The 72,089-nt window shown below is 47.6% G+C and overlaps 3 protein-coding genes across 4 annotated transcripts in view; all 3 read left to right on the top strand.

Moving 5' to 3' along the window:
• Positions 1-18,831: 18,831 nt before the first annotated feature.
• Positions 18,832-62,741, top strand: LOC129843319 (palmitoyltransferase ZDHHC7-like). Of its 2 annotated transcripts, XM_055911948.1 has the most exons (8): positions 18,832-18,946; positions 20,773-20,892; positions 27,673-28,002; positions 36,339-36,463; positions 37,245-37,341; positions 42,287-42,368; positions 49,144-49,274; positions 61,219-62,741. In XM_055911948.1, exons 3-8 carry the CDS (start codon positions 27,679-27,681, stop codon positions 61,396-61,398), a joined length of 939 nt encoding a protein of 312 aa, XP_055767923.1. In that variant the 5' UTR covers positions 18,832-18,946; positions 20,773-20,892; positions 27,673-27,678; the 3' UTR covers positions 61,399-62,741. The 2 variants fall into 2 exon arrangements, with proteins under 2 accessions (XP_055767923.1, XP_055767922.1); XM_055911947.1 differs by lacking the exon at positions 20,773-20,892 and having other exon boundaries at positions 61,219-62,740.
• A 1,091-nt stretch (positions 62,742-63,832) lies between these two features.
• On the top strand, positions 63,833-65,511 carry LOC129843318 (uncharacterized). Its single transcript, XM_055911946.1, has 2 exons — positions 63,833-65,414; positions 65,447-65,511. The coding sequence occupies exons 1-2, from the start codon at positions 63,833-63,835 to the stop codon at positions 65,509-65,511; spliced, it is 1,647 nt and encodes a 548-aa protein (XP_055767921.1).
• A 5,094-nt stretch (positions 65,512-70,605) lies between these two features.
• LOC129843317 (telomeric repeat-binding factor 2-like) overlaps positions 70,606-72,089 on the top strand; it is a 51,158-nt gene continuing 49,674 nt past the window's right edge. The window contains exon 1 of the mRNA XM_055911944.1: positions 70,606-70,815. Within this exon, the coding sequence (XP_055767919.1) occupies positions 70,653-70,815 (163 nt within the window). The 5' untranslated portion in view covers positions 70,606-70,652. The remainder of the gene's footprint in view (positions 70,816-72,089) is intronic.

Genomic DNA, 72,089 nt, shown 5'->3' with positions numbered 1-72,089 from the left:
AGCTGGTGTGTGTGTGTGTGTGTGTGTGTGTGTGTGTGTGTGTGTGTGTGTGTGTGTGTGTGTGTGTGTGTGTGTGTGTGTGTGTGTGTGTGTGTGTGTGTGTGTGTGTGTGTGTGTGTGTGTGTGTGTGTGTGTGTGTGTGTGTGTGTGTGTGTGTGTGCGTGTGTCTCTCTCTCTCTCTGCTGTTACAGTAATCAATCAATCAAATGTATTTTATAAAGCCCTTTAAACATCAGCAGTTGTCACAAAGTGCTTAACAGATACCCAGCCAGCCTAAAACCCCAAACAGCTAGCAGCAATGCAGAGGCAGAAACACTGTGTGTGTGTGTGTGTGTGTGTGTGTGTGTGTGTGTGTGTGTGTGTGTGTGTGTGTGTGTGTGTGTGTGTGTGTGTGTGTGTGTGTGTGTGTGTGTGTGTGTGTGTGTGTGTGTGTGTGTGTGTGTGTGTGTGTTCTCTAGTTAAATGACCAACACCCTCAGCCCTGCCTGTGTCCCAAATGGCCCCGTGTTCCCTATAGACTGTTGCCCCTGGGCCCATAGACCTGTCTATGTATTGAATAAGGTTCAATTTGGGACGCGGCCCCGGATTGTTCTCCCTGCAGTGGTTTAAACAGGATTACATTGCACTCTGGGACGTACCAGCTTCAGCTGTAGACACACTAAACACACACACACACACACACACACACACACACACACACACACACACACACACACACACACTAAACACACACACACACACACTCACACACACACACACACACACACACACACACTAAACACACACACAAACACTTAACTCTAATCTGACCGACTGATGACACAGATGACTGGCTGAATGTCTTGCTGCTAAATAAAACTCCTCTTAAAAGCCCCGGGATTCATTTACTGCTTCAGATATAGAAACAAAAGGGGTACGGTGCAACTTGGTAAAGTGGTGGGGGTTGAAGGAGTGGAGGAATGATGGAGGAGGAGGAGGAGAGGTGGAAGAGCGGGAGAGGACAGAGGGAGAGAGAGAGAGAGAGAGGAAGAGGGAGAGAGAGAAGGAAGGGTAGAGGATGGTTCAGTCAGTCAGTCAGTTAGGGAGAGAGGGAGAGACGGAGAGAGGGGGAGAGAGATAAAGAGAGAGAGGGAGAGAGGGGAAGAGAGAAAGAGAGAGGACAGAGGAAAAGAGAGAGAAAGGGTTAGAGACAGAAAGGAAGAGAGAGAGAGAGAGAGAGAGAGAGAGAGAGAGAGAGAGAGAGAGAGAGAGAGAGAGAGAGAGAGAGAGAGAGAGAGAGAGAGAGAGAGAGAGAGAGAGAGATAAAGAGAGAGAGGGAGAGAGGGGGAGAGAGAAAGAGAGAGGACAGAGGAAGAGAGAGAGAGAGAGAAAGGGAGAGAGATAGAAATGGAGAGAGAGAGAGAGATAAAGATAGAAAGGGAGACAGAGAAGTGGGGAACGAGAGAGCGAGACAAAGAAAGAGAAGGGAAAATGGAATGAGACAGAGAAAGTCTGTCTTAATTGAATTATTGATATCCCTCTTCCACTTCAGAGACGCTCACTACCTGGGCTTTCACACACCCTGACACACACACACCTTTCAGTTCAGAGATGCTCACTACCTGGGCTTTCACACACCCTGACACACACACCTTTCAGTTCAGAGACGGTCACTACCTGGGCTTTCACACACCCTGACACACACACCTTTCAGTTCAGAGACGCTCACTACCTGGGCTTTCACACACCTGACACACACACACCTTTCAGTTCAGAGATGCTCACTACCTGGGCTTTCACACACCCTGACACACACACACCTTTCAGTTCAGACGCTCACTACCTGGGCTTTCACACACCCTGACACACACACCTTTCAGTTCAGAGATGCTCACTACCTGGGCTTTCACACACCCTGACACACACACCTTTCAGTTCAGAGATGCTCACTACCTGGGCTTTCACACACCCTGACACACACACCTTTCAGTTCAGAGACGCTCACTACCTGGGCTTTCACACACCCTGACACACACCCTTCAGTTCAGAGATGCTCACTACCTGGGCTTTCACACACCCTGACACACACACACCTTTCAGTTCAGAGACGGTCACTACCTGGGCTTTCACACACCCTGACACACACACCTTTCAGTTCAGAGATGCTCACTACCTGGGCTTTCACACACCCTGACACACACACACCTTTCAGTTCAGACGCTCACTACCTGGGCTTTCACACACCCTGACACATACACCTTTCAGTTCAGAGATGCTCACTACCTGGGCTTTCACACACCCTGACACACACACACCTTTCAGTTCAGAGACGCTCACTACCTGGGCTTTCACACACCCTGACACACACACCTTTCAGTTCAGAGATGCTCACTACCTGGGCTTTCACACACCCTGACACACACACCTTTCAGTTCAGAGATGCTCACTACCTGGGCTTTCACACACCCTGACACACACACCTTTCAGTTCAGAGATGCTCACTACCTGGGCTTTCACACATCCTGACACACACACGTTTCAGTTCAGAGATGCTCACTACCTGGGCTTTCACACACCCTGACACACACACCTTTCAGTTCAGACGCTCACTACCTGGGCTTTCACACACCCTGACACACACACACCTTTCAGTTCAGAGATGCTCACTACCTGGGCTTTCACACACCCTGACACACACACCTTTCAGTTCAGAGATGCTCACTACCTGGGCTTTCACACACCCTGACACACACACCTTTCAGTTCAGAGATGCTCACTACCTGGGCTTTCACACACCCTGACACACACACACCTTTCAGTTCAGACGGTCACTACCTGGGCTTTCACACACCCTGACACACACACCTTTCAGTTCAGAGACGGTCACTACCTGGGCTTTCACACACCCTGACACACACACACCTTTCAGTTCAGAGACGCTCACTACCTGGGCTTTCACACACCCTGACACACACACCTTTCAGTTCAGAGACGCTCACTACCTGGGCTTTCACACACCCTGACACACACACACACCTTTCAGTTCAGACGGTCACTACCTGGGCTTTCACACACCCTGACACACACACACCTTTCAGTTCAGAGACGCTCACTACCTGGGCTTTCACACACCCTGACACACACACCTTTCAGTTCAGAGACGGTCACTACCTGGGCTTTCACACACCCTGACACACACACACCTTTCAGTTCAGAGACGTATTAATGTGGCTTGAGAAGCAGTCTTCACCGTCTATACATCCTATCACATATATATATATACTATCCACATACTGTCATGTCTATACATCCCATCACATATATATATACTATCCACATACTGTCATGTCTATACATCCCATCACATATATATATACTATCCACATACTGTCATGTCTATACATCCCATCACATATATATATACTATCCACATACTGTCATGTCTATACATCCCATCACATATATATATACTATCCACATACTGTCATGTCTATACATCCCATCACATATATACTATCCACATACTGTCATGTCTATACATCCCATCACATATATATATACTATCCACATACTGTCATGTCTATACATCCCATCACATATATATATACTATCCACATACTGTCATGTCTATACATCCCATCACATATATACTATCCACATACTGTCATGTCTATACATCCCATCACATATATATATACTATCCACATACTGTCATGTCTATACATCCCATCACACATATATATACTATCCATATACTGTCATGTCTATACATCCCATCACATATATACTATCCACATACTATCCTCAATGTCTATACATCCCATATATACACTATTCTATTCTATGTATTCTACAGATATACTATTTAAACTGTCCATAATGTCTATACATCCCATCACATATACAGTACCAGTCCAAAGCTTGGACACACCCACTCATTCAAGGGTGTTTCTTTATTTCCTACATTGTAGAATAATATCGAAGACATCAGAACTATGAAATAACACATATGGAATCATGTAGTAACCAACAAAAAGCATTAAAATCTAAACATATTTTTAGATTCTTTAAAGTAGCCCCTCTTTGCCTTGATAACAGCTTTGCACACTCTTGGTATTCTCTCATCCTATCACGGCTCAGGCTAAGACCCAGATGCAGACACAGGAGCCGGATAGTACGAGTCTCAGAGTTCATTACAGTTCAAGGGGCAGGCGAAAGGTAAGTCAAGGCAGGAAAAAAGGTCGTAATCCAAATCAGAGTTAAGCAGGTACAGGACAGCAGGCAGGATCAGATTCAGGATCAGATTCAGGACAGGTACAGGACAGCAGGCAGGATCAGATTCAGGACAGGTACAGGACAGCAGGCAGGATCAGATTCAGGACAGGTACAGGACAGCAGGCAGGATCAGATTCAGGATCAGATTCAAGACAGGTACAGGACAGCAGGCAGGATCAGATTCAGGATCAGATTCAGGACAGGTACAGGACAGCATGCAGGCAGGATCAGATTCAGGATCAGATTCAGGACAGGTACAGGAGAGCAGGCAGGATCAGATTCAGGATCAGATTCAGGACAGGTACAGGACAGCAGGCAGGATCAGATTCAGGATCAGATTCAGGACAGGTACAGGACAGCAGGCAGGATCAGATTCAGGACAGGTACAGGACAGCAGGCAGGATCAGATTCAGGATCAGATTCAGGACAGGTACAGGACAGCAGGCAGGATCAGATTCAGGATCAGATTCAGGACAGGTACAGGACAGCAGGCAGGATCAGATTCAGGATCAGATTCAGGACAGGTACAGGACAGCAGGCAGGATCAGATTCAGGACAGCAGGCAGGATCAGATTCAGGATCAGATTCAGGACAGGTACAGGACAGCAAGCAGGATCAGATTCAGGACAGGTACAGGACAGCAGGCAGGATCAGATTCAGGACAGGTACAGGACGGCGGGCAGGATCAGATTCAGGACAGGTACAGGACGGCAGGCAGGATCAGATTCAGGACAGGTACAGGACAGCAGGCAGGATCAGATTCAGGACAGGTACAGGACAGCAGGCAGGATCAGATTCAGGACAGGTACAGGACAGGTACAGGACGGTGGGCAGGATCAGATTCAGGACAGGTACAGGACAGCGGGCAGGATCAGATTCAGGACAGGTACAGGACAGCGGGCAGGATCAGATTCAGGACAGGTACAGGACAGCGGGCAGGATCAGATTCAGGACAGGTACAGGACAGCGGGCAGGATCAGATTCAGGACAGGTACAGGAAGCCGGGCAGGATCAGATTCAGGTACAGATTCAGGACAGGTACATGACAGCAGGCAGGATCAGATTCAGGACAGGTACAGGACAGCAGGCAGGATCAGATTCAGGACAGGTACAGGACAGGTACAGGACGGTGGGCAGGATCAGATTCAGGACAGGTACAGGACAGCGGGCAGGATCAGATTCAGGACAGGTACAGGACAGCGGGCAGGATCAGATTCAGGACAGGTACAGGACAGGTACAGGACGGTGGGCAGGATCAGATTCAGGACAGGTACAGGACAGGTACAGGATCAGATTCAGGACAGGTACAGGACAGCGGGCAGGATCAAATTCAGGACAGGTACAGGACGGCGGGCAGGATCAGATTCAGGACAGGTACAGGACAGGTACAGGATCAGATTCAGGACAGGTACAGGACGGCAGGCAGGATCAGATTCAGGACAGGTACAGGACAGGTACAGGACAGCAGGCAGGATCAGATTCAGGACAGGTACAGGACGGCGGACAGGATCAGATTCAGGACAGGTACAGGACAGGTACAGGACGGCGGACAGGAACAGATTCAGGACAGGTACAGGACGGCGGGCAGGATCAGATTCAGGACAGGTACAGGACAGGTACAGGACAGCAGGCAGGATCAGATTCAGGACAGGTACAGGACAGGTACAGGACAGGTACAGGACTGGTACAGGACTGGTACAGGACAGCAGGCCGGATCAGATTCAGGACAGGTACAGGACAGGTACATGACAGGTACAGGACGGCGGGCAGGATCAGATTCAGGACAGGTACAGGACAGGTACAGGACAGGTACATGACAGGTACAGGACAGCAGGCAGGATCAGATTCAGGACAGGTAGGAAGGTCAGAAATGGGAAGACTTAGAAAACCCAGCGCACGGGAACCACGGGAACCACGGGAACACACTGGTAGGAGGGGACAAGACGAACTGGCAACAGACAAACAGAAAACACAGGAATAAATACACAGGAGATAATGAAGGGAGATGGAGACACCTGGTGGGGGGTGAAGACGAGCAGAAACACAGGTGAGGGGAGATGGATACACCTGGTGGGGGGTGGAGACAAGCACAAAGACAGGTGAGAGGAGATGGAGACACCTGGTGGGGGGTGGAGACAAGCACAAAGACAGGTGAGAGGAGATGGGAGACACCTGGTGGGGGGTGGAGACAGGCACAAAGACAGGTGAGAGGAGATGGGAGACACCTGGTGGGGGGTGGAGACAAGCACAAAGACAGGTGAGAGGAGATGGGAGACACCTGGTGGGGGGTGGAGACAAGCACAAAGACAGGTGAGAGGAGATGGGAGACACCTGGTGGGGGGTGGAGACAAGCACAAAGACAGATGAGGGGAGATGGGAGACACCTGGTGGGGGGTGGAGACGGGCACAAAGACAGGTGAGGGGAGATGTGAGACACCTGGTGGGGGGTGGAGACAGGCACAAAGACAGGTGAGGGGAGATGGGAGACACCTGGTGGGCGGTGGAGACCAGCAGAAACACAGGTGAGGGGAGATGGGAGACACCTGGTGGGGGGGGTGGAGACGGGAGACACCTGGTGGGGGGTGGAGACAGGCACAAAGACAGGTGAGGGGAGATGGGAGACACCTGGTGGGGGGTGGAGACAGGCACAAAGACAGGTGAGGGGAGATGGGAGACACCTGGTGGGGGGTGGAGACAGGCACAAAGACAGGTGAGGGGAGATGGGAGACACCTGGTGGGCGGTGGAGACCAGCAGAAACACAGGTGAGGGGAGATGGGAGAGACCTGGTGGGGGGGGGGTGGAGACAGGCACAAAGACAGGTGAGGGGAGATGGGAGAGACCTGGTGGGGGGGGGTGGAGACAGGCACAAAGACAGGTGAGGGGAGATGGATACACCTGGTGGGGGGTGGAGACAAGCACAAAGACAGGTGAGAGGAGATGGAGACACCTGGTGGGGGGTGGAGACAAGCACAAAGACAGGTGAGAGGAGATGGGAGACACCTGGTGGGGGGTGGAGACAAGCACAAAGACAGATGAGGGGAGATGGGAGACACCTGGTGGGGGGTGGAGACGGGCACAAAGACAGGTGAGGGGAGATGTGAGACACCTGGTGGGGGGTGGAGACAGGCACAAAGACAGGTGAGGGGAGATGGGAGACACCTGGTGGGCGGTGGAGACCAGCAGAAACACAGGTGAGGGGAGATGGGAGAGACCTGGTGGGGGGGGTGGAGACAGGCACAAAGACAGGTGAGGGGAGATGGGAGACACCTGGTGGGGGGTGGAGACAAGCACAAAGACAGGTGAGAGGAGATGGGAGACACCTGGTGGGGGGTGGAGACAGGCACAAAGACAGGTGAGGGGAGATGGGAGACACCTGGTGGGGGGTGGAGACAAGCACAAAGACAGGTGAGGGGAGATGGGAGACACCTGGTGGGGGGTGGAGACAGGCACAAAGACAGGTGAGGGGAGATGGGAGACACCTGGTGGGGGGTGGAGACAAGCACAAAGACAGGTGAGAGGAGATGGGAGACACCTGGTGGGGGGTGGAGACCAGCAGAAACACAGGTGAGGGGAGATGGGAGACACCTGGTGGGGGGGTGGAGACAAGCACAAAGACAGGTGAGGGGAGATGGGAGACACCTGGTGGGGGGTGGAGACAGGCACAAAGACAGGTGAGGGGAGATGGGAGACACCTGGTGGGGGGTGGAGACAAGCACAAAGACAGGTGAGAGGAGATGGGAGACACCTGGTGGGGGGTGGAGACACCTGGTGGGGGGGTGGAGACAGGCACAAAGACAGGTGAGGGGAGATGGGAGACACCTGGTGGGGGGTGGAGACAAGCACAAAGACAGGTGAGAGGAGATGGGAGACACCTGGTGGGGGGTGGAGACAGGCACAAAGACAGGTGAGGGTAGATGGGAGACACCTGGTGGGGGGTGGAGACAAGCACAAAGACAGGTGAGAGGAGATGGGAGACACCTGGTGGGGGGTGGAGACAAGCACAAAGACAGGTGAGAGGAGATGGGAGACACCTGGTGGGGGGTGGAGACAAGCACAAAGACAGATGAGGGGAGATGGGAGACACCTGGTGGGGGGTGGAGACGGGCACAAAGACAGGTGAGGGGAGATGTGAGACACCTGGTGGGGGGTGGAGACAGGCACAAAGACAGGTGAGGGGAGATGGGAGACACCTGGTGGGCGGTGGAGACAGGCACAAAGACGGGTGAGGGGAGATGGGAGACACCTGGTGGAGGGTGGAGACAGGCACAAAGACAGGTGAGTGGAGATATGAGACACCTGGTGGGGGGTGGAGACAGGCACAAAGACCGGTGAAACTGATCAGGGTGTGACACCACCAGCTTCATGAGGTAGTCATCTGGAATGCATTTCAATTAACAGGTGTATCTTGTTAAAAGTTAATTTGTGGAATTTCTTTCCTTCTAAATGTGTTTGAGCCAATCAGTTGTATATAGCCCTATTTGGTAAAAGATTGAGCTTGCCTGGCTTAATGGACCAATAGAATATTTCCAAAATTATAAACTACGCCCATCTGACATCCCAGGCAGGATAGAGAACACACTCCAAGTACAGTATCTGACACACAGAGAGACACAGAGACAGAGAGACACAGAGAGAGAGAGAGAGACAGAGAGACACAGAGAGAGAGAGAGAGACAGAGAGACACAGAGAGCGAGAGAGAGACAGAGAGACACAGAGAGAGAGAGAGAGACAGAGAGACACAGAGAGAGAGAGAGAGACAGAGAGACACAGAGAGCGAGAGAGAGACAGAGAGACACAGAGAGAGAGACAGAGAGACAGAGAGACACAGAGAGCGAGACAGACTTTTCTTTCCTAACAGGTCTGAAGGATAATCCACACAATCATCTGTCGCATTACATAAATCAGACATCAAGAACATTTCCATCAATTTGTTTTCTTTATAACTTCTAGTAGATTCAATTTCAACTCTTGAGTTACCTTGTTGTTCCTCCTGGGGACAGAGTTGCTCCAAGGAAAGGCCACTCTCCTGCCAGTGGATAGTCCTTCCCACCTAGAGGGACCTTTTCTAATTTTACTAGGCAAGTCAGTTAAGAACAAATTCTTATTTTCAATGACGGCCTAGGAACTGCCTTGTTCAGGGCCCGGGGAACAGTGGGTTAACTGCCTTGTTCAGGGGCAGATTTTTACCTTGTCAGCTCAGGGATTCGATCTTGCAACCTTTCGGTTACTAGTCCTACACTCTAACCACTAGGCTACCTACCGCCCCTACACTCTAACCACTAGGCTACCTACCGCCCCTACACTCTAACCACTAGGCTACCTACCGCCCCTACACTCTAACCACTAGGCTACCTACCGCCCCTACACTCTAACCACTAGGCTACCTACCGCCCCTCCACTCTAACCACTAGGCTACCTGCCACCCCTCCACTCTAACCACTAGGCTACCTGTCTGCCCCTCCACTCTAACCACTAGGCTACCTACCGCCCCTACACTCTAACCACTAGGCTACCTACCGCCCCTACACTCTAACCACTAGGCTACCTACCGCCCCTCCACTCTAACCACTAGGCTACCTGCCACCCCTCCACTCTAACCACTAGGCTACCTGTCTGCCCCTCCACTCTAACCACTAGGCTACCTACCGCCCCTACACTCTAACCACTAGGCTACCTACCGCCCCTACACTCTAACCACTAGGCTACCTACCGCCCCTACACTCTAACCACTAGGCTACTTACTGCCCCTACACTCTAACCACTAGGCTACCTGCCGCCCCTACACTCTAACCACTAGGCTACCTGCCTCCCCTCCACTCTAACCACTAGGCTACCTGCCGCCCCTACACTCTAACCACTAGGCTACCTGCCTCCCCTACACTCTAACCACTAGGCTACTTACTGCCCCTACACTCTAACCACTAGGCTACCTACCGCCCCTACACACTAACCACTAGGCTACCTACCGCCCCTACACTCTAACCACTAGGCTACCTACCGCCCCTACACTCTAACCACTAGGCTACCTACCGCCCCTCCACTCTAACCACTAGGCTACCTACCGCCCCTACACACTAACCACTAGGCTACCTACCGCCCCTACACTCTAACCACTAGGCTACCTACCGCCCCTACACTCTAACCACTAGGCTACCTACCGCCCCTCCACTCTAACCACTAGGCTACCTACCGCCCCTCCACTCTAACCACTAGGCTACCTACCGCCCCTACACTCTAACCACTAGGCTACCTACCGCCCCTACACTCTAACCACTAGTCTACCTAACGCCCCTACACACTAACCACTAGTCTACCTACCGCCCCTACACACTAACCACTAGGCTCATCATTTACAAATGATGCATTTGTGTTTAGTGAGTCCTCCAGATCAGAGGCAGTAGGGATGACCAGGGATGTTCTCTGTTTAGTGAGTCCTCCAGATCAGAGGCAGTAGGGATGACCACGTGTTATGTCTACAGTATGTGAATCTCTCCCTGGTTAGAGTGAATATCACGTTTCTGTTGGACCTTGTACGCAACTGATGATACAAATAGATTTAATCCTTTAGTTTTTAGAACAGGCCTCCCCATTCAAGTCAATGATGTCATAATGGGTGGACCGTTGTGAGTGGACCGATAGGAGCGAAGCAGGAAGTAAAAGCCAGGAAGAAGTGTACCCTTCCGATCTGTGCTGTTATTTAGATGAGTGTTTCTCGGAGTGTGACCACCTGCTGCTGTGTGCTACAGTGCTGCCATTAGGCCTGACACCCCCCCGTTTGGCTTAACTTGTAACAGAATAAGCCTGTTCGTCCAGCCTCTCTATAGCGTTAGGAGCTTTCCACGCTAAACTGAGATGAGCCCAAAGGAGCGGGAGCATCTGCCGGGAGCAGGCTTAGAGCTAATCCTATCCCATCTTCACCCACAGCCCTGCTACAGCCCTGCGAAAGCTCTGTTCACCCGCTTCTTAGGTGAGAGTGAAAACAGAGCCTCTCCTCACTTTTTCCATCCTTCCCTCTCGTCTTCCTCCGCTAGCAAGCTGCTCACCCTCGCTTTATACCCCCAGTCCATATTCACCTAATAAGGAATTCTCCTCGCCCACAAATTGGGGAAAACGAATGTTCTTTCCCATTGACCCCCCATTGTAAAATAACCAAGTTGATTTTTGTGCTACACGGAAATGAAAGCTGGTGTGTTGTAAAAGCTGCTGTGTTTTGCATTCGGGAAAGTATTCAGACCCCTTGACTTTTTCCACATTTTGTTACGTTACAGACTTATTCTAAAATTGGATTAAATACATTTTTCCCCCTCATCAATCTACACACAATACCCCATAATAACAAAGCAAAAACAGGTTTAGGAAATTTGCAAATGTATTAAAAAGAAAAAACTGAAATATCACATTTACATAAGTATTCAGATCCTTTACTCAGTACTTTGTTGAAGCACCTTTGGCAGCGATTACAGCATTGAGTCTTCTTGGGTATGACGCTACAAGCTTGGCACACCTGTATTTGGGGAGTATCTCCCATTCTTCTCTGCAGATCCTCTCAAGCTCTGTCATGTTGGATGGGGAGTGTTGCTGCACAGCTATTTTCAGGTCTCTCCAGAGATGTTTGATCAGGTTCAAGGCTGGGCCACTCAAGGACATTGAAACTTGTCTCGAAGCCACTCCTGCGTTGTCTTGGCTGTGTGCTTAGGGTCGTTGTCCTGTTGGAAGGTGAACCTTCGCCCCAGTCTGAGGTCCTGAGCGCTCTGGAGCAGGTTTTCATCAAGGATCTCTCTGTACTTTGCTCTGTTCATCTTTCCCTCAATGCTGACTAGTCTCCCAGTCCCTGAAGCTGAAAGAAATCCCCACAGCATGGTGCAGCCATCACCATGCGTCACCGTAGGGACAATGCCAGGTTTCCTCCAGACGTGACACTTGGCATTCAGGCCAAAGAGTTCAATCTTAGTTTCATCAGACCAGAGAATCTTGTTTCGCATGGTCTGAGAGTCCTTTAGGTGCCTTTTGGCAAACTCCAAGCAGGCTGTCATATCTTTTACTGAGGAGTGGCTTCCGTCTGGCCACTCTACCATAAAGGCCTGATTGGTGGAGTGCTGGAGAGATTGTTGTCCTTCTGGAAGGTTCTCCCATCTCCACAGAGGAACTCTGGAGCTCTGTCAGAATGACCATTGGGTTCTTGGCCACCGCCTCAGATCTGTGCCTCGACACAATCTTGTCTCGGAGCTCTACGGACAATTCCTTCGACCTCATGGCTTGGTTTTCGCTCTGACATGCACTGTCAAGTGTGTGCCTTTCCACATCATGTCCAATCAGTTGAATTAACCACAGGTGGACTCCAATCAAGTTGTAGAAACATCTCAAGGATGATCAATGGAAACAGGATGCACCTGAGCTCAATTTTGAGTCTCATAGCAAAGGGTCTGAATAGTTATATAAATATGGTATTTCTGTTTTAATATTTTTTGACCTGTAAACCTGTAAAAAATGTTAACCTGTTTTCACTTTGTCTTTATGGGGTATTGTGTGTAGATTGATGAAGACGTAAAAAAAAAAAAAAAAATCGAATAAGGCTGTAATGTGGATAAAGTCAAGGGGTCTGAATACTTTCCCAAATGCACTGTACATGTGTCCAGGTCAAAAGTCCCGACCTACAGTTTGCAATGCTCCCGCTAGGGAAATATAGGCTGTGAGAAGAGCCCTGTGGCTTCAGGCTATTCAGCGTGGGAGAGTGCGTCGTCCGGGTTAGGGGAGGGTTTGGCCATCGCGTTCTAGCGACTCCTGTGGCGGGCCGGGTGCAGTGCACGCTGACACGGTCACCAGGTGTACAGTGTTTCCTCCGACAGGTTGGTGTGCCTGGCGTCCGGGTTAAGTGGACATTGTGTCAAGAAGCAGTACGGCTTGGTTGGGTCGTGTTTTGGAGGACGCATGGCTCCCGACCTTCACCTCTCCAGAGTTCGTACGGGAGTTGCAGCGATGGGACAAGACTATAACTACCAATTGGACCGTAGAGACAGAACACTACTCTGTTAGACTACTGGTCTGGACCATAGAGACAGAACACTACTCTGTTAGACTACTGGTCTGGACCATAGAGACAGAACACTACTCTGTTAGACTACTGGTCTGGACCGTAGAGACAGAACACTACTCTGTTAGACTACTGGTCTGGACCATAGAGACAGAACACTACTCTGTTAGACTACTGGTCTGGACCATAGAGACAACACTACTCTGTTAGACTACTGGTCTGGACCATAGAGACAGAACACTACTCTGTTAGACTACTGGTCTGGACCATAGAGACAACACTACTCTGTTAGACTACTGGTCTGGACCATAGAGACAACACTACTCTGTTAGACTACTGGTCTGGACCATAGAGACAACACTACTCTGTTAGACTACTGGTCTGGACCATATAGACAGAACACTACTCTGTTAGACTACTGGTCTGGACCGTAGAGACAGAACACTACTCTGTTAGACTACTGGTCTGGACCATAGAGACAACACTACTCTGTTAGACTACTGGTCTGGACCATAGAGACAGAACACTACTCTGTTAGACTACTGGTCTGGACCGTAGAGACAGAACACTACTCTGTTAGACTACTGGTCTGGACCATAGAGACAGAACACTACTCTGTTAGACTACTGGTCTGGACCATAGAGACAGAACACTACTCTGTTAGACTACTGGTCTGGACCGTAGAGACAGAACACTACTCTGTTAGACTACTGGTCTGGACCATAGAGACAGAACACTACTCTGTTAGACTACTGGTCTGGACCATAGAGACAGAACACTACTCTGTTAGACTACTGGTCTGGACCATAGAGACAACACTACTCTGTTAGACTACTGGTCTGGACCGTAGAGACAACACTACTCTGTTAGACTACTGGTCTGGACCATAGAGACAACACTACTCTGTTAGACTACTGGTCTGGACCATAGAGACAGAACACTACTCTGTTAGACTACTGGTCTGGACCATAGAGACAGAACACTACTCTGTTAGACTACTGGTCTGGACCATAGAGACAGAACACTACTCTGTTAGACTACTGGTCTGGACCGTAGAGACAGAACACTACTCTGTTAGACTACTGGTCTGGACCGTAGAGACAACACTACTCTGTTAGACTACTGGTCTGGACCATAGAGACAACACTACTCTGTTAGACTACTGGTCTGGACCATAGAGACAGAACACTACTCTGTTAGACTACTGGTCTGGACCGTAGAGACAACACTACTCTGTTAGACTACTGGTCTGGACCATAGAGACAGAACACTACTCTGTTAGACTACTGGTCTGGACCATAGAGACAACACTACTCTGTTAGACTACTGGTCTGGACCATAGAGACAACACTACTCTGTTAGACTACTGGTCTGGACCATAGAGACAACACTACTCTGTTAGACTACTGGTCTGGACCATAGAGACAGAACACTACTCTGTTAGACTACTGGTCTGGACCATAGAGACAGAACACTACTCTGTTAGACTACTGGTCTGGACCGTAGAGACAACACTACTCTGTTAGACTACTGGTCTGGACCATAGAGACAGAACACTACTCTGTTAGACTACTGGTCTGGACCATAGAGACAACACTACTCTGTTAGACTACTGGTCTGGACCGTAGAGACAGAACACTACTCTGTTAGACTACTGGTCTGGACCATAGAGACAACACTACTCTGTTAGACTACTGGTCTGGACCATAGAGACAGAACACTACTCTGTTAGACTACTGGTCTGGACCATAGAGACAGAACACTACTCTGTTAGACTACTGGTCTGGACCGTAGAGACAGAACACTACTCTGTTAGACTACTGGTCTGGACCATAGAGACAACACTACTCTGTTAGACTACTGGTCTGGACCATAGAGACAACACTACTCTGTTAGACTACTGGTCTGGACCGTAGAGACAGAACACTACTCTGTTAGACTACTGGTCTGGACCATAGAGACAGAACACTACTTTGTTAGACTACTGGTCTGGACCATAGAGACAGAACACTACTCTGTTAGACTACTGGTCTGGACCGTAGAGACAGAACACTACTCTGTTAGACTACTGGTCTGGACCGTAGAGACAGAACACTACTCTGTTAGACTACTGGTCTCGACCGTAGAGACAGAACACTACTCTGTTAGACTACTGGTCTGGACCGTAGAGACAGAACACTACTCTGTTAGACTACTGGTCTGGACCATAGAGACAGAACACTACTCTGTTAGACTACTGGTCTGGACCATAGAGACAGAACACTACTCTGTTAGACTACTGGTCTGGACCATAGAGACAGAACACTACTCTGTTAGACTACTGGTCTGGACCATAGAGACAGAACACTACTCTGTTAGACTACTGGTCTGGACCATAGAGACAGAACACTACTCTGTTAGACTACTGGTCTCGACCGTAGAGACAGAACACTACTCTGTTATCTAGTTGTTGATTTTGTGGTGAGGAGAGGAATGGAGAGAGGATAGGATAGGAGGAGACAAGAGGAGATAGGAGGAGAGGGACTGCTCTCACACTCAACAAACTCAGAACTTAAACCCTCACAACCGGATCCCTCACAACAGGAACCCTCAGAACCGGAACCCTCACAACAGGAACCCTCAGAACCGGAACCCTCACAACAGGAACCCTCACAAGAGGAACCCTCAGAACCGGAACCCTCACAACAGGAACCCTCACAACAGGAACCCTCACAACAGGAACCCTCACAACCGGAACCCTCACAACCGGAACCCTCACAACAGGAACCCTCACACTCCTATTGATAAACTCCTATAGATTTCTTTCTGCACCTCGTGATTGACATCATGGCCTGTCAAGCAGGTCTCAACCAGGTTGGCCAATGTGGCAGATTACCTGACAAGGTGTAAATGGTGCCCAGGCTGACAGTGAGCACCAGTTCCTCCTTGTGGTTTCTCTGAGCATGAAAACAATTACTCCACCATATAGTTATACTGAACAAAAATATAAACGTGACAATTTCATAGATTTTATTGAGTTACAGTTCATATAAGGAAATCAGTAATTCATAAGGCCCTAATCTATGGATTTCAGTTGACTGGGCAGGGGCACAGCCATGAGTGGGCCTGGAAGGGCATAGGCCCACCCACTTGACAGCCAGGCCCACCCACTGGGGAGCCAGGCCCAGCCAATCAGAATACATTTTTCTCCACCCCTCCTCGCCGGATGTGAAGGTCTTGGGCTGCTAAATTCTCTAAACATTCACATCTCTGGCAACCGCTCTAGTGGACATTCCTGCAGTCAGCATGACAATTGCACGCTCCCTCAAAACTTGAGACATCTGTGGTATTGTGTGCCCCCCCAGCACAAGGTGCTCCTGTGTAATGATCACGCTGTTTAATCAGCTTCTTGTTATGCCACACCTGTAAAGTGGATTATCTTGGCAAAGGAGAAATGCTCCCTAACAGGGATTTGAACAAATTTGTGCTCAAAATTTGAGAGAAATAAGCGTTTTGTGCGTATGGAACATTTCTGGGGGAAAACAATGTTTGGTCATGAAACATGGAACCAAATCTTTACATGTCGCATTTATATTTTTGTTCAGTGTTGAAGTATTTTTCACCTCGCTGTTTTTACCCACAGACAAAACACATCACAGTCAACACAATGAAGCCTAGCCATACAAAACGACTAAATAAAACCACCAAATAAATTCCTAATAAATAACTTGACCACTTTATTTTAGCTAGCTAACTATGACTTAAGTTCAACCGAAACACACTTTGGTACTGTTGATATCACAAGTTTACTGGAGAACTGAGACGAAGTAGAGACTCTGGACAGGGTGGATAAGGTTTAATTAAAAGCAATTTATTCAGAGGTAAAGATATCTGAAATAGCGTGCACGGACTCATTCATCAAGCTCAAATGGAACTATCCGAAAAAAGCCCTCTAAACATTTTGTGCAGACATTATATATGATAAATGAAGTAGGTTGAGTCTGGTAGATCTGGTCTTCTGGTTGGTCCTGATGAGTTGGGCGAGGTCCCCTTCAGGCTAGTATCACTGTCCCATTGGCTCTGAGTAGTTCTTTGTCTTCAGAAATGTTCAGCTAAAACAGGAGTTTAGGTGTGTGCGTAGATGTTCCTATTTTGACATATCTGTGTGTCTCTGTGAAATGTTCAGCTAATACAGGAGATGTTGTGTGTGCGTAGACGTTCCTGTTTTCAGTTTTTATGAAAGGTTTGCCTCAGCCCTCTGTCCTTGGGTGTGTGTGTGTCTCAGTATCTCGTGAAATGCAGACCCAAGCACCCTTTTGATCCAGGCCTTTCCTGCCTTATCAGTGTTTATGAAAGGTCTGTGCCAGCCCTCTGTCCTTGGGTGTGTGTGGGTCTCAGTATCTGCTTATGAGTTTGTGAGAAACCCTGTTTTGAAAGAAGTTAGTTATAACAACGTAATAGCAATATGCTTGTGTTATTTTAAATGGTATTTATTACAGTACCAAACGAGTTGTCCCTCCTGCCTGGTACTGCGCGCTAACCACAGTACCAAGAGTACCAACTCGCATGGAAATGATCACGTCCACCTCTCAGCTGCTATGTGACTTTAGAGACCACCAGGTGCACGTTCACTCTAGTCCACTGGATGGCGCTGTTCACCAACATACCGGTAACTTCCTGTCCCAGACTTGAAACCATGAAACAGCGCCATCTAATAAGCGGAGAAAACAGAGATGCTTGGAATGTGAAACTCCAAGGACTCCAAGTATAGATCTTGCCTGGTTTTTATAGAGCTCGCCAGCTTGTAGTCCTACAACCCTTATATGAGTTACCTCTGGTTCGTTCAGCCGTTCCTATGGCGAAAATGAATGGGGAAAGAATAGGGTTATGGGATAAACGCCCAAAAATAAGGTCTGAGGTAAACACAGGCTTAGGAGATCTTATAGGTTTTGTTCTATGAGATAATATCAGTCAATTAACGTCACCATTATGAAGTCTTTCGTTCTAGCATATATTTGCATATTTCCGTTATGAAGTGCGTGTGTGCAAAATCTCAATTTACCCTTGCGCTCCTTCTAAACAACGCTTTTTTTGTTTATTTTGGCAAAGGGTAATGTCTAAAAAAAATTAGTCCACTCTGTTCGTAACATATTAACGTTTTTGGGAACAGAAACATTTATTGAGATCATTTGTTTAATCGATGAGAACATTTCGTTCCATCTTCTCCCACTGCAGACCACTGGGCTTCCTCTCATCACCATATTTGGTAGTGAGAGGAAACCCCCAAGCGGATGCTTCACATTTATACATCCGGTGAAATGTCTGTCTCATTATATTTGTGGCTCTGCGAAGTTTAAGAAGTATGAATGCCCTGCATCTGCAGAGCCGCATCACCGTAAATGCTGTTCGGACAATGCAGAATCCAGTTTGACCATAAATCGGCTTTGCTAAAACGCTTCGGTTGTCAACAACCGACTCACCGTACAGACAACCAGGAAAAAGCTACACCCGGAAGTAATTCCTCCAGCTGTTAGTGTTGGTGTGAGTTGTGTGTGAGAGAGAGAGACGGAGGGTGAAGATGGTGGTTGTTTGTGGATTTCTTTGGGATGAAAATAATACACAGTATAAAAATGTAACCGAAGACATACATCCACGTCTGGTCTCGAACAAGGAACATTGTGGTAAGAAGCGACAGATACGTTAGCTAGTTTGGCCAGTTAACTTAACTATGCTAACAGAATCGGCAGTATTGTCACAGATACAACAACGAGAGGGGTTAGTTATAAACATTTGGTATTGTTATGCTAACTGGCTAGCTAAGCTTTGATTTAGCTAGGAACAATTGTTGGTCAATTAGGGCAAAATAGCAGCCGTTGTAACATGTTGTCAATGCTAGCTAACGTTAATCACGACTCGTGAAGAGCGATTGCTTTCTTATTTGTTTGAATGATTTGCTGAAGTTAATAATTGTAGCTAGTTTAGCTAATATAATTTACCATTTTAATCCGTTCATACATCCGCTGTTGTGTGTCTTGTCGCTCAAACAGATATAACAAATGTGTTGTGGGGAATAATCATACAAAAAATGTTTCACACATTAGTTACTAGTAAGGTTAGCTACTAAAGAAACATGTTCAAACCAGAATAAATGTTCTTCAGAAAGTACTGATCAAATGAATTGCTAGTAGATCAGATATGACAGGTGTTCTTCTCATAACACAGTAAACCAAAGAGACGATGTGGACTGGATCAGAACAATGTGGCATGTGTGGGTAGTCATAACCTGTCACTGGCTATCACTGCATGTACGAGCCTGCTAGTCCAGGCTATTTAAAGAGTGTATGGGGTGTGACCGTAGGCAGGCTTTTGTAGACAACATACCAGACCCGACTATTAGGAGATGAGTGAGTTTCCTCAACTGCAGAGGAAGGTGGAGCTTGACTGAATGATAGCCGATACTACAGCCACGGTTGTGCTGTTTCTCTACTCGTTGTGTGGACATGACAGCGTCCTAAATGACTCCCTATTCCCCTTTATAGTGTCATTGGGGACGCACACTATGTTATTCAGGGCAAGCTCATTGTAACTCTTGGGCATCTAAATGCTCAGCCTAGTTAACATTAAACCTGGCCTGGATCATATTTATACACAAATGACACATCTGACCTTTAGACTCAAGTAGGTGAATGTGTTTGTACAGACAGACAGGGGTGTGGGAGAAAGATACATGGATGTGTGTTTGTACAGACAGACAGGGGTGTGGGAGAAGGCTACATGGATGTGTGTTTATACAGACAGGGGTGTGGGAGAAAGATACATGGATGTGTGTTTATACAGACAGACAGGGGTGTGGGAGAAGGCTACATGGATGTGTGTTTATACAGACAGGGGTGTGGGAGAAAGATACATGGATGTGTGTTTGTACAGACAGACAGGGGTGAGGGAGAAGGCTACATGGATGTGTGTTTATACAGACAAACAGGGGTGTGGGAGAAAGATACATGGATGTGTGTTTGTACAGACAGGGGTGAGGGAGAAAGCTACATGGATGTGTGTTTGTACAGACAGACAGGGGTGAGGGAGAAAGATACATGGATGTGTGTTTGTACAGACAGGGGTGAGGGAGAAAGATACATGGATGTGGGTTTATACAGACAGACAGGGGTGTGGGAGAAAGCTACATGGATGTGTGTTTGTACAGACAGGGGTGTGGGAGAAAGATACATGGATGTGTGTTTGTACAGACAGGGGTGTGGGAGAAAGATACATGGATGTGTGTTTGTGTCCCCATCAGGGAAATATGCTGTTGTGGAAGGGATAGACGCCAGTTTGCAGATCTGGCTTGCATCTGTGAGAATACACACACACACACACACACACACACACACACACACACACACACACACACACACACACACACACACACACACACACTTGGCACTCCACCACCTCACATTGCTGACACACTTCCGTGGCTCATGGTCTAACATGGTGTGTGTCTGCGCAGGTATTTGGGCCTGGATGAGGTTGTGTAGCCAACAACGTTCCCCTACTCCCCCAACACAGCAGGCCAGAGGAGAGGAGTAGACGGACGTTAGAAGGGCCATTGTGAAGAGGACACACTGTGGTGAGTTACATCTGGTTGGTGTGTTGTGGAGACGGCTATTACACCTCGTTTAGATACTACTAGTTCTACACAACATACAGACAGAGGCTAGGGCTTCCTGTAGGCTAGGGCTTCCTGTAGGCTAGGGCTTCCTGTAGGCTAGGGCTTCCTGTAGGCTAGGGCTTCCTTCTAGGCTAGGGATTCCTTCTAGGCTAGGGCTTCCTTCTAGGCTAGGGCTTCCTGTAGGCTAGGGCTTCCTGTAGAAAGAGGAGGACTGGTTACCACCCTACAGTTATGTAGGGGGTAACCTGTAGCCCAGGTCTGGTGTCTGTCTACTACAGTTATGTAGGGGGTAACCTGTAGCCCAGGGCTGGTGTCTGTCTACTACAGTTATGTAGGGGGTAACCTGTAGCCCAGGTCTGGTGTCTGTCTACTACAGTTATGTAGGGGGTAACCTGTAGCCCAGGTCTGGTGTCTGTCTACTACAGTTATGTAGGGGGTAACCTGTAGCCCAGGTCTGGTGTCTGTCTACTACAGTTATGTAGGGGGTAACCTGTAGCCCAGGTCTGGTGTCTGTCTACTACAGTTATGTAGGGGGTAACCTGTAGCCCAGGTCTGGTGTCTGTCTACTACAGTTATGTAGGAGGTAACCTGTAGCCCAGGTCTGGTGTCTGTCTACTACAGTTATGTAGGGGGTAACCTGTAGCCCAGGTCTGGTGTCTGTCTACTACAGTTATGTAGGGGGTAACCTGTAGCCCAGGTCTGGTGTCTTGTCTACTACAGTTATGTAGGGGGTAACCTGTAGCCCAGGTCTGGTGTCTTGTCTACTACAGTTATGTAGGGGGTAACCTGTAGCCCAGGTCTGGTGTCTGTCTACTACAGTTATGTAGGGGGTAACCTGTAGCCCAGGTCTGGTGTCTGTCTACTACGGTTATGTAGGGGGTAACCTGTAGCCCAGGTCTGGTGTCTGTCTACTACGGTTATGTAGGGGGTAACCTGTAGCCCAGGTCTGGTGTCTGTCTACTACAGTTATGTAGGGGGTAACCTGTAGCCCAGGTCTGGTGTCTGTCTACTACAGTTATGTAGGGGGTAACCTGTAGCCCAGGTCTGGTGTCTGTCTACTACAGTTATGTAGGGGGTAACCTGTAGCCTAGGTCTGGTGTCTGTCTACTACAGTTATGAAATGGGACTGTGAAGAGACACAGCCCTATGTGCAGTTAGGTGTTCTTTAATCTGGTTGTATTGGTACCTTGTTACCTGGGTTACCAGAGAGTTCCATGTAGTCATGGCTCGATTTAATACTGTGTGTTTCCCAGCCTCTGTTCTGGACCTGGGGACGGTGAAGAGACCTCTGGTTGCATGTGTTGTACCGACGAGTGTCTGAACTGTGTGCCAACTGTTTGAACAGGGAGTAACATCAACACCTCGTACAAAGACCAATTAGTGATGTCTACATTTGAGTCATTAAGCTCTTATCCAGACGGACTTATCAAATTATCTGTACTAGGGGCGACGCTCTGATGAGGTCAGATACCTAGGCTGTACTAGGGGTGACTCTCTGACGAGGTCAGATACCTAGGCTGTACTAGGGGTGACTCTCTGACGAGGTCAGATACCTAGGCTGTACTAGGGGTGACTCTCTGACGAGGTCAGATACCTAGGCTGTACTAGGGGTGACTCTCTGACGAGGTCAGATACCTAGGCTGTACTAGGGGTGACTCTCTGACGAGGTCAGATCCTAGGCTGTACTAGGGGTGACTCTCTGACGAGGTCAGATACCTAGGCTGTACTAGGGGTGACTCTCTGACGAGGTCAGATACCTAGGCTGTACTAGGGGTGACTCTCTGACGAGGTCAGATACCTAGGCTGTACTAGGGGTGACTCTCTGATGAGGTCAGATACCTAGGCTGTGCTAGGGGTGACTCTGACGAGGTCAGATACCTAGGCTGTGCTAGGGGTGACTCTCTGACGAGGTCAGATACCTAGGCTGTACTAGGGGCGACTCTCTGACGAGGTCAGATACCTAGGCTGTACTAGGGATGATTCTCTGACGAGGTCAGATACCTAGGCTGTACTAGGGGTGACTCTGACGAGGTCAGATACCTAGGCTGTACTAGGGGTGACTCTCTGACGAGGTCAGATACCTAGGCTGTACTAGGGGTGACTCTCTGACGAGGTCAGATACCTAGGCTGTACTAGGGGTGACTCTGACGAGGTCAGATACCTCGGCTGTACTAGGGGCGACTCTCTGACGAGGTCAGCAGGCGCTGGTTAGCAGAACCAGGCAGCAGACAGGAACCAGGCAGCAGACAGGAACCAGGCAGCAGACAGGAACCAGGCAGCAGACAGGAACCAGGCAGCAGACAGGAACCAGGCAGCAGACAGGAACCAGGCAGCAGACAGGAACCAGGCAGCAGACAGGAACCAGGCAGCAGACAGGAACCAGGCAGCAGACAGGAACCAGGCAGCAGACAGGAACCAGGCAGCAGACAGCAGGGCTCTATCTGGGCCCTGTGCTGTGGGAGTTGAGAGTTCAAGGTTGACTCACCTCTCGGTGTTTGACTGAAGTTTTAGGGGAGACGGAGAGAAGCTTTAGAATGATTTATTCAAAGATTCTACCACATTCAGTCCAAATAAAGTCCAATAGTTGGACTGTGGTCCTGTAGATAATGGACTGTGGTCCTGTAGATAATGGACTGTGGTCCTGTAGATAATGGATTGTGGTCCTGTAGATAATGGACTGTGGTCCTGTAGATAATGGACTGTGGTCCTGTAGATAATGGATTGTGGTCCTGTAGATAATGGACTGTGGTCCTGTAGATAATGGACTGTGGTCCTGTAGATAATGGACTGTGGTCCTGTAGTTAATGGACTGTGGTCCTGTAGTTAATGGACTGTGGTCCTGTAGATAATGGCCTGTGGTCCTGTAGATAATGGCCTGTGGTCCTGTAGTTAATGGACTGTGGTCCTGTAGTTAATGGCCTGTGGTCCTGTAGATAATGGACTGTGGTCCTGTAGATAATGGACTGTGGTCCTGTAGATAATGGATTGTGGTCCTGTAGATAATGGACTGTGGTCCTGTAGATAATGGACTGTGGTCCTGTAGATAATGGACTGTGGTCCTGTAGTTAATGGACTGTGGTCCTGTAGTTAATGGACTGTGGTCCTGTAGATAATGGCCTGTGGTCCTGTAGATAATGGCCTGTGGTCCTGTAGTTAATGGACTGTGGTCCTGTAGTTAATGGCCTGTGGTCCTGTAGATAATGGACTGTGGTCCTGTAGATAATGGACTGTGGTCCTGTAGATAGGGGTGACTCTCTGACGAGGTCAGATACCTAGGCTGTACTAGGGGCGACTCTCTGACGAGGTCAGATACCTAGGCTGTACTAGGGATGATTCTCTGACGAGGTCAGATACCTAGGCTGTACTAGGGGTGACTCTGACGAGGTCAGATACCTAGGCTGTACTAGGGGTGACTCTCTGACGAGGTCAGATACCTAGGCTGTACTAGGGGTGACTCTCTGACGAGGTCAGATACCTAGGCTGTACTAGGGGTGACTCTGACGAGGTCAGATACCTCGGCTGTACTAGGGGCGACTCTCTGACGAGGTCAGCAGGCGCTGGTTAGCAGAACCAGGCAGCAGACAGGAACCAGGCAGCAGACAGGAACCAGGCAGCAGACAGGAACCAGGCAGCAGACAGGAACCAGGCAGCAGACAGGAACCAGGCAGCAGACAGGAACCAGGCAGTAGATAATGGACTGTGGTCCTGTAGATAATGGACTGTGGTCCTGTAGTTAATGGACTGTGGTCCTGTAGTTAATGGACTGTGGTCCTGTAGATAATGGACTGTGGTCCTGTAGATAATGGACTGTGGTCCTGAAGATAATGGCCTGTGGTCCTGTAGATAATGGACTGTGGTCCTGTAGTTAATGGCCTGTGGTCCTGTAGATAATGGACTGTGGTCCTGTAGTTAATGGGCTGTGGTCCTGTAGATAATGGACTGTGGTCCTGTAGATAATGGACTGTGGTCCTGTAGTTAATGGACTGTGGTCCTGTAGTTAATGGACTGTGGTCCTGTAGTTAATGGACTGTGGTCCTGTAGTTAATGGCCTGTGGTCCTGTAGATAATGGACTGTGGTCCTGTAGATAATGGACTGTGGTCCTGTAGATAATGGATTGTGGTCCTGTAGATAATGGACTGTGGTCCTGTAGATAATGGACTGTGGTCCTGTAGATAATGGACTGTGGTCCTGTAGTTAATGGACTGTGGTCCTGTAGTTAATGGACTGTGGTCCTGTAGATAATGGACTGTGGTCCTGTAGATAATGGACTGTGGTCCTGTAGATAATGGACTGTGGTCCTGTAGATAATGGACTGTGGTCCTGTAGATAATGGACTGTGGTCCTGTAGTTAATGGACTGTGGTCCTGTAGTTAATGGACTGTGGTCCTGTAGTTAATGGCCTGTGGTCCTGTAGTTAATGGCCTGTGGTCCTGTAGATAATGGACTGTGGTCCTGTAGATAATGGACTGTGGTCCTGTAGTTAATGGACTGTGGTCCTGTAGATAATGGACTGTGGTCCTGTAGTTAATGGACTGTGGTCCTGTAGTTAATGGACTGTGGTCCTGTAGATAATGGACTGTGGTCCTGTAGTTAATGGACTGTGGTCCTGTAGTTAATGGACTGTGGTCCTGTAGATAATGGACTGTGGTCCTGTAGATAATGGACTGTGGTCCTGTAGTTAATGGCCTGTGGTCCTGTAGATAATGGCCTGTGGTCCTGTAGATAATGGACTGTGGTCCTGTAGATAATGGACTGTGGTCCTGTAGTTAATGGCCTGTGGTCCTGTAGATAATGGACTGTGGTCCTGTAGTTAATGGACTGTGGTCCTGTAGTTAATGGACTGTGGTCCTGTAGATAATGGACTGTGGTCCTGTAGTTAATGGCCTGTGGTCCTGTAGATAATGGCCTGTGGTCCTGTAGTTAATGGACTGTGGTCCTGTAGTTAATGGACTGTGGTCCTGTAGTTAATGGACTGTGGTCCTGTAGATAATGGACTGTGGTCCTGTAGTTAATGGCCTGTGGTCCTGTAGATAATGGCCTGTGGTCCTGTAGTTAATGGACTGTGGTCCTGTAGATAATGGACTGTGGTCCTGTAGTTAATGGACTGTGGTCCTGTAGTTAATGGACTGTGGTCCTGTAGTTAATGGACTGTGGTCCTGTAGATAATGGACTGTGGTCCTGTAGTTAATGGCCTGTGGTCCTGTAGATAATGGCCTGTGGTCCTGTAGTTAATGGACTGTGGTCCTGTAGATAATGGACTGTGGTCCTGTAGTTAATGGACTGTGGTCCTGTAGTTAATGGCCTGTGGTCCTGTAGTTAATGGCCTGTGGTCCTGTAGTTAATGGACTGTGGTCCTGTAGTTAATGGACTGTGGTCCTGTAGATAATGGACTGTGGTCCTGTAGTTAATGGCCTGTGGTCCTGTAGTTAATGGACTGTGGTCCTGTAGTTAATGGACTGTGGTCCTGTAGATAATGGACTGTGGTCCTGTAGTTAATGGACTGTGGTCCTGTAGTTAATGGCCTGTGGTCCTGTAGTTAATGGACTGTGGTCCTGTAGTTAATGGACTGTGGTCCTGTAGTTAATGGACTGTGGTCCTGTAGTTAATGGACTGTGGTCCTGTAGTTAATGGACTGTGGTCCTGTAGATAATGGACTGTGGTCCTGTAGATAATGGACTGTGGTCCTGTAGATAATGGACTTTACAGCACAGCAAGGGTAGAAGACTATTTTGAGGAGCCATGAAATAGACTTTTGTTAAATGACTATTTCTGATGCCTTTTCTCTCCATCTGTCCTCCCCCTCCTTCTCCCCCGTCTTGTCTCTCCATCTGTCCTCCCCCTCCTTCCCCCCCGTCTTGTCTCTCAATCTGTCCTCCCCCTCCTTCTCCCCCGTCTTGTCTCTCCATCTGTCCTCCCCCTCCTTCCCCCCTGTCTTGTCTCCCCATCCTTCCCCCCCGTCATCTCTCCATCTGTCTTCCCCCCCGTCTTGTCTCTCCATCTCTGTCCTCCCCCTCCTTCCCCCCGTCTCTCCATCTCTGTCCTCCCCCTCCTTCCCCCCTGTCTTGTCTCCCCATCCTTCCCCCCGTCATCTCTCCATCTGTCTTCCCCCCCGTCTTGTCTCCATCTCTGTCCTCCCCCTTTCATCCCCCCGTCTCTCCATCTCTGTCCTCCCCCTCCTTCCCCCCCGTCTTGTCTCTCCATCTCTGTCCTCCCCCTCCTTCCCCCCCGTCTCTCCATCTCTGTCCTCCCCCTCCTTCCCCCCCGTCTCTCCATCTCTGTCCTCCCCCTCCTTCCCCCCCGTCTCTCCATCTCTGTCCTCCCCCTCCTTCCCCCCCGTCTCTCCATCTCTGTCCTCCCCCTCCTTCCCCCCCGTCTCTCCATCTCTGTCCTCCCCCTCCTTCCCCCCCGTCTCTCCATCTCTGTCCTCCCCCTCCTTCCCCCCCGTCTCTCCATCTCTGTCCTCCCCCTCCTCCCCCCCCCCCGTCTTGTCTCTCCATCTCTGTCCTCCCCATCCTCCCCCCCGTCTCTCCATCTCTGTCCTCCCCCTCCTCCCCCCCGTCTCTCCATCTCTGTCCTCTCCCTCCTACCCCCCCGTCTTGTCTCTCCATCTCTGTCCTCCCCATCCTCCCCCCCGTCTCTCCATCTCTGTCCTCCCCCTCCTCCCCCCCGTCTCTCCATCTCTGTCCTCTCCCTCCTACCCCCCCGTCTCTCCATCTCTGTCCTCCCCCTCCTTCCAGGGCAGGATGCAGTCTTCAGGCCACCGGCAGCGTGACACAGAGCAGCACCAACCCCTGCTGTCAGCTGACGATGACCCCGAGGCTGGGGCAGGAGCTGGTCCTCTGTGTCCCCCGGCTGACCAGGACGGCCTGTGGTTCATCCAGGACGGCTGTGGTATAGTCTGTGGTGTGGTGACCTGGTTGTTGGTCCTCTACGCCGACTTTGTGGTCAATCTGGTGATGCTGCTGCCAAACAAGAGCTTGTGGTACTCCGTGATCAACGGAGCGCTGTTTAACTTCCTGGCCGTCATGGCGCTGGCCTCGCATCTACGTGCCATGCTGTCAGACCCGGTGAGAAGTTGGAGGGGGTGGGGAGGAAGGAGAGACTGGGGAGGAAGGAGAGACTGGGGAGGAAGGAGAGACTGGGGAGGAAGGAAAGACTGGGGGGGAGGAGAGACTGGGGAGGAAGGAGAGACTGGGGAGGAAGGAAAGACTGGGGGGGTGGCGAGACAAGAGGGGACTATACGTTGATCTTTCCTCTCCTCAGGGTAAAGACTATATAGATTGATGTCTCCTCAGGGTAAAGACTATATAGATTGATGTCTCCTCTCCTCAGGGTAAAGACTATATAGATTGATGTCTCCTCAGGGTAAAGACTATATAGATTGATGTCTCCTCAGGGTAAAGACTATATAGATTGATGTCTCCTCTCCTCAGGGTAAAGACTATATAGATTGATGTGTCCTCTCCTCAGGGTAAAGACTATATAGATTGATGTCTCCTCAGGGTAAAGACTATATAGATTGATGTCTCCTCTCCTCAGGGTAAAGACTATATAGATTGATGTGTCCTCTCCTCAGGGTAAAGACTATATAGATTGATGTCTCCTCAGGGTAAAGACTATATAGATTGATGTCTCCTCAGGGTAAAGACTATATAGATTGATGTCTCCTCTCCTCAGGGTAAAGACTATATAGATTGATGTCTCCTCAGGGTAAAGACTATATAGATTGATGTCTCCTCTCCTCAGGGTAAAGACTATATAGATTGATGTGTCCTCTCCTCAGGGTAAAGACTATATAGATTGATGTGTCCTCTCCTCAGGGTAAAGACTATATAGATTGATGTCTCCTCTCCTCAGGGTAAAGACTATATAGATTGATGTCTCCTCTCCTCAGGGTAAAGACTATATAGATTGATGTCTCCTCAGGGTAAAGACTATATAGATTGATGTCTCCTCAGGGTAAAGACTATATAGATTGATGTGTCCTCTCCTCAGGGTAAAGACTATATAGATTGATGTCTCCTCAGGGTAAAGACTATATAGATTGATGTCTCCTCAGGGTAAAGACTATATAGATTGATGTCTCCTCTCCTCAGGGTAAAGACTATATAGATTGATGTCTCCTCAGGGTAAAGACTATATAGATTGATGTGTCCTCTCCTCAGGGTAAAGACTATATAGATTGATGTGTCCTCAGGGTAAAGACTATATAGATTGATGTCTCCTCAGGGTAAAGACTATATAGATTGATGTCTCCTCAGGGTAAAGACTATATAGATTGATGTGTCCTCTCCTCAGGGTAAAGACTATATAGATTGATGTCTCCTCTCCTCAGGGTAAAGACTATATAGATTGATGTGTCCTCTCCTCAGGGTAAAGACTATATAGATTGATGTCTCCTCTCCTCAGGGTAAAGACTATATAGATTGATGTCTCCTCAGGGTAAAGACTATATAGATTGATGTCTCCTCAGGGTAAAGACTATATAGATTGATGTGTCCTCTCCTCAGGGTAAAGACTATATAGATTGATGTCTCCTCAGGGTAAAGACTATATAGATTGATGTCTCCTCTCCTCAGGGTAAAGACTATATAGATTGATGTCTCCTCAGGGTAAAGACTATATAGATTGATGTCTCCTCAGGGTAAAGACTATATAGATTGATGTCTCCTCAGGGTAAAGACTATATAGATTGATGTCTCCTCTCCTCAGGGTAAAGACTATATAGATTGATGTCTCCTCTCCTCAGGGTAAAGACTATATAGATTGATGTCTCCTCAGGGTAAAGACTATATAGATTGATGTCTCCTCAGGGTAAAGACTATATAGATTGATGTCTCCTCAGGGTAAAGACTATATAGATTGATGTCTCCTCAGGGTAAAGACTATATAGATTGATGTCTCCTCAGGGTAAAGACTATATAGATTGATGTCTCCTCAGGGTAAAGACTATATAGATTGATGTCTCCTCAGGGTAAAGACTATATAGATTGATGTCTCCTCAGGGTAAAGACTATATAGATTGATGTCTCCTCAGGGTAAAGACTATATAGATTGATGTCTCCTCAGGGTAAAGACTATATAGATTGATGTCTCCTCTCCTCAGGGTAAAGACCATATAGATTGATGTCTCCTCAGGGTAAAGACTATATAGATTGATGTGTCCTCTCCTCAGGGTAAAGACTATATAGATTGATGTCTCCTCTCCTCAGGGTAAAGACTATATAGATTGTCTCCTCTCCTCAGGGTAAAGACTATATAGATTGATGTCTCCTCAGGGTAAAGACTATATAGATTGATGTCTCCTCTCCTCAGGGTAAAGACTATATAGATTGATGTCTCCTCAGGGTAAAGACTATATAGATTGATGTCTCCTCAGGGTAAAGACTATATAGATTGATGTCTCCTCTCCTCAGGGTAAAGACTATATAGATTGATGTCTCCTCTCCTCAGGGTAAAGACTATATAGATTGATGTGTCCTCAGGGTAAAGACTATATAGATTGATGTCTCCTCTCCTCAGGGTAAAGACTATATAGATTGATGTCTCCTCTCCTCAGGGTAAAGACTATATAGATTGATGTCTCCTCAGGGTAAAGACTATATAGATTGATGTCTCCTCTCCTCAGGGTAAAGACTATATAGATTGATGTCTCCTCAGGGTAAAGACTATATAGATTGATGTGTCCTCTCCTCAGGGTAAAGACTATATAGATTGATGTCTCCTCTCCTCAGGGTAAAGACTATATAGATTGATGTCTCCTCAGGGTAAAGACTATATAGATTGATGTCTCCTCAGGGTAAAGACTATATAGATTGATGTCTCCTCAGGGTAAAGACTATATAGATTGATGTCTCCTCTCCTCAGGGTAAAGACTATATAGATTGATGTCTCCTCTCCTCAGGGTAAAGACTATATAGATTGATGTGTCCTCTCCTCAGGGTAAAGACTATATAGATTGATGTGTCCTCAGGGTAAAGACTATATAGATTGATGTCTCCTCAGGGTAAAGACTATATAGATTGATGTCTCCTCAGGGTAAAGACTATATAGATTGATGTCTCCTCAGGGTAAAGACTATATAGATTGATGTCTCCTCAGGGTAAAGACTATATAGATTGATGTCTCCTCTCCTCAGGGTAAAGACTATATAGATTGATGTCTCCTCAGGGTAAAGACTATATAGATTGATGTCTCCTCAGGGTAAAGACTATATAGATTGATGTCTCCTCTCCTCAGGGTAAAGACTATATAGATTGATGTCTCCTCAGGGTAAAGACTATATAGATTGATGTCTCCTCTCCTCAGGGTAAAGACTATATAGATTGATGTCTCCTCAGGGTAAAGACTATATAGATTGATGTGTCCTCTCCTCAGGGTAAAGACCATATAGATTGATGTCTCCTCAGGGTAAAGACTATATAGATTGATGTCTCCTCTCCTCAGGGTAAAGACTATATAGATTGATGTCTCCTCAGGGTAAAGACTATATAGATTGATGTCTCCTCTCCTCAGGGTAAAGACTATATAGATTGATGTCTCCTCAGGGTAAAGACTATATAGATTGATGTCTCCTCAGGGTAAAGACTATATAGATTGATGTCTCCTCTCCTCAGGGTAAAGACTATATAGATTGATGTCTCCTCAGGGTAAAGACTATATAGATTGATGTCTCCTCAGGGTAAAGACTATATAGATTGATGTCTCCTCAGGGTAAAGACTATATAGATTGATGTCTCCTCTCCTCAGGGTAAAGACTATATAGATTGATGTGTCCTCTCCTCAGGGTAAAGACTATATAGATTGATGTCTCCTCAGGGTAAAGACTATATAGATTGATGTCTCCTCAGGGTAAAGACTATATAGATTGATGTCTCCTCTCCTCAGGGTAAAGACTATATAGATTGATGTCTCCTCAGGGTAAAGACTATATAGATTGATGTGTCCTCTCCTCAGGGTAAAGACTATATAGATTGATGTGTCCTCTCCTCAGGGTAAAGACTATATAGATTGATGTGTCCTCTCCTCAGGGTAAAGACTATATAGATTGATGTCTCCTCTCCTCAGGGTAAAGACTATATAGATTGATGTCTCCTCAGGGTAAAGACTATATAGATTGATGTCTCCTCAGGGTAAAGACTATATAGATTGATGTCTCCTCAGGGTAAAGACTATATAGATTGATGTCTCCTCAGGGTAAAGACTATATAGATTGATGTGTCCTCTCCTCAGGGTAAAGACTATATAGATTGATGTGTCCTCTCCTCAGGGTAAAGACTATATAGATTGATGTCTCCTCAGGGTAAAGACTATATAGATTGATGTCTCCTCAGGGTAAAGACTATATAGATTGATGTGTCCTCTCCTCAGGGTAAAGACTATATAGATTGATGTCTCCTCTCCTCAGGGTAAAGACTATATAGATTGATGTGTCCTCTCCTCAGGGTAAAGACTATATAGATTGATGTGTCCTCTCCTCAGGGTAAAGACTATATAGATTGATGTGTCCTCAGGGTAAAGACTATATAGATTGATGTGTCCTCAGGGTAAAGACTATATAGATTGATGTCTCCTCTCCTCAGGGTAAAGACTATATAGATTGATGTGTCCTCTCCTCAGGGTAAAGACTATATAGATTGATGTCTCCTCAGGGTAAAGACTATATAGATTGATGTCTCCTCTCCTCAGGGTAAAGACTATATAGATTGATGTCTCCTCAGGGTAAAGACTATATAGATTGATGTCTCCTCAGGGTAAAGACTATATAGATTGATGTCTCCTCTCCTCAGGGTAAAGACTATATAGATTGATGTGTCCTCTCCTCAGGGTAAAGACTATATAGATTGATGTGTCCTCTCCTCAGGGTAAAGACTATATAGATTGATGTCTCCTCAGGGTAAAGACTATATAGATTGATGTCTCCTCAGGGTAAAGACTATATAGATTGATGTCTCCTCTCCTCAGGGTAAAGACTATATAGATTGATGTCTCCTCAGGGTAAAGACTATATAGATTGATGTCTCCTCTCCTCAGGGTAAAGACTATATAGATTGATGTCTCCTCAGGGTAAAGACTATATAGATTGATGTCTCCTCAGGGTAAAGACTATATAGATTGATGTCTCCTCTCCTCAGGGTAAAGACTATATAGATTGATGTCTCCTCTCCTCAGGGTAAAGACTATATAGATTGATGTGTCCTCAGGGTAAAGACTATATAGATTGATGTCTCCTCAGGGTAAAGACTATATAGATTGATGTGTCCTCAGGGTAAAGACTATATAGATTGATGTCTCCTCTCCTCAGGGTAAAGACTATATAGATTGATGTCTCCTCAGGGTAAAGACTATATAGATTGATGTCTCCTCAGGGTAAAGACCATATAGATTGATGTCTCCTCTCCTCAGGGTAAAGACTATATAGATTGATGTCTCCTCAGGGTAAAGACTATATAGATTAATGTCTCCTCAGGGTAAAGACTATATAGATTGATGTCTCCTCTCCTCAGGGTAAAGACTATATAGATTGATGTCTCCTCAGGGTAAAGACTATATAGATTGATGTCTCCTCAGGGTAAAGACTATATAGATTGATGTCTCCTCTCCTCAGGGTAAAGACTATATAGATTGATGTCTCCTCAGGGTAAAGACTATATAGATTGATGTCTCCTCAGGGTAAAGACTATATAGATTGATGTCTCCTCAGGGTAAAGACTATATAGATTGATGTGTCCTCTCCTCAGGGTAAAGACTATATAGATTGATGTGTCCTCTCCTCAGGGTAAAGACTATATAGATTGTCTCCTCTCCTCAGGGTAAAGACTATATAGATTGATGTGTCCTCTCCTCAGGGTAAAGACTATATAGATTGATGTCTCCTCTCCTCAGGGTAAAGACTATATAGATTGATGTCTCCTCTCCTCAGGGTAAAGACTATATAGATTGATGTCTCCTCAGGGTAAAGACTATATAGATTGATGTCTCCTCAGGGTAAAGACTATATAGATTGATGTGTCCTCTCCTCAGGGTAAAGACTATATAGATTGATGTCTCCTCAGGGTAAAGACTATATAGATTGATGTCTCCTCTCCTCAGGGTAAAGACTATATAGATTGATGTGTCCTCTCCTCAGGGTAAAGACTATATAGATTGATGTCTCCTCAGGGTAAAGACTATATAGATTGATGTCTCCTCAGGGTAAAGACTATATAGATTGATGTCTCCTCTCCTCAGGGTAAAGACTATATAGATTGATGTGTCCTCTCCTCAGGGTAAAGACTATATAGATTGATGTCTCCTCAGGGTAAAGACTATATAGATTGATGTCTCCTCTCCTCAGGGTAAAGACTATATAGATTGATGTGTCCTCAGGGTAAAGACTATATAGATTGATGTGTCCTCTCCTCAGGGTAAAGACTATATAGATTGATGTCTCCTCAGGGTAAAGACTATATAGATTGATGTCTCCTCTCCTCAGGGTAAAGACTATATAGATTGATGTCTCCTCAGGGTAAAGACTATATAGATTGATGTGTCCTCAGGGTAAAGACTATATAGATTGATGTCTCCTCTCCTCAGGGTAAAGACTATATAGATTGATGTCTCCTCTCCTCAGGGTAAAGACTATATAGATTGATGTCTCCTCAGGGTAAAGACTATATAGATTGATGTCTCCTCAGGGTAAAGACTATATAGATTGATGTCTCCTCAGGGTAAAGACTATATAGATTGATGTCTCCTCAGGGTAAAGACTATATAGATTGATGTCTCCTCAGGGTAAAGACTATATAGATTGATGTCTCCTCAGGGTAAAGACTATATAGATTGATGTCTCCTCAGGGTAAAGACTATATAGATTGATGTCTCCTCAGGGTAAAGACTATATAGATTGATGTCTCCTCTCCTCAGGGTAAAGACTATATAGATTGATGTCTCCTCAGGGTAAAGACTATATAGATTGATGTCTCCTCAGGGTAAAGACTATATAGATTGATGTGTCCTCTCCTCAGGGTAAAGACTATATAGATTGATGTCTCCTCTCCTCAGGGTAAAGACCATATAGATTGATGTCTCCTCAGGGTAAAGACTATATAGATTGATGTCTCCTCAGGGTAAAGACTATATAGATTGATGTCTCCTCAGGGTAAAGACTATATAGATTGATGTGTCCTCAGGGTAAAGACTATATAGATTGATGTGTCCTCTCCTCAGGGTAAAGACTATATAGATTGATGTGTCCTCAGGGTAAAGACTATATAGATTGATGTGTCCTCTCCTCAGGGTAAAGACTATATAGATTGATGTCTCCTCTCCTCAGGGTAAAGACTATATAGATTGATGTGTCCTCTCCTCAGGGTAAAGACTATATAGATTGATGTCTCCTCTCCTCAGGGTAAAGACTATATAGATTGATGTCTCCTCAGGGTAAAGACTATATAGATTGATGTCTCCTCTCCTCAGGGTAAAGACTATATAGATTGATGTCTCCTCAGGGTAAAGACTATATAGATTGATGTGTCCTCGGGGTAAAGACTATATAGATTGTCTCCTCTCCTCAGGGTAAAGACTATATAGATTGATGTGTCCTCTCCTCAGGGTAAAGACTATATAGATTGATGTCTCCTCGGGGTAAAGACTATATAGATTGATGTGTCCTCTCCTCAGGGTAAAGACTATATAGATTGATGTGTCCTCTCCTCAGGGTAAAGACTATATAGATTGATGTGTCCTCTCCTCAGGGTAAAGACTATATGTTGATGTCTCCTCAGGGTAAAGACTATATAGATTGATGTGTCCTCTCCTCAGGGTAAAGACTATATAGATTGATGTCTCCTCAGGGTAAAGACTATATAGATTGATGTGTCCTCTCCTCAGGGTAAAGACTATATAGATTGATGTGTCCTCTCCTCAGGGTAAAGACTATATAGATTGATGTCTCCTCAGGGTAAAGACTATATAGATTGATGTCTCCTCTCCTCAGGGTAAAGACTATATAGATTGATGTCTCCTCAGGGTAAAGACTATATAGATTGATGTCTCCTCAGGGTAAAGACTATATAGATTGATGTCTCCTCAGGGTAAAGACTATATAGATTGATGTCTCCTCAGGGTAAAGACTATATAGATTGATGTGTCCTCTCCTCAGGGTAAAGACTATATAGATTGATGTGTCCTCTCCTCAGGGTAAAGACTATATAGATTGATGTCTCCTCAGGGTAAAGACTATATAGATTGATGTCTCCTCTCCTCAGGGTAAAGACTATATAGATTGATGTCTCCTCAGGGTAAAGACTATATAGATTGATGTCTCCTCAGGGTAAAGACTATATAGATTGATGTATTGATTAACCTCTGAAGCTGCTTTAGGTCCTTCCTGTTCTGATGTCGTTCTAACTCCTCCCATCAGGGGGCGGTTCCTAAGGGCAACGCCACCAAAGAGTACACGGACAGTCTGCAGCTGAAACCTGGAGAGGTCATCTATAAATGTCCCAAGTGCTGCAGCATCAAACCACAGAGGGCTCACCACTGCAGGTAGACACCATGACAGAGATGGTATAGATATCTATAGATACACATCTAGACACAGAGGGCTCATCACTGCAGGTAGACACCATGACAGAGATGGTATAGATATCTATAGATACACATCTAGACACAAAGGGCTCATCACTGCAGGTAGACACCATGACAGAGATGGTATAGATATCTATAGATGCACATCTAGACACAGAGGGCTCACCACTGCAGGTAGACACCATGACAGAGATGGTATAGATATCTATAGATGCACATCTAGACACAGAGGGCTCATCACTGCAGGTAGACACCATGACAGAGATGGTATAGATATCTATAGATACACATCTAGACACAGAGGGCTCACCACTGCAGGTAGACACCATGACAGAGATGGTATAGATATCTATAGATACACATCTAGACACAGAGGGCTCACCACTGCAGGTAGACACCATGACAGAGATGGTATAGATATCTATAGATACACATCTAGACACAGAGGGCTCACCACTGCAGGTAGACACCATGACAGAGATGGTATAGATATCTATAGATACACATCACATCTGGACACAGAGGGCTCACCACTGCAGGTAGACACCATGACAGAGATGGTATAGATATCTATAGATACACATCACATCTAGACACAGAGGGCTCATCACTGCAGGTAGACACCATGACAGAGATGGAAGTTTGTACGGTTGTACAGTCATGTAATCACACATTTCTTCCAGGGTCTTTGTGAAAGGAATTAATGTATGTTTTCCATCTCCCCTCTCCTCGCCTGTAGCATCTGTAAGCGTTGTATCCGTAAGATGGACCACCACTGTCCCTGGGTCAACAACTGTGTCGGGGAGAAGAACCAGCGCTTCTTTGTCCTCTTCACTGTAAGTACCTGATGTCAAGTCCTACCGTACCTCAGTGTAGGAGGAGTCCTGACTGTACCTTATTATGTCAAGTCCTACCGTACCTCAGTGTAGGAGGAGTCCTGACTGTACCTTATTATGTCAAGTCCTACCGTACCTCAGTGTAGGAGGAGTCCTTCCTGACTGTACCTTATTATGTCAAGTCCTACCGTACCTCAGTGTAGGAGGAGTCCTGACTGTACCTTATTATGTCAAGTCCTACCATACCTCAGTGTAGGGGGGGTCCTGACTGTACCTTAGTATGTCAAGTCCTACCATACCTCAGTGTAGGGGGGAATCCTTCCCGACTGTACCTTATTATGTCAAGTCCTACCATACCTCAGTGTAGGGGGAGTCCTGACTGTACCTTATTATGTCAAGTCCTACCATACCTCAGTGTAGGGGGAGTCCTGACTGTACCTTATTATGTCAAGTCCTACCTTACCTCAGTGTAGGAGGGGTCCTGACTGTACCTTATTATGTCAAGTCCTACCGTACCTCAGTGTAGGGGGATCCTGACTGTACCTTATTATGTCATGTCCTACAGTACCTCAGTGTAGGAGGAGTCCTGACTGTACCTTATTATGTCAAGTCCTACCATACCTCAGTGTAGGGGGAGTCCTGACTGTACCTTCTGTCAGGTCCTACCGTACCTCAGTGTAGGGGGAGTCCTGACTGTACCGTCTGTCAGGTCCTACCGTACCTCAGTGTAGGAGGAGTCCTGACTGTACCTTCTGTCAGGTCCTACCGTACCTCAGTGTAGGGGGAGTCCTGACTGTACCTTATTATGTCAAGTCCTACCATACCTCAGTGTAGGGGGAGTCCTGACTGTACCTTATTATGTCAGGTCCTACCATACCTCAGTGTAGGAGGAGTCCTGACTGTACCTTATTATGTCAAGTCCTACCGTACCTCAGTGTAGGAGGGGTCCTGACTGTACCTTATTATGTCAAGTCCTACCGTACCTCAGTGTAGGAGGAATCCTTCCTGACTGTACCTTATTATGTCAAGTCCTACCGTACCTCAGTGTAGGGGGGAATCCTTCCTGACTGTACCTTATTATGTCAAGTCCTACCGTACCTCAGTGTAGGAGGAGTCCTGACTGTACCTTATTATGTCAAGTCCTACCATACCTCAGTGTAGGGGGAGTCCTGACTGTACCTTATTATGTCAAGTCCTACCATACCTCAGTGTAGGGGGAATCCTTCCTGACTGTACCTTATTATGTCAAGTCCTACCGTACCTCAGTGTAGGAGGAGTCCTGACTGTACCTTATTATGTTAAGTTCTACCGTACCTCAGTGTAGAGGGAATCCTTCCTGACTGTACCTTATTATGTCAAGTTCTACCATACCTCAGTGTAGGGGGAATCCTTCCTGACTGTACCTTATTATGTCAAGTCCTACCATACCTCAGTGTAGGGGGAGTCCTGACTGTACCTTATTATGTCAAGTCCTACCATACCTCAGTGTAGGGGGAGTCCTGACTGTACCTTATGTCAAGTCCTACCATACCTCAGTGTAGGGGGAATCCTGACTGTACCTTATTATGTCAAGTCCTACCATACCTCAGTGTAGGGGGAGTCCTGACTGTACCTTATTATGTCAAGTCCTACCATACCTCAGTGTAGGGGGAGTCCTGACTGTACCTTATTATGTCAAGTCCTACCGTACCTCAGTGTAGGGGGAGTCCTGACTGTACCTTATTATGTCAAGTCCTACCGTACCTCAGTGTAGGAGGAGTCCTGACTGTACCTTATTATGTCAAGTCCTACCATACCTCAGTGTAGGGGGGAATCCTTCCCGACTGTACCTTATTATGTCAAGTCCTACCATACCTCAGTGTAGGGGGAATCCTTCCTGACTGTACCTTATTATGTCAAGTCCTACCATACCTCAGTGTAGGGGGAGTCCTGACTGTACCTTATTATGTCAAGTCCTACCATACCTCAGTGTAGGGGGATCCTGACTGTACCTTATTATGTCAAGTCCTACCTTACCTCAGTGTAGGGGGAATCCTGACTGTACCTTATTATGTCAAGTCCTACCATACCTCAGTGTAGGGGGAATCCTTCCTGACTGTACCTTATTATGTCAAGTCCTACCGTACCTCAGTGTAGGGGGAGTCCTGACTGTACCTTATTATGTCAAGTCCTACCATACCTCAGTGTAGGGGGAGTCCTGACTGTACCTTATTATGTCAAGTCCTACCGTACCTCAGTGTAGGAGGAGTCCTGACTGTACCTTATTATGTCAAGTCCTACCGTACCTCAGTGTAGGGGGAGTCCTGACTGTACCTTATTATGTCAAGTCCTACCGTACCTCAGTGTAGGGGGGGTCCTGACTGTACCTTATTATGTCAGGTCCTACCATACCTCAGTGTAGGGGGATCCTGACTGTACCTTATTATGTCAAGTCCTACCATACCTCAGTGTAGGGGGAATCCTTCCTGACTGTACCTTATTATGTCAAGTCCTACCATACCTCAGTGTAGGGGGATCCTGACTGTACCTTATTATGTCAAGTCCTACCATACCTCAGTGTAGGGGGAATCCTTCCTGACTGTACCTTATTATGTCAAGTCCTACCATACCTCAGTGTAGGGGGATCCTGACTGTACCTTATTATGTCAAGTCCTACCGTACCTCAGTGTAGGGGGAATCCTTCCTGACTGTACCTTATTATGTCAAGTCCTACCGTACCTCAGTGTAGGGGGAGTCCTGACTGTACCTTATTATGTTAAGTTCTACCGTACCTCAGTGTAGAGGGAATCCTTCCTGACTGTACCTTATTATGTCAAGTTCTACCATACCTCAGTGTAGGGGGAATCCTTCCTGACTGTACCTTATTATGTCAAGTCCTACCATACCTCAGTGTAGGGGGAGTCCTGACTGTACCTTATTATGTCAAGTCCTACCATACCTCAGTGTAGGGGGAGTCCTGACTGTACCTTATTATGTCAAGTCCTACCATACCTCAGTGTAGGGGGAATCCTGACTGTACCTTATTATGTCAAGTCCTACCATACCTCAGTGTAGGGGGAGTCCTGACTGTACCTTATTATGTCAAGTCCTACCATACCTCAGTGTAGGGGGAGTCCTGACTGTACCTTATTATGTCAAGTCCTACCGTACCTCAGTGTAGGGGGAGTCCTGACTGTACCTTATTATGTCAAGTCCTACCGTACCTCAGTGTAGGAGGAGTCCTGACTGTACCTTATTATGTCAAGTCCTACCATACCTCAGTGTAGGGGGGAATCCTTCCCGACTGTACCTTATTATGTCAAGTCCTACCATACCTCAGTGTAGGGGGAATCCTTCCTGACTGTACCTTATTATGTCAAGTCCTACCATACCTCAGTGTAGGGGGAGTCCTGACTGTACCTTATTATGTCAAGTCCTACCATACCTCAGTGTAGGGGGAGTCCTGACTGTACCTTATTATGTCAAGTCCTACCTTACCTCAGTGTAGGGGGAATCCTGACTGTACCTTATTATGTCAAGTCCTACCATACCTCAGTGTAGGGGGAATCCTTCCTGACTGTACCTTATTATGTCAAGTCCTACCGTACCTCAGTGTAGGGGGAGTCCTGACTGTACCTTATTATGTCAAGTCCTACCATACCTCAGTGTAGGGGGAGTCCTGACTGTACCTTATTATGTCAAGTCCTACCGTACCTCAGTGTAGGAGGAGTCCTGACTGTACCTTATTATGTCAAGTCCTACCGTACCTCAGTGTAGGGGGAGTCCTGACTGTACCTTATTATGTCAAGTCCTACCATACCTCAGTGTAGGGGGGGTCCTGACTGTACCTTATTATGTCAGGTCCTACCATACCTCAGTGTAGGGGGATCCTGACTGTACCTTATTATGTCAAGTCCTACCATACCTCAGTGTAGGGGGAATCCTTCCTGACTGTACCTTATTATGTCAAGTCCTACCATACCTCAGTGTAGGGGGATCCTGACTGTACCTTATTATGTCAAGTCCTACCGTACCTCAGTGTAGGAGGAGTCCTGACTGTTCCTTATTATGTCAAGTCCTACCGTACCTCAGTGTAGGAGGAGTCCTGACTGTTCCTTATTATGTCAAGTCCTACCGTACCTCAGTGTAGGGGGATCCTGACTGTACCTTATTATGTCAAGTCCTACCATACCTCAGTGTAGGGGGATCCTGACTGTACCTTATTATGTCAAGTCCTACCGTACCTCAGTGTAGGAGGAGTCCTGACTGTTCCTTATTATGTCAAGTCCTACCGTACCTCAGTGTAGGAGGAGTCCTGACTGTTCCTTATTATGTCAAGTCCTACCGTACCTCAGTGTAGGGGGATCCTGACTGTACCTTATTATGTCAAGTCCTACCGTACCTCAGTGTAGGGGGATCCTGACTGTACCTTATTATGTCAAGTCCTACCGTACCTCAGTGTAGGGGGATCCTGACTGTACCTTATTATGTCAAGTCCTACCGTACCTCAGAGCTATGGTGTCTGACTATTGCTTCCATTAATGTCCAGCAAGTGATGTTTATCTCTCCCAGCGTCTGTGTGGGTAATAACACTTTATTCACTGTTTTTCTCTCTCCCCTTCCTCCTCTCTTCCCCTCTTTCTCTCTTCCTCTCTCTCTCTCTCTTCCGCCCGCTCACTTTCCCCTTTCTATTCTCTCCTGTTCCCTCTCTCTTTACCTCCTTCCCCCATCCCTCTCCTTTCTCTGACTCCATCATTGCCCTCTCTCCTTCTCTCCTCCTCCCGTCTCTCCTCCTCCCGTCTCTCCTCCTCCCGTCTCTCCTCCTCCCGTCTCTCCTCCTCCCGTCTCTCCTCCTCCCTTCCCCACTCCTCCCTTCTCTCCTCCTCCCTTCTCTCCTCCTCTCCTCCTCTCCTCCTCCCCTCTCTCCTCCTCCCCTCTCTCCTCCTCCCCTCTCTCCTCCCTCCAGATGTACATAGCTCTGATCTCAGTCTACGCCCTCTGCCTCAGTTTCCTACAGTTCTACAGCTGTGTCCATGACCAGTGGAATGGTAGGCTACTGTTTACGTCTACATTCACTGTGGTAGGCTACTGTTTACGTCTACATTCACTGTGGTAGGCTACTGTTTACTGCTACATTCACTGTGGTAGGCTACTGTTTACTGCTACATTCACTGTGGTAGGCTACTGTTTACTGCTACATTCACTGTGGTAGGCTACTGTTTACTGCTACATTCACTGTGGTAGGCTACTGTTTACTGCTACATTCACTGTGGTAGGCTACTGTTTACTGCTACATTCACTGTGGTAGGCTACTGTTTACTGCTACATTCACTGTGGTAGGCTACTGTTTACTGCTACATTCACTGTGGTAGGCTACTGTTTACTGCTACATTCACTGTGGTAGGCTACTGTTTACTGCTACATTCACTGTGGTAGGCTACTGTTTACTGCTACATTCACTGTGGTAGGCTACTGTTTACTGCTACATTCACTGTGGTAGGCTACTGTTTACTGCTACATTCACTGTGGTAGGCTACTGTTTACTGCTACATTCACTGTGGTAGGCTACTGTTTACGTCTTTATTTATTTATTTTATTTTACCGTTATTTTACCAGGTAAGTTGACTGAGAACACGTTCTCATTTGCAGCAACGACCTGGGGAATAGTTACAGGGGAGAGGAGGGGGATGAAAGAGCCAATTGTAAACTGGGGATTATTAGGTGACCGTGATGGTTGAGGGCCAGATTGGGAATTTAGCCAGGGCAGTCTACATTCACTGTGGTAGGCTACTGTTTACATTACATTTTACATTTAAGTCATTTAGCAGACGCTCTTATCCAGAGCGACTTACAAATTGGTGCATTCACCTTATGATATCCAGTGGAACAACCACTTTATAATAGTGCATCTAACTCTTTTAAGGGGGAGGGGGGGGTTAGAAGGATTACTTCATCCTATCCTAGGTATTCCTTAAAGAGGTGGGGTTTCAGTTGTCTCCGGAAGGTGGTGATTGACTCCGCTGACCTGGCGTCGTGAGGGAGTTTGTTCCACCATTGGGGTGCCAGAGCAGCAAACAGTTTTGACTGGGCTGAGCGGGAACTGTACTTCCTCAGAGGTAGGGAGGCGAGCAGGCCAGAGGTGGATGAACGCAGTGCCCTTGTTTGGGTGTAGAGCCTGATCAGAGCCTGAAGGTACAGAGGTGCCGTTCCCCTCACAGCTCCGTAGGCAAGCACCATGGTCTTGTAGCGGATGCGAGCTTCAACTGGAAGCCAGTGGAGAGAGCGGAGGAGCGGGGTGACGTGAGAGAACTTGGGAAGGTTGAACACCAGACGGGCTGCGGCGTTCTGGATGAGTTGTAGGGGTTTAATGGCACAGGCAGGGAGCCCAGCCAACAGCGAGTTGCAGTAATCCAGACGGGAGATGACAAGTGCCTGGATTAGGACCTGCGCCGCTTCCTGTGTGAGGCAGGGTCGTACTCTGCGAATGTTGTAGAGCATGAACCTACAGGAACGGGTCACCGCCTTGATGTTAGTCGAGAACGACAGGGTGTTGTCCAGGATCACGCCAAGGTTCTTAGCACTCTGGGAGGAGGACACAATGGAGTTGTCAACCGTGATGGCGAGATCATGGAACGGGCAGTCCTTCCCCGGGAGGAAGAGCAGCTCCGTCTTGCCGAGGTTCAGCTTGAGGTGGTGATCCGTCATCCACACTGATATGTCTGCCAGACATGCAGAGATGCGATTCGCCACCTGGTTATCAGAAGGGGGAAAGGAGAAGATTAATTGTGTGTCGTCTGCATAGCAATGATAGGAGAGACCATGTGAGGATATGACAGAGCCAAGTGACTTGGTGTATAGCGAGAATAGGAGAGGGCCTAGAACAGAGCCCTGGGGGACACCAGTGGTGAGAGCACGTGGTGCGGAGACAGATTCTCGCCACGCCAACTGGTAGGAGCGACCTGTCAGGTAGGACGCAATCCAAGCGTGGGCCGCGCCGGAGATGCCCAACTCGGAGAGGGTGGAGAGGAGGATCTGATGGTTCACAGTATCAAAGGCAGCCGATAGGTCTAGAAGCATGAGAGCAGAGGAGAGAGAGTTAGCTTTAGCAGTGCGGAGCGCCTCCGTGACACAGAGAAGAGCAGTCTCAGTTGAATGACTAGTCTTGAAACCTGACTGATTTGGATCAAGAAGGTCATTCTGAGAGAGATAGCAGGAGAGCTGGCCAAGGACGGCACGTTCAAGAGTTTTGGAGAGAAAAGAAAGAAGGGATACTGGTCTGTAGTTGTTGACATCGGAGGGATCGAGTGTAGGTTTTTTCAGAAGGGGTGCAACTCTCGCTCTCTTGAAGACGGAAGGGACGTAGCCAGCGGTCAGGGATGAGTTGATGAGCGAGGTGAGGTAAGGGAGAAGGTCTCCGGAAATGGTCTGGAGAAGAGAGGAGGGGATAGGGTCAAGCGGGCAGGTTGTTGGGCAGCCGGCCGTCACAAGACGCGAGATTTCATCTGGAGAGAGGGGGGAGAAAGAGGTCAAAGCACAGGGTAGGGCAGTGTGAGCAGAACCAGCGGTGTCGTTTGACTTAGCAAACGAGGATCGGATGTCGTCGACCTTCTTTTCAAAATGGTTGACGAAGTCATCCGCAGAGAGGGAGGAGGGGGGGAGGGGGAGGAGGATTCAGGAGGGAGGAGAAGGTGGCAAAGAGCTTCCTAGGGTTAGAGGCAGATGCTTGGAATTTAGAGTGGTAGAAAGTGGCTTTAGCAGCAGAGATAGAAGAGGAGAATGTAGAGAGGAGGGAGTGAAAGGATGCCAGGTCCGCAGGGAGGCGAGTTTTCCTCCATTTCCGCTCGGCTGCCCGGAGCCCTGTTCTGTGAGCTCGCAATGAGTCGTCGAGCCACGGAGCAGGAGGGGAGGACCGAGCCGGCCTGGAGGATAGGGGACATAGAGAGTCAAAGGATGCAGAAAGGGAGGAGAGGAGGGTTGAGGAGGCAGAATCAGGAGATAGGTTGGAGAAGGTTTGAGCAGAGGGAAGAGATGATAGGATGGAAGAGGAGAGAGTAGCGGGGGAGAGAGAGCGAAGGTTGGGACGGCGCGATACCATCCGAGTAGGGGCAGTGTGGGAAGTGTTGGATGAGAGCGAGAGGGAAAAGGATACAAGGTAGTGGTCGGAGACTTGGAGGGGAGTTGCAATGAGATTAGTGGATGAACAGCATCTAGTAAAGATGAGGTCAAGCATATTGCCTGCCTTGTGAGTAGGGGGGGAAGGTGAGAGGGTGAGGTCAAAAGAGGAGAGGAGTGGAAAGAAGGAGGCAGAGAGGAATGAGTCAAAGGTAGACGTGGGGAGGTTAAAGTCACCCAGAACTGTGAGAGGTGAGCCATCCTCAGGAAAGGAACTTATCAAGGTGTCAAGCTCATTGATGAACTCTCCAAGGGAACCTGGAGGGCGATAAATGATAAGGATGTTAAGCTTGAAAGGGCTGGTAACTGTGACAGCATGGAATTCAAAGGGGGCGATAGACAGATGGGTCTGTGGTAGGCTACTGTTTACATCTACATTCAATGTGGTAGGCTACTGTTTACTTCTACATTCACTGTAGTAGGCTACTGTGTTTCTATGTTTAGTGTAATGGTAGGCTACTGTAGGATAAGGGTACGGCTAAGACTATAAGAACTGGTCGTCTAGTACGTTCGGAACAGAGAGTAAAAGGAGCAGGTTTCTGGGCACGGAAGAATAGACCTAAGGTATAATGTACAGACAGAGGGTATGGTAGGATGTGAATACAGTGGAGTTAAACCTAGGCATTGAGTGATGATGAGAGAGATATTGTCTCTAGAGACACCATTTAAACCAGGTGAGGTAACCACATGTGTGGGAGGTGGAACAAAATGGTTAGCTAAGGCATATTGAGCAGGGCTGGAGGCCCTACAGTGAAAAAGGACAGTAATCACTAACCAAAACAGCAATGGACAAGGCATATTGACATTAGGGAGAGGCATACGTAGCCGAGTGATCATAGGGGTCTAGTGAGTAGCTAGGCGGGCTGGAGACACGGCAATTCAGACAGCTTGCGGGCCTTGGCTAGCAGAAGGGCCTTAGGGGGACGTCGCGACAGAAGAGTCAGTTGTAGCTCCCTCAGACAGTTACGTCGGCAGACCAGTCGTGACGGATCGGCAGGGCTCCGTGTAATTAAAGGGTCCAGGCCAATTGGCAAAATAGGTATTGTAGCCCAAGGAAATTGGCTGATGGACCTCTTTAGCTAACAGTCCGATATGCTCTGGACAGCTAGCGGGCCGGGGCTAGCGGATGGGCATTCAGGGGACGTCGTGACGGAGGAGCCTGTTGAAAACCCCCTCGGGCGGTTTACGTCGGGAGACCAGTTGTGAAGGATCGGCAGGGCTCCGTATTGGCAGTAAAAGGGTCCAGGCCAATTGGCATTGTATCCCAAGTAGTGGCTGATGGACCTCTTCAGTTTGCCGGGAGATGGGCCTAGCACTGGCTAGCTCCAGGCTAATTGTTACTTTCTTCGCGACAGAGGTGTTAGCCAGGGGGTAGCCACTCGGATAGCAGCTAGCTAGCTGCGATGATCCAGGTGAAACGGTTCAGAGCCGTAGGAATCAGTATATGTGGGGAAAAAGAGGGCTAAAGGTTAGCTGATGACCGCTAGCTGACTAGTAGCTAGTTAGCTGGCTAGCATCTGTTGGGGGTTCCGGTTTCTTAAGTAAAGAAAATATCCATACCACAGTGGGTGAGGAGGGTTGCAGGAGAGTATGTTGGAGTTGAGGTTGAAAAAATATTTAAAAAATAAATGTGAAGAAAATGCAAAGGAAAAAATATATATACACGGAACACAACAAGACGAAGATGCATGACTGCTACACCATCTTGGATATGATGAAATAATGATGATGATGTTTATAATAATGATGATATTGAAGGTAATTATGAAAGTGATGATGATGATGATGATGATACATTTGATTTTAAATTATTCTAAATGTTAATAGAACCTTTATAATCAGAGGATAAAATAATGACACCCCTCTCCTCCTCTGTCAAAATAATGACACCCCTCTCCTCCTGTCAAAATAATGACACCCCTCCTCCTCTGTCAAAATAATGACACCTCTCCTCCTCTGTCAAAATAATGACACCCCTCTCCTCCTCTGTCAAAATAATGACACCTCTCCTCCTCTGTCAAAATAATGACACCCCTCTCCTCCTCTGTCAAAATAATGACACATCTCCTCCTCTGTCAAAATAATGACACCTCCTCCTCTGTCAAAATAATGACACCTCTCTCCTCCTCTGTCAAAATAATGACACCTCTCCTCCTCTGTCAAAATAATGACACCCCTCTCCTCCTCTGTCAAAATAATGACACCTCTCCTCCTCTGTCAAAATAATGACACCCCTCTCCTCCTCTGTCAAAATAATGACACCTCTCCTCCTCTGTCAAAATAATGACACCTCTCCTCCTCTGTCAAAATAATGACACCTCTCCTCTGTCAAAATAATGACACCCCTCTCCTCCTCTGTCAAAATAATGACACCCCTCTCCTCCTCTGTCAAAATAATGACACCTCTCCTCCCCTGTCAAAATAATGACACCCCTCTCCTCCTCTGTCAAAATAATGACACCCCTCTCCTCCTCTGTCAAAATAATGACACCCCTCCTCCTCTGTCAAAATAATGACACCCCTCTCCTCCTCTGTCAAAATAATGACACCCCTATCCTCTGTCAAAATAATGACACCCCTCTCCTCCTCTGTCAAAATAATGACACCTCTCCTCCTCTGTCAAAATAATGACACCCCTCTCCTCCTCTGTCAAAATAATGACACCTCTCCTCCTCTGTCAAAATAATGACACCCCTCTCCTCCTCTGTCAAAATAATGACACCTCTCCTCCTCTGTCAAAATAATGACACCCCTCTCCTCCTCTGTCAAAATAATGACACCTCTCCTCCTCTGTCAAAATAATGACACCCCTCTCCTCCTCTGTCAAAATAATGACACCCCTCTCCTCCTCTGTCAAAATAATGACACCCCTCTCCTCCTCTGTCAAAATAATGACACCTCTCCTCTGTCAAAATAATGACACCCCTCTCCTCCTCTGTCAAAATAATGACACCTCTCTCCTCCTCTGTCAAAATAATGACACCCCTCTCCTCCTCTGTCAAAATAATGACACCCCTCTCCTCCTCTGTCAAAATAATGACACCTCTCCTCTGTCAAAATAATGACACCCCTCTCCTCCTCTGTCAAAATAGTGACACCTCTCTCCTCCTCTGTCAAAATAATGACACCCCTCTCCTCCTCTGTCAAAATAATGACACCTCTCCTCTGTCAAAATAATGACACCCCTCTCCTCCTCTGTCAAAATAGTGACACCTCTCTCCTCCTCTGTCAAAATAATGACACCCCTATCCTCCTCTGTCAAAATAATGACACCTCTCCTCCTCTGTCAAAATAATGACACCTCTCTCCTCCTCTGTTAAAATAATGACACCTCTCCTCCTCTGTCAAAATAATGACACCTCTCCTCTGTCAAAATAATGACACCCCTCTCCTCCCCTGTCAAAATAATGACACCTCTCTCCTCCTCTGTCAAAATAATGACACCTCTCTCCTCCTCTGTCAAAATAATGACACCTCTCTCCTCCTCTGTCAAAATAATGACACCTCTCTCCTCCTCCTGTCAAAATAATGACACCCCTCTCCTCCTCTGTCAAAATAATGACACCTCTCTCCTCTGTTAAAATAATGACACCTCTCCTCCTCTGTCAAAATAATGACACCTCTCTCCTCTCCCACAACTCCATCTCCCAGAATGCACTGACTTCTCTCCTCCTGTGGCGGTGATGTTGATGATCTTCCTCTGTCTGGAGGCCTTCCTCTTCCTCACCTTCACCGTGGTGATGTTCGGAACGCAGATACACTCCATCTGCAACGACGAGACGGTGAGGCACCGAGCGCACGCCACACACCGTGGTCGTCACGCCACACACCGTGGTCGTTACGTCACACACCGCGGTCGTCACGCCACACACCGCGGTCGTCACGCCACACACCGAGGTCGTCACGCCACACACCGCGGTCGTCACGCCACACACCGCGGTCGTCACGCCACACACCGCGGTCGTCACGCCACACACCGCGGTCGTCACGCCACACACCGCGGTCGTCACGCCACACACCGCGGTCGTCACGCCACACACCGCGGTCGTCACGCCACACACCGCGGTCGTCACGCCACACACCGCGGTCGTCACGCCACACACCGCGGTCGTCACGCCACACACCGCGGTCGTCACGCCACACACCGAGGTCGTCACGCCACACACCGAGGTCGTCACGCCACACACCGAGGCCGTCACGCCACACACCGCGGTCGTCACGCCACACACCGCGGTCGTCACGCCACACACCGAGGTCGCCACGCCACACACCGAGGTCGTCACGCCACACACCGAGGTCGCCACGCCACACACCGAGGTCGTCACGCCACACACTGTGGCCGTCACGCCACACACTGTGGCCGTCACGCCACAGACTGAGGTCGTCACGCCACACACTGAGGTCGTCACGCCACACACTGAGGTCGTCACGCCACACACTGAGGTCGTCACGCCACACACTGTGGTCGTCACGCCACACACTGTGGTCGTCACGCCACACACTGTGGTCGTCACGCCACACACTGTGGTCGTCACGCCACACACTGAGGTCGCCACGCCACACACTGAGGTCGTCACGCCACACACTGAGGTCGCCACGCCACACACTGAGGTCGTCACGCCACACACTGAGGTCGTCACGCCACACACTGAGGTCGTCACGCCACACACTGAGGTCGTCACGCCACACACTGTGGTCGTCACGCCACACACTGAGGTCGTCACGCCACACACTGTGGTCGTCACGCCACACACTGTGGCCGTCACGCCACACACTGAGGCCGTCACGCCACACACTGAGGTCGTCACGCCACACACTGAGGTCGTCACGCCACACACTGAGGTCGTCACGCCACACACTGAGGTCGTCACGCCACACACTGAGGTCGTCACGCCACACACTGTGGTCGTCACGCCACACACCGCGGTCGTCACGCCGCACACTGTGGTCGCCACCACTTAGAGGAACACTTGACAAGGTTTACAGCAGTGGTGGAAAAAATACTAAATTGTCATACTTGAGTGAAAGTAAAGATACTTTTAATAGATAATGACTCAAGTAAAAGTGAAAGACACACAGTAAAATACTACTTGAGTAAAAGTATTTGGTTTTATATGTACTTACGTATCGGAAGTAAATGTACAAGTACAGTTGAAGTCGGAAGGTTTACATACACTTAGGTTGGAGTCATTAAAACTCGTTTTTCAACCACTCAACAAATTTATTTTTAACAAACTATAGTTTTGGCAAGTCGGTTAGGACATCTACTTTGTGACACAAGTAATTCTTACAACAATTGTTTACCGATTATTTCACTTATAATTCACTGTATCACAATTCCAATGGGTCAGAAGTTTACATACACTAAGTTGACTGTGCGTTTAAACAGCTTGGAAAATTCCAGAAAATGATGTCATGGCTTTAGAAGCTTCTGATAGGCTAATTGACATAATTTGTGTCAATTGGAGGTGTACCTGTGGATGTATTTCATGGCCTACCTTCAAACTCAGTGCCTCTTTGCTTGACATCATGGGAAAATCAAAACAAATCAGCCAAGACCTCAGAATAAAAATTGTAGACCTTCACAAGTCTGGTTCATCCTTGGGAGCAATTTCCAAACACCTGAAGGTACCACGTTCATCTGTACAAACAATAGTACGCAAGTATAAACACCATGGGACCACGCAGCCGTCATACCGCTCAGGAAGGGGACGCATTCTGTCTCCTAGAGATGAACGTACTTTGGTGCGAAAAGTGCAAATCAATCCCAGAACAACAACAAAGGACCTTGTGAAGATGCTGGAGGAAACAGGTACAAAAGTATCTATATCCACAACATAACCTGAAAGGCCGCTCAGCAAGGAAGAAGCCACTGCTCCAAAACTGCAATAAAAAAGCCAGACTACGGTTTGCAACTGCACATGGGGACAAAGATCGTACTTTTTGGGGAAATGTCCTCTGGACTGATGAAACAAAAATAGAACTGTTTGGCCATAATGACCATTGTTATGTTTGGAGGAAAAAGGGGGAGGTTTGCAAGCCGAAGAACACCATCCCAACCGTGAAGCACGGGGGTGGCAGCATCACTCAAATCCAAGATGGCGTAGCAGTCAGACGTGTGTTTGTCTTGTCCCGTCTTGTCCCGCGTAAATAGTCCTCGTATTTTTCGTATGCATTTCGTATATATTTTAATTTCACTTTCCATTTAGGAACTGAATATACATTCCGCCTCACCCAATGTGGTACGGATCTGCTAATTTTTTTATATACTTTAGAACCGTAACCCCAATCAGAAGTTAGCCAGATAACTAGCTACTAGCTAGTAGTCAGTTAGCCACTGCTGCGGTCTTCACCCTTAACTCGGACACCAGCCAGCTTCAGCTCGGGCCAATACCTGCCAGTCTGCAAGCGCGATATCAACCCAGAGCATATAGGACTGCTTTTTCTCTACCACATCACCGGATTTTTTTCTACTTCATCACCGGATTTCGGCCGCAGGCTCTGGACATTTGCACCTTGATTTCGCAGCTAGCTAGCTGCAAACCGTGTGACTATTGGCTTACGTCGATCCCGGAGCAAACTTAAATTATTCCGGAGCTAGCCAGCTGAGGAGTTCCATCAGCCATTCCTGGGCTACAGTCACCTATCCGGACCCGTTTTTTTTGCTGCAGATACGGAGCCCCACCGGGCCTTCACGACTGACTGCCGACGTTATCTGCCCGAGGGAGTTATCCAACTGGCACCTCCGTCGCGACGTTACCTGAACGCTCATCTGGGGCCCGCTAATCGTTAGCTGTCTTATCGGCTGCTATCTGAATAAGTATATCGGACAATTTTTTTCTTGGGTCACTATATCTATTTTGCCAATTGGATTGATCCCCTCTTCCACACGGAACCCCACTAATCTACCGACGGAAACGCACGAGGTGTCTAAAAAATAGACCTCCATCCTATGCTATCTTGCTACCGATAGCCATCTACCCGGCCAGCTGTCTGGATCGCCGTGACCCCAACCAACCTCTACTCACTGGACCCTTATGATCACTCGATTAAGCATGCCTCTCCTTAATGTAAATATGCCTTGTCTATTGCTGTTCTGGGTAGTGTTTACTGGGTTATTTCACTGTAAAGCCTCTAGCCCTGCTCACTATACCATATCCAACCTTTCAGTTCCACCACCCACATATGCGATGACATCACCTGGTTTCAATGATGTTTCTAGAGACAATATCTCTCTTATCATCACTCAATACCTAGGTTTACCTCCACTGTATTCACATCCTACCATACCTTTGTCTGTACATTATTCCTTGAAGCTATTTTATCGCCCCCAGAAACGTCCTTTTACTCTCTGTTCTAGACGTTCTAGACGACCAATTCTCATAGCTTTTAGCCGTACCCTTATCCTACTCCTCCTCTGTTCCTCTGGTGATGTAGAGGTGAATCCAGGCCCTGCAGTACCCAGCTCCACTCCTATTCCCCAGGCGCTCTCTTTTGATGATTTCTGTAACCGTAATAGCCTTGGTTTCATGCATGTTAACATTAGAAGCATTTACATTTTTACATTTAAGTCATTTAGCAGACGCTCTTATCCAGAGCGACTTACAAATTGGTGCATTCACCTTATGACATCCAGTGGAACAGCCACTTTACAATAGTGCATCTAAATCTTTTAAGGGGGGGGGGGTGAGAAGGATTACTTTATCCTATCCTAGGTATTCCTTAAAGAGGTGGGGTTTCAGGTGTCTCCGGAAGGTGGTGATTGACTCCGCTGTCCTGGCGTCGTGAGGGAGTTTGTTCCACCATTGGGGGGCCAGAGCAGCGAACAGTTTTGACTGGGCTGAGCGGGAACTGTACTTCCTCAGTGGTAGGGAGGCGAGCAGGCCAGAGGTGGATGAACGCAGTGCCCTTGTTTGGGTGTAGGGCCTGATCAGAGCCTGGAGGTACTGAGGTGCCGTTCCCCTCACAGCTCCGTAGGCAAGCACCATGGTCTTGTAGCGGATGCGAGCTTCAACTGGAAGCCAGTGGAGAGAGCGGAGGAGCGGGGTGACGTGAGAGAACTTGGGAAGGTTGAACACCAGACGGGCTGCGGCGTTCTGGATGAGTTGTAGGGGTTTAATGGCACAGGCAGGGAGCCCAGCCAACAGCGAGTTGCAGTAATCCAGACGGGAGATGACAAGTGCCTGGATTAGGACCTGCGCCGCTTCCTGTGTGAGGCAGGGTCGTACTCTGCGGATGTTGTAGAGCATGAACCTACAGGAACGGGCCACCGCCTTGATGTTAGTTGAGAACGACAGGGTGTTGTCCAGGATCACGCCAAGGTTCTTAGCGCTCTGGGAGGAGGACACAATGGAGTTGTCAACCGTGATGGCGAGATCATGGAACGGGCAGTCCTTCCCCGGGAGGAAGAGCAGCTCCGTCTTGCCGAGGTTCAGCTTGAGGTGGTGATCCGTCATCCACACTGATATGTCTGCCAGACATGCAGAGATGCGATTCGCCACCTGGTCATCAGAAGGGGAAAAGGAGAAGATTAGTTGTGTGTCGTCTGCATAGCAATGATAGGAGAGACCATGTGAGGTTATGACAGAGCCAAGTGACTTGGTGTATAGCGAGAATAGGAGAGGGCCTAGAACAGAGCCCTGGGGGACACCAGTGGTGAGAGCACGTGGTGAGGAGACAGATTCTCGCCACGCCACCTGGTAGGAGCGACCTGTCAGGTAGGACGCAATCCAAGCGTGGGCCGCGCCGGAGATGCCCAACTCGGAGAGGGTGGAGAGGAGGATCTGATGGTTCACAGTATCGAAGGCAGCCGATAGGTCTAGAAGGATGAGAGCAGAGGAGAGAGAGTTAGCTTTAGCAGTGCGGAGCGCCTCCGTGATACAGAGAAGAGCAGTCTCAGTTGAATGACTAGTCTTGAAACCTGACTGATTTGGATCAAGAAGGTCATTCTGAGAGAGATAGCGGGAGAGCTGGCCAAGGACGGCACGTTCAAGAGTTTTGGAGAGAAAAGAAAGAAGGGATACTGGTCTGTAGTTGTTGACATCGGAGGGATCGAGTGTAGGTTTTTTCAGAAGGGGTGCAACTCTCGCTCTCTTGAAGACGGAAGGGACGTAGCCAGCGGTCAGGGATGAGTTGATGAGCGAGGTGAGGTAAGGGAGAAGGTCTCCGGAAATGGTCTGGAGAAGAGAGGAGGGGATAGGGTCAAGCGGGCAGGTTGTTGGGCGGCCGGCCGTCACAAGACGCGAGATTTCATCTGGAGAGAGAGGGGAGAAAGAGGTCAGAGCACAGGGTAGGGCAGTGTAAGCAGAACCAGCGGTGTCGTTTGACTTAGCAAACGAGGATCGGATGTCGTCGACCTTCTTTTCAAAATGGTTGACGAAGTCATCTGCAGAGAGGGAGGAGGGGGGGGGGGGAGGGGGAGGAGGATTCAGGAGGGAGGAGAAGGTGGCAAAGAGCTTCCTAGGGTTAGAGGCAGATGCTTGGAATTTAGAGTGGTAGAAAGTGGCTTTAGCAGCAGAGACAGAAGAGGAAAATGTAGAGAGGAGGGAGTGAAAGGATGCCAGGTCCGCAGGGAGGCGAGTTTTCCTCCATTTCCGCTCGGCTGCCCGGAGCCCTGTTCTGTGAGCTCGCAATGAGTCGTCGAGCCACGGAGCGGGAGGGGAGGACCGAGCCGGCCTGGAGGATAGGGGACATAGAGAGTCAAAGGATGCAGAAAGGGAGGAGAGGAGGGTTGAGGAGGCAGAATCAGGAGATAGGTTGGAGAAGGTTTGAGCAGAGGGAAGAGATGATAGGATGGAAGAGGAGAGGGTAGCGGGGGAGAGAGAGCGAAGGTTGGGACGGCGCGATACCATCCGAGAAGGGGCAGTGTGGGAAGTGTTGGATGAGAGCGAGAGGGAAAAGGATACAAGGTAGTGGTCGGAGACTTGGAGGGGAGTTGCAATGAGGTTAGTGGAAGAACAGCATCTAGTAAAGATGAGGTCAAGCGTATTGCCTGCCTTGTGAGTAGGGGGGAAGGTGAGAGGGTGAGGTCAAAAGAGGAGAGGAGTGGAAAGAAGGAGGCAGAGAGGAATGAGTCAAAGGTAGACGTGGGGAGGTTAAAGTCGCCCAGAACTGTGAGAGGTGAGCCGTCCTCAGGAAAGGAGCTAATCAAGGCATCGAGCTCATTGATGAACTCTCCGAGGGAACCTGGAGGGCGATAAATGATAAGGATGTTAAGCTTGAAAGGGCTGATAACTGTGACAGCATGGAATTCAAAGGAGGCGATAGACAGATGGGTAAGGGGAGAAAGAGAGAATAACCACTTGGGAGAGATGAGGATCCCGGTGCCACCACCCCGCTGACCAGAAGCTCTCGGGGTGTGCGAGAACACGTGGGCGGACGAAGAGAGAGCAGTAGGAGTAGCAGTGTTATCTGTGGTGATCCATGTTTCCGTTAGTGCCAAGAAGTCGAGGGACTGGAGGGAGGCATAGGCTGAGATGAACTCTGCCTTGTTGGGCGCAGATCGGCAGTTCCAGAGGCTACCGGAGACCTGGAACTCCACGTGGGTCGTGCGCGCTGGGACCACCAGATTAGGGTGGCCGATGCCACGCGGTGTGGAGCGTTTGTATGGTCTGTGCAGAGAGGAGAGAACAGGGATAGACAGACACATAGTTGACAGGCTACAGAAGAGACTACGCTAATGCAAAGGAGATTGGAGTGGCAAGTGGACTACGCGTCTCGAATGTTCAGAAAGTTAAGCTTACGTAGCAAGAATCTTATTGACTAAAATGATTAAGATGATACAGTACTGCTGAAGTAGGCTAGCTGGCAGTGGCTGCGTTGTTGACTTTGTAGGCTAGCTGGCAGTTGTTGACTTTGTAGGCTAGCTGGCAGTGGCTGCGTTGTTGACACTACACTAATAAAGTCGTTCCGTTGAGTGTAATAGTATCTACAGTGCTGCTATTCGGGGGCTAGCTGGCTAGCTAGCAGTGTTGATTACGTTACGTTGCGTTAAAAGAACGACAATAGCTGGCTAGCTAACCTAGAAAATCGCTCTAGACTACACAATTATCTTTGATACAAAGACGGCTATGTAGCTAGCTATGTAGCTAGCTACGATCAAACAAATCAAACCGTTGTACTGTAATGAAATTAAATGAAAATGTGATACTACCTGTGGAGCGAGGCGGAATGCGACCGGGTTGTTGAGTGCGGAAGTTCTATTCGGTAGACGTTGGCTAGCTGTTGGCTAGCTAGCAGTGTCTCCTAAGTTAAGGACGACAAATAGCTGGCTAGCTAACCTCGGTAAATTAAGATAATCACTCTAAAACTACACACTCTAAACTACACAATTATCTTGGATACGAAGACAGCAAAGACAACTATGTAGCTAGCTAACACTACACTAATCAAGTCGTTCAGTTGGGTGTAATAGTTGCTACAGTGCTGCTATTCGGTAGACGGTGGACGTTTGCTAGCTGGCTAGCTGCTGGGCAGATAGCAGTGTAGACTGCGTTAGGACGACGAAATACGATAATTACGCAATTATCTTTGATACACAGACGGCTATGTAGCTAGCTAAGAAGAAATTGCTAAGATTAGACAAATCAAACCGTTGTACTATAATGAAATGTAATGAAATGTAATGAAAAGTTATACTACCTGCGGATGCGACCGCTCGCTCCAACCCGGAAGTAGCCTCCTCCCTAAGTTTGTTTTGTTCACTGCTTTAGCACACTCTGCCAACCCGGATGTTTTAGCCGTGTCTGAATCCTGGCTTAGAAAGACCACCAAAAATTCTGACATTTTCATCCCCAACTACAAGATTTTCAGACAAGATAGAACGGCCAAAGGGGGCGGTGTTGCAATCTACTGCAAAGATTGCCTGCAGAGTTCTGTTTTACTATCCAGGTCTGTTCCCAAACAATTTGAACTTCTACTTTTAAAAATCCACCTCTCTAAAAACAAGTCTCTCACCGTTGCCGCCTGCTATAGACCACCCTCTGCCCCAGCTGTGCTCTGGACACCATATGTGAACTGATTGCCCCCCATCTATCTTCAGAGCTCGTGCTGCTAGGCGACCTAAATTGGAACATGCTTAACACCCCAGCCATCCTACAATCTAAGCTTGATGCCCTCAATCTCACACAAATTATCAATGAACCTACCAGGTACCACCCCAATTCCGTAAACACTGGTACCCTCATAGATATCATCCTAACCAACTTGCCCTCCAAATACACCTCTGCTGTTTTCAACCAAGATCTCAGCGATCACTGCCTCATTGCCTGCATCCGTAATGGGTCAGCGGTCAAACGACCACCCCTCATCACTATCAAACGCTCCCTAAAACACTTCAGCGAGCAGGCCTTTCTAATCGACCTGGCCGAGGTATCCTGGAAGGATATTGATCTCATCCCGTCAGTAGAGGATGCCTGGATTTTTTTTTTAAATGCCTTCCTCACCATCTTGAATAAGCATGCCCCATTCAAGAAATGTAGAACCAGGAACAGATATAGCCCTTGGTTCTCTCCTGACCTGACTGCCCTTAACCAACAGAAAAACATCCTATGGCGTTCTGCATTAGCATCGAACAGCCCCCGTGATATGCAACTTTTCAGGGAAGCTAGAAACCAGTATACACAGGCAGTTAGAAAAGCCAAGGCTAGCTTTTTCAAGCAGAAATTTGCCATCGATAGGAAACAATACTGTGCAGCCGTATTCATTGACCTGGCCAAGGCCTTTGACTCTGTCAATCACCACATCCTCATTGGCAGACTCGACAGCCTTGGTTTCTCTAATGATTGCCTCGCCTGGTTCACCAACTACTTCTCTGATCGAGTTCAGTGTGTCAAATCGGAGGGTCTGTTGTCCGGGCCTCTGGCAGTCTCTATGGGGGTGCCACAGGGTTCAATTCTTGGACCGACTCTCTTCTCTGTTTACATCAATGATGTCGCTCTTGCTGCTGGTGATTCTCTGATCCACCTCTACGCAGACGACACTATTTTGTATACTTCTGGCCCTTCTTTTGACACTGTGTTAACAACCCTCCAGGCGAGCTTCAATGCCGTACAGCTCTCCTTCCGTGGCCTCCAATTGCTCTTAAATACAAGTAAAACTAAATGCATGCTCTTCAACCGATCGCTGCCTGCACCTGCCCGCCTGTCCAACATCACTACTCTGGACGGCTCTGACTTAGAATATGTGGACAACTACAAATACCTAGGTGTCTGGTTAGACTGTAAACTCTCCTTCCAGACTCACATCAAACATCTCCAATCCAAAGTTAAATCTAGAATTGGCTTCCTATTCCGCAACAAAGCATCCTTCCCTCATGCTGCCAAACATACCCTTGTAAAACTGACCATCCTACCAATCCTCGACTTCGGTGATGTCATTTACAAAATAGCCTCCAAAACCCTACTCAATAAATTGGATGCAGTCTATCACAGTGCCATCCGTTTTGTCACCAAAGCCCCATATACTACCCACCACTGCGACCTGTACACTCTCGTTGGCTGGCACTCGCTTCATACTCGTCGCCAAACCCACTGGCTTCTGGTCATCTACAAGACCCTGCTAGGTAAAGTCCCCCCTTATCTCAGCTCGCTGGTCACCATAGCAGCACCTACCTGTAGCACGCGCTCCAGCAGGTATATCTCTCTGGTCACCCCCAAAACCAATTCTTCCTTTGGCCGCCTCTCCTTCCAGTTCTCTGCTGCCAATGACTGGAACGAACTACAAAAATCTCTGAAACTGGAAACACTTGTCTCCCTCACTAGCTTTAAGCACCAGCTGTCAGAGCAGCTCATAGATTACTGCACCTGTACATAGCCCATCTATAATTTAGCCCAAACAACTACCTCTTTACCTACCTACTGTATTTATTTATTTTGCTCCTTTGCACCCCATTATTTCTATCTCTACTTTACACTTTCTTCCACTGCAAACCAACCATTCCAGTGTTTTTTTTACTTGCTATATTGTATTTACTTCGCCACCATGGCCTTTTTTATATTTTTATTTATATATATATTTTATATATTTTGTTTCCTTCACCTCCCTTATCTCACCTCACTTGCTCACATTGTATATAGACTTATTTTTCACTGTATTATTGACTGTATGTTTGTTTTACTCCATGTGTAACTATATGTTGTTGTATGTGTCGAACTGCTTTGCTTTATCTTGGCCAGGTCGCAATTGTAAATGAGAACGTGTTCTCAACTCTACCTGGTTAAATAAAGGTGAAATAAATAAAAAATAATAATAAATAAATGTTGTGTGGGTGCTTTGCTGCAGGAGGGCCTGGTGCACTTCACAAAATAGATGGCATCATGAGGGAGGAAAATTATGTGGATATATTGAAGCAACATCTCAAGACATCAGTCAGGAAGTTAAAGCTTGGTCACAAATGGGTCTTCCAAATGGACAATGACCCCAAGCATACTTCCAAAGTTGTGGCAAAATGGCTTAAGGACAACAAAGACAAGGTATTGGAGTGGCCACCACAAAGCCCTGCCCTCGATCCTATAGAACATTTGTGGGCAGAACTGAAAAAGCGTGTGCAAACAAGGAGGCCTACAAACCTGACTCAGTTACACCAGCTCTGTCAGGAGGAATGGGCCAAAATTCACCCAACTTATTGTGGGAAGCTTGTGGAAGGCTACCCGAAACGTTTGACCCAAGTTAAACAATTTAAAGGCAACGCGACCAAATACTAATTGAGTGTATGTAAACTTCTGACCCACTGGGAATGTGATGAAATAAATAAAAGCTGAAATAAATAATTCTCTCTACTATTATTCTGACATTTCACATTCTTAAAATAAAGTGGTGATCATAACTGACCTAAGACAGGGAATTTTAACTAGGATTAAATGTCAGGAATTGTGAAAAACTGAGTTTAAATGTATTTGGTTAAGGTGTATGTAAACTTCCGACTTCAACTGTCAGTTCTTTCCACCACTGGTTTACAGGAACAGTGAACCTCATTCAACTGTATCTATAGATATCTATACCATCTCTGTCATTGGATGGTTCACTGGCTGTTTCCCAGGGTTCACTTTCTGTTGCTCTTCAAATCAGGTGATTTAAATGGAGAGTATGCTGAAGGATTGTCTGTCTGTCTGTGTCTGTCTGTCGATCTGTGCCTGTCTTCATGTCTGTCTGTGTCTGTCTGTTGTCTGTTGGTCTGTCTGTTTGTGCCTGTCTGTCTGTCGGTCTGTCTTCATGTCTGTCTGTCTGTCGATCTGTGCCTGTCTTCATGTCTGTCTGTGTCTGTTGGTCTGTCTGTCTGTGTCTGTCTGTCTGTTGGTCTGTCTGTTTGTGCCTGTCTGTCGGTCTGTCTTCATGTCTGTCTGTCTGTCTGTCTGTCTGTCTGTCTGTCTGTCTGTTTGTCTGTCTGTCTGTCTGTCTGTCTGTCTGTCTGTCTGTTTGTGCCTGTCTGTCGGTCTGTCTTCATGTGTCTTTGTGCCTGTCTGTCGGTCTGTCTTCATGTCTGTCTGTCTGTCTGTCGGTCTGTCGGTCTGTCGGTCTGTTGGTCTGTCGGTCTGTGCCTGTCTGTCTGTCGGTCTGTCTTCATGTCTGTCTGTTTGTGCCTGTCTGTCTGTCGGTCTGTCTTCATGTCTGTCTGTCTGTCTGTCTGTTTGTGCCTGTCTGTCTGTCGGTCTGTCTTCATGTCTGTCTGTCTGTTTGTGCCTGTCTGTCTGTCGGTCTGTCTTCATGTCCGTCTGTCTCGTCTCCCAGGAGATCGAGCGTCTGAAGAATGAGAAGCCGAGGTGGGAGCGTCGCGTGCGCTGGGAGGGGATGAAGGCCGTGTTCGGAGGCCCGCCCTCCGTCCTCTGGCTCAACCCATTCACCGGCCTGCGTCTGCGGCGCCTACTGATGACACGTACATGCCGTAGTGGTGTGGAGTTCTCTGTCTGAGGGCTGAGCAGGCCAAAACACAGCTCTTCCCCGTCTGATACCCCGGACCTCTCTGGACCGTCTGATACCCCCGGACCTCTCTGGACCGTCTGATACCCCCGGACCTCTCTGGACCGTCTGATACCCCCGGACCTCTCTGGACCGTCTGATACCCCCGGACCTCTCTGGACCGTCTGGTACCCCGGACCTCTCTGGACCGTCTGATACCCCGGACCTCTCTGGACCGTCTGATACCCCCGGACCTCTCTGGACCGTCTGATACCCCCGGACCTCTCTGGACCGTCTGATACCCCCGGACCTCTCTGGACCGTCTGATACCCCCGGACCTCTCTGGACCGTCTGATACCCCCGGACCTCTCTGGACCGTTGGACACATCATGGGGGTTTTGGTGGTACCTTCTGGACTGATAGGATGGGGTGTGACCTGTGATTTACATCATGGAGAACAGCTGTACCCCCTCCCCATTCCCACTACAGGGCGTCTCCTGAAGTCCCTGTCTCTCTGCTGAGACAGACCAACAGAGTGGAGGGGGACTAAGACTTCTGTCCTCCAGACAGAGAGACTAGGGCTGAATATGGGTCTGTCCTCCACACAGAGAGACGGGCGGGCGGTCGGGCGGTCGGATACATACATATGGTACGTCTCTTCACTACTTCTGCGTCCTGGTGCAGTCTTAACCTACTGTTCTATGTCTGCATGAGGATGTGAACAGCACCAGTTTCATTTTTATAAGGACCTCCTTTTCTGCCTCTGATGAAGAACCTGCAGTATGGAACTGTAGAGGTGTCAGGCACAATCATTGTTCTGCTCTGAAGACACTGAGTTGTGGTTGGACGTTAAACAGGACTTGTCTAGGACACCCAAGGACATAGTCTATCTACTGAACACAGACCATCACTACTGGTATTAAACAGCCTGGACATGGAGTCTATCTACTGAACACAGACCATCACTACTGGTATTAAACAGCCTGGACATAGTCTATCTACTGAACACAGACCATCACTACTGGTATTAAACAGCCTGGACATAGAGTCTACCTACTGAACACAGACGTCAGTGCTTCCTCTGCCCTGAGCCTCGACGTACCCATCACCTGAACTATGCCCCTGATGCAACAGCCTGAACAGGTTGCGCTGTGACCTGGACCATGTTCAGTAGACTCAAATGGGACAAACACATTGAAACGGGGGAGGTACTACCACAATTTAGCCAATCCAAAACGCTGAAAAATGTATTTTTGTTGTTTCTTTGTATTTTGTCTCATTGGTTGTTTTTCCTCCTTGTTTAGGAGCTGCTACAGTGATGTCCTGTCCCCCCCCTTTACCAATGTTTCCCAAGTCCTGTTCCCCCCTTTACCAATGTTTCCCATGTCCTGTCCCCCCCTTTACCAATGTTTCCCAGACCCCATGTCCTGTCCCCCCCTTTACCAATGTTTCCCATGTCCTGTCCCCCCCTTTACCAATGTTTCCCATGTCCTGTCCCCCCCTTTACCAATGTTTCCCAGACCCCATGTCCTGTCCCCCCCTTTACCAATGTTTCCCAGACCCCAAGTCCTGTTCCCCCCTTTACCAATGTTTCCCATGTCCTGTCCCCCCCTTTACCAATGTTTCCCAGACCCCAAGTCCTGTCCCCCCCTTTACCAATGTTTCCCAGACCCCATGTCCTGTCCCCCCCTTTACCAATGTTTCCCATGTCCTGTCCCCCCCTTTACCAATGTTTCCCATGTCCTGTCCCCCCCTTTACCAATGTTTCCCATGTCCTGTCCCCCCCTTTACCAATGTTTCCCATGTCCTGTCCCCCCCCTTTACCAATGTTTCCCATGTCCTGTCCCCCCCTTTACCAATGTTTCCCATGTCCTGTCCCCCCCCTTTACCAATGTTTCCCAAGTCCTGTTCCCCCCTTTACCAATGTTTCCCATGTCCTGTCCCCCCCTTTACCAATGTTTCCCAGACCCCAAGTCCTGTCCCCCCCTTTACCAGTGATTCCCAGACCCAAAGTCCTGTCCCCCCCTTTACCAATGTTTCCCAGACCCCAAGTCCTGTCCCCCCCCTTTACCAATGTTTCCCAAGTCCTGTTCCCCCCTTTACCAATGTTTCCCATGTCCTGTCCCCCCCTTTACCAATGTTTCCCAAGTCCTGTTCCCCCCTTTACCAATGTTTCCCATGTCCTGTCCCCCCCTTTACCAATGTTTCCCAAGTCCTGTCCCCCCCTTTACCAGTGATTCCCAGACCCAAAGTCCTGTCCCCCCCTTTACCAATGTGTCCCATGTCCTGTCCCCCCCTTTACCAGTGATTCCCAGACCCAAAGTCCTGTCCCCCCCTTTACCAATGTGTCCCATGTCCTGTTCCCCCCTTTACCAATGTTTCCCATGTCCTGTCCCCACCTTTACCAATCTTTCCCAGACCCCAAGTCCTGTCCCCCCCTTTACCAATGTTTCCCAAGTCCTGTCCCCCCCTTTACCAATGTTTCCCAGACCCCAAGTACTGTCCCCCCCTTTACCAATGTTTCCCAGACCCCAAGTCCTGTCCCCCCCTTTACCAATGTTTCCCAGACCCCAAGTCCTGTCCCCCCCTTTACCAATGTTTCCCAGACCCCAAGTCCTGTCCCCCCCTTTACCAATGTTTCCCATGTCCTGTCCCCCCCTTTACCAATGTTTCCCAAGTCCTGTCCCCCCCCTTTACCAATGTTTCCCATGTCCTGTCCCCCCCTTTACCAATGTTTCCCATGTCCTGTCCCCCCCTTTACCAATGTTTCCCATGTCCTGTCCCCCCCTTTACCAATGTTTCCCATGTCCTGTCCCCCCCTTTACCAATGTTTCCCATGTCCTGTCCCCCCCTTTACCAATGTTTCCCAAGTCCTGTCCCCCCCTTTACCAATGTTTCCCAAGTCCTGTCCCCCCCTTTACCAATGTTTCCCATGTCCTGTCCCCCCCTTTACCAATGTTTCCCATGTCCTGTCCCCCCCTTTACCAATGTTTCCCATGTCCTGTCCCCCCCTTTACCAATGTTTCCCATGTCCTGTCCCCCCCTTTACCAATGTTTCCCATGTCCTGTCCCCCCCTTTACCAATGTTTCCCAGACCCCAAGTCCTGTCCCCCCCTTTACCAATGTTTCCCAGACCCCAAGTCCTGTCCCCCCCTTTACCAATGTTTCCCAGACCCCAAGTCCTGTCCCCCCCATTACCAATGTTTCCCAAGTCCTGTCCCCCCCTTTACCAATGTTTCCCATGTCCTGTCCCCCCCTTTACCAATGTTTCCCATGTCCTGTCCCCCCCTTTACCAATGTTTCCCAAGTCCTGTCCCCCCCTTTACCAATGTTTCCCATGTCCTGTCCCCCCCTTTACCAATGTTTCCCATGTCCTGTCCCCCCCTTTACCAATGTTTCCCATGTCCTGTCCCCCCCTTTACCAATGTTTCCCATGTCCTGTCCCCCCCTTTACCAATGTTTCCCATGTCCTGTCCCCCCCTTTACCAATGTTTCCCAAGTCCTGTCCCCCCCTTTACCAATGTTTCCCATGTCCTGTCCCCCCCTTTACCAATGTTTCCCATGTCCTGTCCCCCCCTTTACCAATGTTTCCCATGTCCTGTCCCCCCCTTTACCAATGTTTCCCATGTCCTGTCCCCCCCTTTACCAATGTTTCCCATGTCCTGTCCCCCCCTTTACCAATGTTTCCCAGACCCCAAGTCCTGTCCCCCCCTTTACCAATGTTTCCCAGACCCCAAGTCCTGTCCCCCCCTTTACCAATGTTTCCCAGACCCCAAGTCCTGTCCCCCCCTTTACCAATGTTTCCCAGACCCCAAGTCCTGTCCCCCCCTTTACCAATGTTTCCCAGACCCCAAGTCCTGTCCCCCCCATTACCAATGTTTCCCAAGTCCTGTCCCCCCCTTTACCAATGTTTCCCAGACCCCAAGTCCTGTCCCCCCCATTACCAATGTTTCCCAAGTCCTGTCCCCCCCTTTACCAATGTTTCCCAGACCCCAAGTCCTGTCCCCCCCATTACCAATGTTTCCCAAGTCCTGTCCCCCCCTTTACCAATGTTTCCCAGACCCCAAGTCCTGTCCCCCCCCTTTACCAATGTTTCCCAGACCCCAAGTTCAGTCCACCATTTAGTTCCCCCTCAGCCCTCCTGACCTCGTCTCTCATCTCTCTGCTGATTTAGTTGTCTTCACAACAGAGCCATTGTGACACAGGGTATTGATGATCATCAAACAACAGTTTGTTTTATGAGATATGAGTACCCTAATCAATACAATCATGCAAATATCCGCCATTGATTAATGCCGTATCTTTTTAACTGTATCCGTTTGATTTATGATTGTATAATATAATTTGTTTTTAAAATAAAGAGCTTTAGTCTGTGAACAACATGTCCATTTGTAAAAGGCTGATGTGGAAAAAGGACCCTCATTATTAGACTCCCTGAGGGTCTGTAGGATGTGTGTCTGGAGACATGCTATCTGGAGATGATTAGACTCCCTGAGGCTCTGTAGGATGTGTGTCTGGAGACATGCTATCTGGAGATGATTAGACTCCCTGAGGCTCTGTAGGATGTGTGTCTGGAGACATGCTATCTGGAGATGATTTGACTCCCTGAGGCTCTGTAGGATGTGTGTCTGGAGACATGCTATCTGGAGATGATTAGACTCCCGAGGCTCTGTAGGATGTGTGTCTGGAGACATGCTATCTGGAGATGATTAGACTCCCTGAGGGTCTGTAGGATGTGTCTCTGGAGACATGCTATCTGGAGATGATTAGACTCCCTGAGGCTCTGTAGGATGTGTGTCTGGAGACATGCTATCTGGAGATGATTAGACTCCCTGAGGCTCTGTAGGATGTGTGTCTGGAGACATGCTATCTGGAGATGATTAGACTCCCTGAGGCTCTGTAGGATGTGTGTCTGGAGACATGCTATCTGGAGATGATTAGACTCCCTGAGGGTCTGTAGGATGTGTGTCTGGAGACATGCTATCTGGAGATGATTAGACTCCCTGAGGCTCTGTAGGATGTGTGTCTGGAGACATGCTATCTGGAGATGATTAGACTCCCTGAGGCTCTGTAGGATGTGTCTCTGGAGACATGCTATCTGGAGATGATTAGACTCCCTGAGGCTCTGTAGGATGTGTGTCTGGAGACATGCTATCTGGAGATGATTAGACTCCCTGAGGGTCTGTAGGATGTGTGTCTGGAGACATGCTATCTGGAGATGATTAGACTCCCTGAGGCTCTGTAGGATGTGTGTCTGGAGACATGCTATCTGGAGATGATTAGACTCCCTGAGGGTCTGTAGGATGTGTGTCTGGAGACATGCTATCTGGAGATGATTAGACTCCCTGAGGCTCTGTAGGATGTGTGTCTGGAGACATGCTATCTGGAGATGATTAGACTCCCTGAGGCTCTGTAGGATGTGTGTCTGGAGACATGCTATCTGGAGATGATTTGACTCCCTGAGGCTCTGTAGGATGTGTGTCTGGAGACATGCTATCTGGAGATGATTAGACTCCCTGAGGCTCTGTAGGATGTGTGTCTGGAGACATGCTATCTGGAGATGATTAGACTCCCTGAGGCTCTGTAGGATGTGTGTCTGGAGACATGCTATCTGGAGATGATTTGACTCCCTGAGGCTCTGTAGGATGTGTGTCTGGAGACATGCTATCTGGAGATGATTAGACTCCCTGAGGCTCTGTAGGATGTGTGTCTGGAGACATGCTATCTGGAGATGATTAGACTCCCTGAGGCTCTGTAGGATGTGTGTCTGGAGACATGCTATCTGGAGATGATTAGACTCCCTGAGGCTCTGTAGGATGTGTGTCTGGAGACATGCTATCTGGAGATGATTAGACTCCCTGAGGCTCTGTAGGATGTGTGTCTGGAGACATGCTATCTGGAGATGATTAGACTCCCTGAGGCTCTGTAGGATGTGTGTCTGGAGACATGCTATCTGGAGATGATTAGACTCCCTGAGGCTCTGTAGGATGTGTGTCTGGAGACATGCTATCTGGAGATGATTAGACTCCCTGAGGCTCTGTCTCTGGAGACATGCTATCTGGAGATGATTAGACTCCCTGAGGCTCTGTAGGATGTGTGTCTGGAGACATGCTATCTGGAGATGATTAGACTCCCTGAGGCTCTGTAGGATGTGTGTCTGGAGACATGCTATCTGGAGATGATTAGACTCCCTGAGGCTCTGTAGGATGTGTGTCTGGAGACATGCTATCTGGAGATGATTTGACTCCCTGAGGGTCTATAGGATGTGTCTCTGGAGATATGCTATCTGGAGACAACACAGGCCTTTCATTAAAATGCTGTAATGAGAATGTGTGTTATTTAGATACTTATAAATTGGGACGGAGGGAACACTGAAAGACGAAGGGAAGTTGGGACGGAGGGAACACTGAAAGACAACGGATCTGTCCCAATGGCACCCTATTCCCTATATAGTGCACTGCTTTAGAACATTTAGTGCACTATATAGGGAATAGGGTGCCATAGGGCTCTGGTCTAAAGTAGTGCACTATATAGGGAATAGGGTGCCATAGGGCTCTGGTTTAAAGTAGTGGACTATATATAGGGAATAGGGTGCCATAGGGCTCTGATCCAAAGTTGTGCACTATATTTAACAAATATATATACATTATTTCACCTTGATTTAACCAGGTAGGCTAGTTGAGAACAAGTTCTCATTTACAACTGCGACCTGACCAAGATAAAGCAAAGCAGTGCGACACAAACAACAACACAGAGTTACACATGGAATAAACAAACATACAGTCAATAATACAATAGAAAAAGTCTATATACAGCGTGTGCAAATGAGGTGAGATAAGGGAGGTAAGGCAATAAATAGACCATAGTGGCGAAATAATTACAATATAGCAATTAAACACTGGAGTGATAGATGTGCAGAAGATGAGCTCCGTTAGACTATCCTACCAATCACTGGAGAATAAACTGGATGAGCTCCGTTAGACTATCCTACCAATCACTGGAGAATAAACTGGATGAGCTCCGTTAGAGACTATCCTACCAATTGTACGTTTGTTAATAGAACGGAGGGGAGAGGCGGGTTATTTTGTTTCCTAAGTAGTTTCGTCTGGGTGCCCGCACTTCGGCCTCTCAGGCAGTCTTTTCCTTTTATGAGTCTCTGGGATCAGGGCCTGGTCCAGTCTCTGGGATCAGGGCCTGGTCCAGTCTCTGGGATCAGGGCCTGGTCCAGTCTCTGGGATCAGGGCCCGGTCCAGTCTCTGGGATCAGGGCCCGGTCCAGTCTCTGGGATCAGGGCCCGGTCCAGTCTCTGGGATCAGGGCCCGGTCCAGTCTCTGGGATCAGGGCCCGGTCCAGTCTCTGGGATCAGGGCCCGGTCCAGAGTGAGCAGTATGTTTGCTACGGTGCGACATCCAAATTGAGGTTAGTGATCACTGTTCTGATATCCAGAAGGTATTTTCAGTCATAGTTAACAATGGCGGAAACATTATGTATGTATATAAAAAGAGCAGAATTGGTCATGAGTCCGTAAAACGGCAGATATCCATTGCAGCAGTCTGATCCTTGACGTATTATATCCTGTTCATTTTGTCTTGTAGTATTTATTTGAGTGAAGTCAGAAGAAAAGTGGGACACTTTTAGTATTTCCATCTTCTGTAACCTCTGCAGACACACTGAGTGAACAAAACATTAAGGACACCTTCCTAGTATTGAGTTGTACCCCCCTTTTTGCCCTCAGAACAGCCTCAATTCTTCGGGGCATGGACTCTACAAGGTGTGGAAAGCGTTCAACAGGGATGCTGGCCCGTGTTGACTTCAATGCTTCCCACAGTTTTGTCCTTTGGGTGTTGACAAACGAACATTGTTGCAGTTCGTACCTACTACCAATTATGATGTTTTTAAATGTGTCTCAAATTGTCTTTATAATGTGTTATTTTGCATAATAAACCTGATTTGATTAAAATAATAATGGCTATTTGGCTGTTCCATTTATTGCCCTGTGTAAAAACGTGTGGATGTGAACCAATATGCATTGAATTTGAATCTGATAAGATAATGTTAGATTCATATAAATCAGATTATTCAAGAATCAATGACGGACACCAAGAAATCTAAAGATTGTGCCTTTAAATCGCGCGCGGCATACAGTTCGCGCGGCAAACAAACGCAGCAACCAGCAGCGTTTTCTCCTAACCTGCTAAAATAAATCAAATCTGACGTTCATTTGACAAACGCTGGATGACCAAGTGCCTCCGCCTTCACTAAATAAATGGTATATATTTATATATATTATAATACAACAAAACAAATACATAGGACATCACTACACGTATATTTTATCTGAAGAAAACATAAAATAACAAAGTTTAAAAAATCAAAAAAAAATCACTACATATGAATTGAGTTTACAAAAATGTAAGTACCTAAAATAAGGTTACAATTGTATAAACCTACGATAGTTGTAAGAATACAGTACGAATGTAATTCTATATTCAAACCAATACCTTCAGGACTTAATTAATTCAATCGCATTTTTGCTTTGGAGAACATGTCATGGTAGATGCACAATGTATGTTGAAAGGTTGCCCCCTGCTGGATAAGACATGTAATACATTCTGAAGATGACTTGAACTTCAACCACAAGATCCCTCCTAGAGGGACATTCTTCTGGAATGCAAAATATTCCTGAAATTGAATGGAAGAAAGCTTGGTTGCTCCCTCATACATTTTGTATATCAAATAAAGTAAATGAAATTCACTTGAAAATCTTGCACAAAATATACCCTTGCAATAACTTGTCTACATGCGGACTTCGCCTTTTCTGTGATAAAGGGAAGCTATTATACACATGTTGTACGAGTGTGACTCTGAAGTTATTTTGGAGCGAGTTAAGTATTTAAATGTTTTATTTCATGAATGAGACCCATGTATTTACAATGAAGGATGTTACTAAAATGAAAACAAAACATTTGAATTAAGTCGTTCATTTCTTCATTCTGTCTGGTAAATGTTATATACACAAAAACAAAAAAATCTGTCGCCAAATGCAATATATTTTTTACTTAAAATCCAATATTTCATAAAAATCTCTATAATTAGTCAATAACCATTAAAAATCACTATTCTAAATGAATGGTAATCGGTTTGCCGCGATGACGTCATTGACGTGGTGCGTAATGTGAGCGTAAGGTGAGCGTAAGGTGGACAGACGGAAGGTTGACTAAACACTAACCAGCGCGGCAGATGAGATAAGTTTGTTTACTTCGTTGATGTGGCGGCAAAACCAAAACATGGAGGCGAGTGAGGACCGCGGACTAGATGTGGAATGTGTTGTTAATCGGTGGATGGTGGATTATTATGTATCTGTGGCGTTTGAGGCTTTCAAGAATGAACAGGACACTGATTTCTGTGAGATCAGAGACATCCTTCAATGTGAGTAACGTTTACTCACAAATGCAGTTAGCTACTAACGTTAGCATCTTGTCGAACCCAATACAGGTTTCTATACCGTCTCTGCCTAAGATAGCTACGTTAACTCCCGTGTTACCAGTTTGTTTAGCTAGCTATGCTTATAAACGTTTTGTTTCATACCATGGGTTACCTAGCTAGTTAGCTAACTGTGTGGTAACGTTAACTGTCAGCTAGACCAGTTGGTATGACTAGATCCCTGGTGAACAGTTTAGTTTTGGTCCTAACGTTAGCACCACACAGCTGATTTAAATAACGTTAGTCAACTCATTATTTATTATTTGAATCAGCTGTGTGGCGGAAGGACAAAAACTAAACCTTCATCCAAGGGGTGCGTTCAGTTCGTTTGAATGTTTGCTACGGTGTGGAGCGTTTTGTACTGAACGACACGTTTTCCCAAAAACGTTCTTGAACAGACTTGTTTGGTCCGTTCGGTGGGTGTGTCGGGTTTGGCTTGAAGCGGTGATTGACGTTGTTAAAGACAAGCGGTGCATTTTTGAAGCCAGAACCCCTCACCGTTTTTCAATTGGTCGTTCAGTACAGCACAGTTTTCTTTAATTTAAAGTTATGTTGCGTTTTTATGTACTGAGCGCTGCCCAGGACAGAGTTTGGGAAACGCTGAGTTAGTTACACACATTTATTTGACCATTATTTAACTAGGCAAGTCATTTAACAACAAATTCGTATTTACAATAACGGCCTAAACCGGACAACGCTGGGCCAATTGTGCGCCGCCCTATGGGTCTCCCAATCACGGCCGGTTGTGACACAGCCTGGAATCGAACCAGGGTCTGTAGTGATGATTCTAGCTCTGAGATGCAGTGCATTAGACCGCTGTGCCACTCGGGAAACTCATCCAGACTAGCTACCTCTGGAAAATCCTTCTTCTCCACATGTCGGGTTTCCACGGGTTACATTTGCAGACATTTTTGCTCAATGTGAACCACAATTCAAACCGGTTTTTAAAACATAAGCAAATATGCCCCTTATCTTTCATATCAGTGAGAAATAATATTTGAAAAAAACAAATATATATACACTTTTATCAGTTTTTGCACAGATCCAGTCTGTGTGTGCATCCGGTTGACGAACTATCCTTCCTCCCCAGTTAAAGGCTCTGCATGGTCGATCTGAGGCCTGAAGTGGCAGAACAGACATCAGGGCTTTCATACTTCTAGCACTTAGCAGAACTGTTGTCAAGGAAGTTGTCAAGGAAGTGAGTTTGTGTTTACACAGGA

This window comes from Salvelinus fontinalis, unplaced genomic scaffold (genome assembly GCF_029448725.1).
Source record: "Salvelinus fontinalis isolate EN_2023a unplaced genomic scaffold, ASM2944872v1 scaffold_0113, whole genome shotgun sequence".
NCBI lineage: Eukaryota > Metazoa > Chordata > Actinopteri > Salmoniformes > Salmonidae > Salvelinus > Salvelinus fontinalis.
Note: the sequence above shows the minus strand (reverse complement) of the source record. Positions and strands in the feature narration are given on the sequence as shown.

Bases quoted from the DNA above. Each gene is read 5' to 3' on its own strand.
- LOC129843319 (XM_055911948.1), top strand. From the start codon at position 27,679: ATGCAGTCTTCAGGCCACCGGCAGCGTGACACAGAGCAGCACCAACCC. The intron at 28,003-36,338 runs GTGAGAAGTTGG...TCCTCCCATCAG, and splicing joins GTGCCATGCTGTCAGACCCG to GGGGCGGTTCCTAAGGGCAA. The intron at 37,342-42,286 runs GTAAGTACCTGA...TCCTCCCTCCAG, and splicing joins GCTTCTTTGTCCTCTTCACT to ATGTACATAGCTCTGATCTC.
- LOC129843318 (XM_055911946.1), top strand. From the start codon at position 63,833: ATGTTTCCCAAGTCCTGTCCCCCCCTTTACCAATGTTTCCCAGACCCC. The intron at 65,415-65,446 runs GTCCTGTCCCCC...AATGTTTCCCAG, and splicing joins CCATTACCAATGTTTCCCAA to ACCCCAAGTCCTGTCCCCCC.